This window comes from Ambystoma mexicanum, chromosome 9 (genome assembly GCF_040938575.1).
Source record: "Ambystoma mexicanum isolate Mex_15411 chromosome 9, UKY_AmexF1_1, whole genome shotgun sequence".
NCBI lineage: Eukaryota > Metazoa > Chordata > Amphibia > Caudata > Ambystomatidae > Ambystoma > Ambystoma mexicanum.
In genome coordinates this window covers 1,471,798,334-1,471,870,422 of record NC_090931.1, presented here as the reverse complement: position 1 = coordinate 1,471,870,422, position 72,089 = coordinate 1,471,798,334, and positions in this window count along the sequence as shown.

Sequence of the window (72,089 nt, the reverse complement as noted above, 5' to 3'; positions counted from 1 at the left end):
TAGGAGAGAGGGGAAGGGGTGAGAGTGGGGTAGTAAGGAGTTGAGGGAGGGAATCAAGGGAGTAGAAAGAAAGGAGGGGGAACAAAAAGGGAGGGAGTTTCAAGACGGGGGGTGGAGAAGGAGAGATTTAAGGGAGGTACGAAATGAGGAGAAAGTAGGAATAGAACGAATTGAGAGAGGTAGGGAGTTCCAGTGCAGGGGAGCTAGGAGCTGGAAGGAGCTGAAACGGGAGGGGGCACAAGGGGACAGAGGTACAGTGAGAAGGAAATGATCAGCGGAGCGAAGGGAGCGGGAGGGAGTGTAGAAAGGGAGGAGGGAGGAGAGGTAGGGGGGAGCAAGTCCATGAAGAGATTTGAAGACAAGGCAGAGAAAGTGAAATTTAAGTTGGGAGTGAAATGGAAGCCAGCCAAGGGAGGAGTATGGATAGCAGAGTGGTAGATAGACTTGAGGGGGGCAAGATGAGAGGTAGGTAGGCCAAAGATTCAGGAGGAGCAGTAGAAGAGGCGAGAGAAGATAAGAGAGGAGATTAGATGTTTAGTAGCATGAAAGGTGAGAGAGGGGCGGATTTTGCGAATATTGAAGAGGTGGTAGCGACAGGCACGAGAAATGAGAGAGCTATGGTGGGAGAAAGAGAGTGAGGAGTCAAAGTGAATGCCTAAGTTACAGGCGTGGAGAGAGATTGGGAGATTAGTGGGAGGGAAGTGAATGAAAGGGGGAGGTGAGGGAGTGGGAAGAGAGTAAGAGGGGAAAAAGACGACTTCGGTCTAGTCAGTATTAAGGGAGAGAAAGCAGGAAGACATCCAGTTCTGATATGTGCCTGAATGTCTTTGAGCAGTCTGGTGCACTTGTGTGTCCTTGGGGCCTTCTTTTGTGGCCCTTGTCCCCTTCGGAGCTCTCCCTTGTTCCTAGTTAGGATCCCCTGCTTTGTCCCCTGAAGGACCTCTCTGGGGGGTTCCCCTCCTATGTCCGCGAAACGGGTGCTCCGCCGCCTTGCGTGGGGAAGAGTCTTCTTTGTACTATCCTCGGATGTGTGGGATCCCCAGGCGCCTTGATTTAATCATGGGAGAGGGGGGCAGGGTGTACAATCACATCAACCTGGCAATCCCCCAGGTTTTGTCGGCTTCTAAGTTTCTCTGTCTCTTTCCTCTCCTCCATGCTCTGGTGCCCTGCTCCTACCGTGGAAATTGCTGTCTCACTCTCTGCCTAGTGACGTGGTTTGTCTGTCCTCCGTTCCAATCTCAACTCTGTCCGTGTTTAGCCCGTTCTTGCTCTGGAGCTCTTATGTGGTGAGCCCCTGTGCAGCCAAGTCCCCTGCTGTGCACCTTTTCGTGCTTTTTCACGTTTGATCCCCTTACTTTGGTTGGGGAATAGAGAGTAATTCGCCCCGGCACCCTGCTCTCCGGTATCTGACCCAGGAGGGTGCGGGGGGTGCTATGCTTCATCCCTTGCTGCCACTCTGACCGTCCTGCATGCAATGCTGGCTTCTCACTCGACATCCCTATGTTGGGACTTCGGAGCAGACAGCACTGGCAAATAAAATAACTGTTACAGACTAACACGTTATACTGTAAACATGTAGAGTATTCGTAAATGCTTCAAGATTATCAATTTGCAGTATTTGCTTCTAAGTACAGGCAGTTAAGCAAGCCTGATACAGTTTGGATGGATTTAATGTCAGTGGGTAGGCAGTTCCAGTTGTGGAAAGTGTTAGGAAAGATTTCATAATTGTATGTAATTTTCCCTCCATGTGTCAACACCCAAACTTTTTTTTCTGCTGTTTTACAGCCTCATCTGGACTTTGCCAGAGAAGCACAGCCCTCAGCTGCACTCCTCTGGTCTTTCGCTCACTTGTTATGGGGAAACTGACATGCCCTTAAAACAGTCAGTACTGGAAGACTTTGTTTCCCTTAGTCCTTTCCTCATGTTGCAGCTTTTATGCAACATGTAACAAAAGTGCACTGTAACTTACTTTACAGCACCCTTGGGTCTCTAGTCTTTCCAAAGGCCCTAGAAACTCTCGCTGGACTTTTTATGAACTGTGCAGATGTGTCATAGGCAGGACTGGTGGCAGCTATCGTTTTCATGTTAACCCTTTCTTGCCATGTTAACCGCGCTTAGCGCGCTTGGCACGAATAGGTGGCCTGGCTCCCAAAATGGCCATGCCACGAGGTTCTTTGTCCTGACCTTTGGCCATCTTGCCCCTTCTCCTTCCCCAGGTCGAGCCGACCCGGGTCAGTCCTTATTTGGTCATGCACTTTCCCGCTAAAACCCAATGCTTTTGCAGGCTTCTGCATGACTGGTGTATGTGCCTCCAGGATGTGGGCTGGGATGTCTGGCTGCAATACACATCCTGGGTGCCTGAGAGTCTGGAGTGTCCTGAATGCCTGGGACCACCGTGGTCCGTGATTGGTCCACGTATGGAGTGAGTGTTTGTGAGCAGATCTCCCATTGGGTCCTCTCCATTTTGGCGCGAAGGGAACTTTGGATAAGAGAAGGCTGGAAACACCACTACCATGTCGATCTACTGAGTTGACACAAACAAAGGATAAGAAGCCAATTATCCTGCAACAATAAGCCGAGTCGAGGAACCGCTGGTGACCCGCTGGAAGGTTTGGCACCCTGAGCCCGCTGTCGTCCCGTGGGACCCCTCTGCATCTGGTCGTCCTAGAAGGCCTGCGAAGACGCTTTGACTGTCATGATGCCTACCCCCGGGGATCCAGATCAAGTCCAGCAACCCCGGAAGCAGGCATCAAGTTTTTCCAAGCAAGCCCAACAACCCCTGCTAGGGGCTACTTGGGTGCAGTCCTGGCGTCTATGGCGCCAGGCTCATAGATTAAAACTTACCTGATGCAGACCATGCTGCAAACTTACCTGATGCAGACCATGCTGCAAGAGCTCCAAGCCAAAAGAGGCTTGGAAGGGACTACTTTACCTAGGGACTATTTTTTACTCGGGTGGGGTCGAGGAGGAATACTTACCTGGGACTACTTTGGAGGCTATTTAAACCACGCCCGAAGAGCAGCACACGCTTCGCGTTATTCTGCATCGAGCAGCGTAACGCTCACCATGCCTGCAAGTCTGCATCCAGTCTTCTGCCACGCCCGCCTCGAATCTGGAGCTCCTTGAAAGAGGGAGAAAGAAGGAGAAAAGGTTAGAACAAGAGCAATACATTTGATCCTTACCTGAATTCCCGATCCACCGCGCCTTCGAGCTGGAAGAAAGAAGTTATTTTATGCGCGTCGCCTCGCCTGCTGCAGTGCCGCTCTGAACTCACCGGCCTTCGCAGCATCTTCACTATCCACCGCATCCTTCTGCATGTTCCCGCCGCACTCCGGCACCTAAGGGGAACATAAGAACAGCAAGGTGAGCCAAAGGGAATAAACAGAGGCAATATTAGTTACCCCCATAGACTTACCTGATTTTACAGCCGGGGGTATTATTCCTCTTCACGGGTCTGAGCAGCCTCCATCGCATCTTCGCCGCACCCCAGCCCCTAAGGGGAACAAAAGGACAGCAAGGTGAAACAAAGGGACAAACAAGGGGAATCCTTCTCACCACAATAGACTTACCTAATTTTACAGCCGGGGGCATTATTCCCCGAGACTTCATAATTTCTCTCAGCACCTGAATAAGGGAGAAAGCCACAGGTTACATACTGACATTATTTTATCGAACTGTGTTGGATAATACAAATCCTTACTTGAATGTTACCGGTTGCCACGAGGAACTCTTTGCTAGGGTCAAGCTGCAACCTGCAAGGAATCGGACAAGAGTGGTTCAGAGGGTATAAAAAGAAAGAAGGTGATACTTGGGTATCTTATGTAACTGAATCCTTAAAAAACTTGACTGGCTGGGTTGAAGGTTATAAAGTTTCTACCTTTGAAGGCATGATAAGTCTATTCGTGCTGGAGCATATTTCTGCCTCTTCTTCCCCTGAGCTTAAGCAGCACTTGGCAGATTCAAAGGAGATAGATCCTAAGAAACTAGCCATTGCAGCAGATCCTGGTAAGCAGGAGGAAGGGAAAAAGTCCAAAGATAAAGAGGGTGGGGAAACTGATAAAACTTCCTCCCATAAGGGCCACAAAAAGAAAAATAAGGGTAATACACAAGAGAACTCACAGGGTAGTGGAGGTCAGCCTCCAAAACAGAACCTTGGTTATAATAAGCCTCCCTATGTGAACAGACCCAATGGATCTTGTTTTGCTTGTGGAGCAACTGACCACGTGAAGGGGGATCCCAGATGTAAGGTTAAACCTTTGGGGGTCCACTCTGCTAATCTGGCCTTCTCCTTCTACGAGGAAGAAGAGATTACAGGGGCATCCTTCTCCTCAGACTCATTTCCCAGTGGGATAGAAGCTGAGGTAGTTTTAGTTTCCCTGGGTTCCTGAGAGCCTAATGTCTTAGAGGCTTATGCTAGGATTCCAAATAACACCAAGCACTACTTTAAAGACAGTGTGCTGATCAATGGAGTAGATACTCCAGCTCTTAGGGATAGTGGGTGCAGTCGAACTGTAGTGGATTCTACCTTGGTAGACCCAGAGGAAGTTGCTACTCTGATGCCCACTAAGTTGGCTGATGGCCCACCGCTCATGTTCCCAGTAATGCCTGTAAATCTTACTATCAAGTAAGATTTACAGGCATCTTACCAGTCAGGATTCCAGTGAGCATTCAGAGGAGTGTCCCAGGAAAGGTCTTGTTTGGCAATGATCTCAGAGCTTTCGGATTTGTGGGAGACACTGCCGACAGACCCTGCACAAGGTCTCAAACAAGGGCAGCACTGGCCAAGACTACTGCCCAGCCAAAGGGGAAACCCAAGGCTAAAGTAGTCAGAAAATCAAGAAGAGGGAAAGAAATTATTCCCCCTAACTCACCTACCACTGGGGTGGAGGTAGTTGGTCAATCACCAGGACCTGACGAGGAGGTGGTGATGCCTGAAGTATTGGACCCCAACGACCATCCTGAACTAAATTATTTGTTAGTAGAAGGTGGTCCTGACGGGGAAGAATTCAGTAAAGGCCAACGTGAGTGCCCATCTCTGGAAGGCCTAAGGAGACAGGGTTAACTTACTGGGAAGCATCGGATTTACTGGGAATGTGGGCTCCTGTATAGTGAGCCCACAGAGTCTACAGAAGGAGACCATAGGAGGTTGGTGGTTCCCCTTGCTGTAAGACCCTTCCTCCTGCAGCTGGCGCATGAAGTGCCCCTGGCTGGTCACCTTGAAATTAAGAGGACCAAGCAAAGGTTATCCATGCACTTCTACTGGCCCAAGATGGGGGTGCAAGTGGAAAGGCACTGCAGGAGTTGTGGCTCAACAATCGAAACTCCATTGGTACTACTCCCATTTGTGGAGGTACCATTTGAGAGGGTAGGAATCGACATTGTTGGTCCCCTTGACCCCCAAACATCCTCAGGCAATAGGTTTATCCTGGTACTGGTCGACCATGCCACCAGGTATCCTGAGACCATTCCCTTGAAAACCGTAACTGCCAAGTCAGTTGCAAAAGCTTTACTTGGCATCTTTACTAGGGTTGGCTTCCCTAAAGAAGTTGTGTCTGACAGAGGCAGCAACTTTATGTCCAAGTATATGCAGGCTAGGTGGAAAGAATGTGGGGTCACCTACAAGTTGTCTTCTGCCTACCACCCCCAGACCAACGGTCTGGTGGAAAGCTTTAACAGGACCTTGAAAAGTATGATTGGGGCTCTGGAACCTCAAAGAAGAAAATGGGATCTTCTATTACCATGCTTACTGTTTGCCTACAGAGAGATACCACAAGAGGGTGTTGGCTTCAGCTCCTTTGAACTTCTGTTTGGTCACTCTGTAAGGGGACCCTTAGCCATAGACAAGGAGCGATGGGAGATGCCCACCCCCTCCATCACTACTAACATAGTAGATTATGTGCTAGGGCTCAGAAAAAGGATGGTACTCCTGATGAGTTTGGCTAGTGATAAGTTGAAAGCAGGACAAGCTATGGTAAAACATTGGTATGACCAGAAAGCTTCCTCATCAGCTTTACAGTGGTGGAGTCACTGGGTGAGGTCAACTACTCAGTGGACCTGGGAAGGCCTGGACAGGCTCCAAAAGTGTTCCATGTAAATAGACGGAAGGCTTTCATCCCAAGAGTTGAAATCACAGCACTGCTATTGGCTTCAGATGTTGAGGAAGAGGAGTCTGAACCTCTTCCTGACCCTGTTCCAAGGTAATCCTTCAGATAGTTCCATTGAGGGTGCCCAAGGGGCCCCTCACCTGACTTCTGATCAACAGGCTGAGGTGAGAAGTTTTCTTAGGCAATTGTCCCCCTGTTTTCACAGTCCCCGGGTTTGACACCTTGGTGCAAACATAACAAAGACACAGGAGACAGTGTGCCTACCAAATGTAGGGGATACAGAATGTCAGACAAAGTAAGGTCTTACATTAAGACAGAGGTCAACAAAATGTTAGATATTGGGGTGATTGAACACTCTAGTAGTCCTTGGTCCAACCCGGTGGTTTTGGTACCAAAAGCAGGTACTTCTGAATTGAGGTTCTGTGTGGATTCCAGGGCTCTGAATGCTGTCACCAAGACAGATGCACACCCCTTGCCAAGAACAGATGAGCTGGTGGATACCTTGGGTGCCTCCAAGACCCTCAGCACGTTTGACCTTACTGCAGGCTATTGGCAAATAGCCCTTGCATAACCTGCCAAGGAGAAGACAGCTTTCTCAACTCCAGAGGGCCTTTACCAGTTCAGGGTAATGCCTTTTGGGTTGAAGAATGCACCTGCCACTTTCCAGAGGCGTGTGAATTATGTGTTGAATGGGTTGGATGAATTCTGTCTTGCATATCTGGATGATCTAGCAGTTTTCAGTGCCACCTGGGAAGACCATGTGAAACACCTTGGGATTGTGTTACAGGCTCTTCAGAAGGCCCAATTGACCATCAAGGCCAGTAAGTGCCAGATTGGACAAGGCTCAGTGGTTTACCTTGGACATGAAGTAGGTGGAGGGAGGATACAGCCTCTACCCAGTAAAGTACAAGCAGTACAAGACTGGCCTACCCCCACTACACAGACCCAAGTGAGAGCCTTCTTAGGACTCACTGGGTACAACCGCAATTTCATGGCAGACTATGGTACCATAGCTGCCCCTCTGACTGCTCTCACTACTCTGAAGAAACCCAAGAAGGTAACTTGGTCTGAAGAGTGTGAGAAGGCCTTCAATGGCTTGAAAGAATCCTTGTGCCAGGCCCCTGTTTTCAGTGCCCCTGATTACCAAAGACCTTTTATTGTGCAGACAGATGCCTCTGACACTGGGATAGGAGCTGTACTATCACAAGTAGATGAGAAGGGTAAGGAACACCCTATTCGATTCATTATTCGCCAGTTTAAGGACAGAGAGCTCAGATGGTCCACAGTAGAGAAAGAATGTTTCTCTGTTGTGTGGGCCCTTAGGAAGCTGAGGCCCTACCTCTATGGCACCCACTTCACTTTGCATACTGACCATAAGCCCTTAAAGTTGCTAATGAAGATGAAGGGAGAGAATGCAAAGTAGCTTAGGTGGTCCATAAGTCTGCAAGGCTTTGACTTCACTATTGAGCATAGGCCAGGTGTCCAACATAGCAATGCTGATGGGTTGTCCAGAATGTTTAACCGACCTGAACAAGAAACTCATCCAGGGGTGGATTAGTTCCACCTGTCCTTAGTCTGGGAAGGGCGCGTGTTAGGAAAGATTTCATAATTGTATGTAATTTTCCCTCCATGTGTCAACCCCCAAACTTTTTGCTGCTGTTTCAGTCCCTGAACTGGACTTTGCCAGAGAAACACAGCCCTCAGCTGCACTCCTCTGGGCTTTCGCTCACTTGTTATGGGGAAACTGACATGCCGTTAAGACAGTCAGTACTGGGAGACTTTGTTTCCCTTAGTCCTTTCCTCATGTTGCAGCTTTTGTGCAACATGTAACAAGAGTGCACTGTAACTTACTTTACAGCACCCTTGGGTCTCTAGTCTTTTCAAAGGCCCTAGAAACTCGCGCTGGACTTTTTATGAACTGTGCAGATGTGTCATAAAAGAAAAAGTCACGATCCACAGCGATTGTAAGTATAAATTGGACAAAGAGCGTCAGGGCTGCAGGTATCTGGGTAGTGTGGATATACTGCCAGTATGATTCCACTGAGGTAAGTACAAATGCAACACAAACAAGTCCCAGTTTCACTGCGCCAAGTATAGCCAAATAAAAATCGGGAGTCCAGGTGATGTGTATGAAGGAACAGCCTTTTAAGTCCAAGGTTTAGTACAAGCAACAGCCTAACACGTGTTTCGAGCCTTCCACGGCTCTTCATCTGAGGCTTGATAGGGATAGAGCCTGAAATTTAAATTTAAGCTCAAGGGACAATGCCCAAAAAGTACTCTGAAGGCTTCGCTATTGCAGTCGGCTGTTTAGACAGACTGAAAAATCAATGCGCTCGAGAAACAAGAAAAAGTCTGTTGGGCAATTTATACCCTTATTGAAGCCTGTAAACAACTGGATTCTACCATCTGTAACAACTCCTTCTCTTACTAGAGCTGTTAATCCTAGAATTGAGAACCTTCACACCAGCACCTACATACCGATTGTATATCAGGGGACACTTAAAACCAGATTCCCTAGTTTTTACTATGACAGGAAAGAGGGCTGGTATACTGTTGTCAACAGCTGAAGCGCCCCCATACAAGGGGAGTAAAATGCTGTACGCATCAGGGAAAAGGTAGCAACCTCAGCTGCATTCCAAACTAGAATAGCTAACAACACCACGCTGCTTCCCAGCTGTGATAGAGCCCAATGGGATATCATTCAAGAACAATTAGATTCTGTTCCTGAACCCTTACAGTCTTAAATACTTTGTGTCAGAGGGTAAGCAGGTGGCCAACAATATAATTAAAAATGCATTAGATGCTGCTGATACAGCAGGAAGAACAATTGCAGAAGCCACACTATTAAAATGCCATTCTTGGCTGCGAAATTAAGGGTTCAAGTCAGAAACCCAAGCAGCTTTAATTAACATGCCCATTGAAAACACTGTTTTGTTCGGCAGAGCTGTTAATACCCTAGAGAATGCCAAATAAGAGCATGAAACTCTTAAAACATTGGGCCAAATCACTAATAAACCATACATACAACGCAAGGCTTTTAATACCTGCCACTCCTTTCAAAGCCAAGCAATAACACATCCCTTCCGGTTCTCTCCCATGTCTCCCCAGTAGGGGGTCACATTTCTCAATTCACCCACGAATGGTAGGGGAATCACAACAGACCAGTGGGTGTTGTCAACTGTGTCCAAAGTGCTATTTCATCGAATTTCTGAAAAGACTGCGCAACCAACCGCCACACTCCAGGAGAATGTCACAGGAGTACTAGTTGATACTCCAAGCAAAAATCCAGTCTGTTCTAGAAAAAGGAATATAGAGCTGTTCCCCTACACAAGTTGAACAAGGATATTTATTCAGAATACTTCCTTGTACCATGAAAGGACTGAACTATGCGCCCTGTGTTAGAACTGTGCCCTGCAAACACATATGTCAAACCTCACAAATTCCGGATGACAACCCTATAAGAAGTAATCCCTCTCCTAAAAAAGGGAGGACGACATGTCAACACTGGAAAAGAAACATGCATACTTTCATATTTCAATGTTGCCAGCACACCGAAGGTACTTGCTGTTCAAAGTAGGGTCCACACACTACCAATTCAAAGTGCTTCCCTTTGGCATAGCCTCAGCACCCCAGGTGTTTCCAAAAGTACTAGCAGTAGTGGTGGTCAACTTACGCAGACAATCCATCCCAGTCTACTGTTATCTAGACAACTGGTTCATAACAGGAAACACACTACAAATATGTCGGCAGCACACTCAGGACACAATCAACCTTCTGTTTCTGTTGGGGTTTTCAATCAACAAGAAGAACTCAAGTCTTGTTCACAGCCAAGTAAAACAATTCATGGGTGCAATAGTCTGGACACAAGATGCTCTAGACTTTCCCTCTAAAGATAGGGTCCAAAACATGCTGCTTCAACTTCCTATTTATGTAGCCTATCATCAAATAACCATTCGAAAGGCAATTTGCCTTCTCGGAATGATGGCTTCTAGCATCTTTCTGGTGCCACACGCAAGGTTGGGCATGTGTCCAATACAGGAGTGTCTGGCGAAACAGTGGTCTCTAGCAGGCGGTTACTGGGACAATCTGGTGGTCATTTTGCAGACTATGGTTCAAGCACTGCAGTGGTGGTCAGAACTAAATCTGTTAAAGGGCAAACCCTTTCTCGACCCTGCAGTGGAAGCCATTCTAACAGACGCATCACTTTCAGGGTGGGGGGAAAATTACCTCCATCCAACAGTATGTTAAGACCTGAGCCTGGTGAACATGCCGATGCTACATATAGACAACTCATGTCCAGAGTTGTAGAGTATCTAGGATGGAGCAGACCACCAACAGGACGCTTTAACCGATATTTTGGATAAAGGTCCCCAAACTGACCAGGTATCGCCTCTCCATTAGTGACCCTGACTATCTGTTGAAACACCCCACTCTGGAGCAACGTCGAAGCAGGCAGCATACCCCACCATCCCTCCTGATAGGGACGACAAGCATGTAGATGGATGGGCAAGAAAGATATTTTCCTCGGGGAGCATGCCTCTGAAATCAGCCAACTCCACCTGTGCCCTAGCAAAATCTTCGTACACTCTGGGAGTGCATATCTATGGCGGCAGAGCATATCCCTGAGGGGAAAGAAAGGGATGGCTTCTTAGCTGTTATTAAGTACGGCAAAGAAGCTAGTTGTGAATCCCTTCAATCTGGGTTGGATACTGTGGATAACGTCAGCAGATCCATGGTGACCAGCACTGTAATACCCAGACATGTGTGGTTGAAGAAGTCTGGTTTTGCACCAGATGTGCAGTCGAGACTTCTCATCATGCCTTTTGACAGGTCTCATCGGCTTGAGGGAGCCTTGAGAAGTTTCAGACCTCTTAGGCGGCAGTCAAGTCTTTAGGTGCCGCTATGAGGCAACCTCAGCCTTTTCGTACTAGTGGACAACCTTGGAGGGGTAGATCTTTTCGCCTCTACTACTCAGTTGGAAGGGCGAGAGGAATGGCCAGTCAATGAGGCCAGAGAAAATGCCTTTGTGATGGACGAGGTAGAGGTGCCAAGCTAGCTCAAGCACAGCCTCTTTACCATCGGCCTCTGCAACAGCCATCTCAAAATCACTTTGAGGTCTTGAATCACAGTTCACCAGTGGGGGGCAGACTGTATCAGCATTTAGAAGAATGGCGAGCCATTACTTCGGATTCTTGGGCTCTGGAAACCCTAGCCAATGGTTACTGCCTTCGTTTTATAAGAAGACCTCAAAACAATCAACTGTGGAACCGCTGTTTGATGGTTTCGGATCCGCTCCTTGTGCAGGAAGTTTTAACCCTGCTAGAGAAAGGTGCTATAGAACTGGTGCAGACGCTGCTTCTTTCGCGTGACTTTGCACATTCCCGATCTGGTCCGCATCACTCAGAGTTGCCAACTTTTATCCTTGCATTCTTGCATTACGGGTACGCGAAGTTTATGCGGCAGCATGTACACTTCCATCTAGTTTCAGTGGCTGATTCAGGACCTGTCTGCAGTGGCACTTGTACAACAGGGCACCTATTGTGGTTGCGGATTGGCCAACTCATTAATTGTGTAGCATCACATCTCATGAGGACACTGGATATTTCTCCAACCCTTCACTACCTGCCTCCTAGTCCAACCGGCAAAATACATACCCAACTATTCCCCCAAATAGAGAAGACAAGCGTTACAATGCTTTGGCCAAGAACGTTTTCTCTGCGGGGAGTATGGCCCTAAAGTCGGTGAGTGCTATGTGCACGTTGGCCAGGTTCACTTACACAATTCGAGAATGTATAGCAATAGCGGCTGAGCATATCCCCGAAGGGGACGAAAGAGACTGATTGTCAAATCTAGTCAAGGATGGGAAGGCCGCGATTTGCGAATCCCTCCTAATTCCCGAGAAGGACGGAGGATTGAGACCAATTTTGGACTTAAGAGACTTAAACAAATTCCTCAGGAAGGACAAGTTCAAGATGGTCACCCTTTCTCAGATCCTTCAGGGCCTCCAGATTTAGGACTGGATGGTATCATCGGAGCTTCAGGATGCTTACTTTCATGTGCCAATCCATCACAAGCACAGACAGTACCTGAGGTTCGACGTTGGCGGTTCTCATTATCAGTTTCGAGTTCTGCCATTTGGCCTGATCTCCGTCCGAGGGTTTTTACTAAGTTGATGGCGGTGGTGGCAGCGATTCGCAGGAGAGGGGGGGATTCACGTCTACCCCTACCTGGATGATTGGCTGATCTGGGCCAGGTCCCCCGAACAGGCCCTGGAACATCTCTGCTACACCTGTCATTATCTTCATGACTGGGCTTCTCCGACAACTTCAAGAAGTCCCACATGATACCATCTCAAAGGCTCCAATTCATTGGAGCAGTCCTGGATGCATCCTGGGGAAAAGCCTCGCCAACAAAAGTGAGGGCTCAAGACATTCTGCAGATGGTCACCAAATTCCAAAGTGCCCAGCGTCTACTGGCCTTCGACTTTCTAAGGTTGCCGGCCTCGTGCGCATCCTGCATTTTTCTGGTGCCAGAGGCACGCCTGAGAATGAGATCTCTCCATGGTCTCAATTCTCAGGCAGGATGTCAGACCTCCTCCCAGTTCCAAGCAGGGTCGCACAGGATCTCCTATGGTGGGCCTGCGAGGGCAACAGTCTGAAGGGAGAACCTTTTTGGCAGCTATCACACATGTCAACAATCTGACATTCAGCGGTCGTGAGTCTCAATCGGAGTCCAAACTACATATCAGCCTTTTGGAGCTGAGTGCAATCAGACTAGCGCTGAAGGCCTTTCTGCCATCTGTGCGGGGGAAGAATGTCCTGATAATGACGGACAACACAGTGGCCATGTACTTCCCCAACAAGAGAGGATGAGTAGGGTCACTACCACTGTGCAGAGAAGCAATTCAGTTCTGGTTCTGGGCAATTCAAGAAGGAATCTCCCTATCAGCAGTCCACCTAGCCGGAGTGGAGAATACGCTGAACAGGCAGAGGAAAGTCTCCCAAAAGTGGGAACTAGCTCCGGAAGTCCTTCAAGAGATCTTCACACCCTTTGGGGAACCTGTCATGTGGATTTGTTCATGACTGGTGTCAACCGGTAGTGCGAGCAGTATTGCTCAAGAGAATTTCCCCCAAGTGGAGCTCTAAGGGACACATTCATGGTGGACTGAGACTTTCCACTCCTATTTGAGTTTCCTCCGGTCCCCGTCATTCCTCAAGTCATTAGGAGGTGGAGGACGGTCAGAAAATCCATGATCCTAATTGCTCTGGATTGGGCCAGGAGGACGTAGTACATGGACCTTCTGGACATGTCCATCTTCCACAAGGAGAGGACCTTCTCTCTCTCTCTTTCTCTCTCTGAAAGAAAAAGAGAGAGAGAGAGAGAGAGAGAGAGAGACTGAGAGAGAGAGAGAGCGAGAGAGAGAGAGAGAGAGAGGCTCCCCTGAAGAGGTATTTTTCTTCAAAATCCCACTAGTGATACAATTCTTAAAATGACTGACAAATACATTTCCTCTGGTCCCATTTCTAGACCCAATTTGGGATCTCAACTTGGTGTTGATATTTATAATGTGGGCTCCTATTCATTCCTGTACTTTAAGGTTATTAACTTTGAAAACTATCCTTTTAGTGGCCTTCACATCATACCAAAGGGTAAGTGGATTTAAGGCCTTGTCCTGCAATCCTCCTTATATAATCCTCTATAAGGGTCCTTAAGGTTAAGCTTATCATCTTATCTAAGATTGTGTCTGAGTTCCCTTTAACTCAGAAAATAATTTTACCTTCATTTTATCCTCCTCCTCATCCTGAAAAGCAAATGGAGATGTTACACATGTTTGATCCAAAGCCCGCACTTAGTTTCTACATCTCCAGGATGTCTAAACTAAGACAGGATGACCAACGTTTTGTATTTTTGAAGGCTACACGGGCCACAAGTTGGGTATGGCAATTTCGACTTTATCAAGATGGATCATTTTAGGAATATATGAATGCTACAGGTTAGCTTGAAAGGAACATCTGGAGGGTCTTAGAGCTCATACGACCAGGGGCATGGCAACCTCCTCTGCCTTACAGAGGGTGTCCCAATAAAAGATATTTGTGTGGCAGCCACATGGTCATCCATACACACTTTTACCAAATACTATAATCTGGACTCTTGCTCAAGCCGGGAAGGTTTATTTGGAAAGTATAGGTCTGTGTCTGTGTGCATTCTGTGCACACAGACCTATAGAGGAACTCCTAAATTATCAGGAGTCTGAAAATTCTGACTCCCTCCTCCAGGAATTCATACACTGCTTTGGGAGTTTATCATAAGATGAGGAATACGTGGGAGGACACAATCCATTCGAAGAACAAGTTACTTACCCATGGTAACGTTCTTTAGAATGGATGTTCCTCCTACATATACCTCTTGGCCCCTCCCAACCTGTCCCGCAGTAGAATTTACCATGTGATTGCAGTCTTCGCTCTTTCAGGAGGAGTAACTGTCAGGTGTAGGATCTTATACACCTAAAAAACGGAACTGAAGCCAACAGTTGCTGCACGTTCCTTATAGCATCGATGATGTTGACATCGAGGCGGAGGCCTCTGAGGGACATCAAGTCGACAGGTATCGACACGCAGCGCCCTCTGCTGGAAAACATTTCCAAAGCAGCTGAAGCTGGATATTGATATATCATAAGAGGAGGAATACGTGGGAGGAACATCCAGTCGAAAGAAAGTTACCATGGGTAAGTAACTTGTTCTTTTGGCTCTTGTATTGGATAACCATTGATCTGTAGTCCTTTCTGTTATTAGACTACTTGGTGAAATTAAGTCTTCTAGAGGTCTTGCTTTAGAGAACGTTATATTAGGAGCTCTCGCTTAAATTCCCCCCAGATTTTTATCAGCTTGCAATATTTGCCAATGTTTTTGAAAAATGTTCCTAATTTGGCTTTACTGTTCGCTTTATTGGGTGATAAATCAAATGGGTTGTTCTTTTTTCATTGCGGTGTCTCTACCTACTGAAAGAAGTTTGCTTCTCTCTCTCTTACTGTTCTTATTAAATGCTCCTATAAGACTTAATATAACCTCTAGAGATAAAGCGTGCTCCCATTTTACTCCCTTCTAGTTTATAATCTTGTTCAAGTGTACAATTTTGTTTCACCCTGATGAATTCTGCATATGGTATACTATCAATCAGGGATTGAGGATGATGACTGGAGGCATGTAAAATAGAGTTGGATGATATAGATTTCCTGTGCAATTTACTACTAATTATCTGATCTTGTATGAAAAAGTTGACATCAAGAAACATCAATACTCCTACGTCAAGTCCCCATTCCACCATACTGTATGGGTGTCCCCCGCTAGGGACGGGAAACAGAACATTTTTCACCAGAAAACATTGGCTTTCCGTTTAAATTTAGATGCGTGCAGGGGCACGACCCTGGGAGCATGCACTCCCTTGAATCCGCCCACCGGCGCCACTCCCCAGTCCCCGGGATATTTCTTTTCCCTTCTTCCTACATAGTAATTATCAGAGATAATACTCTGGTGCCATGTACATCCCCGGCGCATGTCGACGACGGCTGTTACCAGCAGGTGTCCGGCTTGTGATGGTTCCTTCCCCATTTTGGATCCTCACCAGCTCTGCCTCCAGTGCCTTGGCCCCAACCATGGCTGGAATGGCTGTTCTGCGTGCAACGCATTGACCCCCGTTCACTGAAGAATTGTTTACCCAGGTGGGGGGGAGCTGTTTGAACGATCACCACCAGAAGACATCAAGGCATACGTGAGGAGGAGGACCAGGCCCAAGGTAGGTGCCCTGTTCTCCTCTGCACCCCAAAGGGCGACTCCTTGCCTGGGAAGCGCCCAAGTGGGAGGGGCCTTCAAAGTCCTAAGACCAGAAAAGGGACAGAGGCTCTGAGTGCTACCTGCCAACAGACCGAGGGGTCCCAGGATCCTCCCGGTTCCACTGTTGAGGGGCTGCAAGACTCTAGTACCAGGGTTCTCCCCAAGGGGCTCTGCTCTAACACCGGGCTTGCTCTCGAGGGGGTGCCTATACACAGCAGTTGCACTACCAGCGTCATGGCGTGCAACGCATTGAGCCCCGTTCACTGAAGAATCGTTTACCCAGGTGGGGGGGAGCTGTTTGAAAGATCACCACCAGAAGACATCAAGGCATACGTGAGGAGGAGGACCAGGCCCAAGGTAGGTGCCCTGTTCTCCTCTGCACCCCAAAGGGCGACTCCTTGCCTGGGAAGCGCCCAAGTGGGAGGGGCCTTCAATGTCCTAAGACCAGAAAAGGGACAGAGGCTCTGAGTGCTACCTGCCAACAGACCGAGGGGTCCCAGGATCCTCCCGGTTCCACTGTTGAGGGGCTGCAAGACTCTAGTACCAGGGTTCTCTCCAAGGGGCTCTGCTCTAACACCGGGCTTGCTCTCGAGGGGGTGCCTATACACAGCAGTTGCACTACCAGCGTCATGGCCGAGGGAACTCCATCTCCCATGTCTCTATCTGAGGTTCAGGGAAGGTCTGAGCCTCCACTTTTAAGCGTGCAGCCGGTGACTGGGCCCAGCTCGTCAGGCACCATGCTGCAGTCACGTGCGCAGGGCAGCACAAAATGGGCACCAGGCCAGACAAGATGGCGTCGCACCCGGGGCCTCCCCCTTCTGGAGAGCAGGCATGGCAGCGCACGTCTAGATGGGACTGGACAACGCCAGTCACCTGGTCCACTTCATAGCCAACCACATCGGCATGGGGGCGGTACACAGCTCCCAGTTTAGTGTTTAAAGGACCGGCAACATCAGCAACCACATGGGCCGGCTACTACGACGCCAAGGCCTTCACCAGCATGCAAGGATATGTTATTTGAAAAGTTCCTTACCCTCATGAAATCACCTCAAATGGGCACCATTCTCGGGGTGGAGGGTCATCACCTCAAGCTCAGACCGTGATCTAGACCCGGGTTCCAGTTCAGTCCCTGGTTCCTGCGCTCACACCAGTCACAGTGACTCCACCCCGGTGCAGCCCCTGACTGTTAGGGAGAATTCTCCTTCTAGGGCTAATTTCCCTCACCTAGTGAGTCCCCCGGCAGCTTTGCTGGATTTTGGAGTTTATTTTTCCCCTTGGTAAGAGTGTACCCCTTTTTGTTCACTCTTACATGTATTTTGCCGTGTGTGTTTCTACTACTTGTGTGATCTTGGGCTCTGGAGCACACCACTCCAGGAGCCCCCCTGTTTGTTGTGTGTTATACAGCACCTTCCGTGCAGTAACACAGGGTTGTCTTTGAGACTTCCCTCTGACTCCATTTCTGAGGCTGACTACAGTCCCCCAGAAAAGGGTAAAGTTGCCATTAACTTAACTTAGTCAATTTACCACAGATCCAGTACACCCCATCTTCCATGGAGTACTGGAAAGGGTTACTTTGTATCCCTTTGTATCTGTACCTCGTAGAGCATTGTTTCAATCTTTTAACATTTAGACTGGGCTGGTGGCAGCGGTATCTACCCTACCTTTTCTACCGCAATATATTAGATAAACATGGTATTGTTTTAGGCTATTACATTAGCCTCAAACATAAACCCGCTTGACCAAATTGTCTTTCTTTTGGCTCTGGTCGGGTTTATTCGCCATTTCTTTTTTGTTAAAGTCCTTCTTGTGTTTTACTTTGCGCGGCAAACCAGGTTTGCCTTCTTTGTTCACCGTCTTTTGGTTGGCTTCTGCTAAAAAGCCCTCTTCCAGGCACCTGGCTGTCTAGGTGAGCCCAATGTGAGGGAGGCGTGTGGTCACCCCCTGCACAGGGTATCCTAGGAAACCTAAGTCGCACTTTGCCATGATAGGCTGAGGTGGTTGTCTGGGCCGGACAACCCCCCTGCTGCGTGATTGACAGCCAGGTGATGTGAATGGGGGTTTTGGGCATAAAAGGCAGGTCTCTTGGGCTAGAAGTCAGAGTCGCCACTGCAACTACAAGGAACTGAAGAGAAGCGGAGAAGAAGACGGCTGCTGCAACTACCCCGTCCTAGTGAAGCCCTGATGCAGTCCTGAGCTATCTACCCTTCAACGACCGGAGAACATACAGTCCGGAGTCTTCTTCCCTTGAGCTTGGTGGGGATAACCAGCTCATCTTCCACAGCCAGACGATCCTCTTCCTTGGTCGAAATCGCTGCACACTGCTGTAGTGGTCCGGATAGCCATCTGAAGAGCCTCTCCTGTTTTTTAAGGACTGCACCTTTTATTCATCGTCGCTGCTGCCGACTTCATCCCTCTTTGGGGCAGACCCCTTCCAACGTCCTCCTTCACCTCGAAGCTACAGGAACCGTGGGTCTGCAGGAAACCAACAGGAACAACTGCCAGGGCACCAGCTGCACCATTTGAATAAGGTACTGTGTTCTGCTTGAGGAAACAGGGTGAATCCCTTTTCTTCATCTCCAAGGCTTGCCCTTGTTTACCCTCCTTCTTATAACTTTGGGCCTCATTACAACCCTGGCGTTAAGGGGTTAACGGTGCCGTAAAAGGCTGCGGCGCCGTTAAACCCTTAACGCCAGATTCCCACTTTAACGCCTGCTTTTTGCAGGCGTTAAAGTCCAAGGCGCTAAGCGGCCTTGGTGCTAATTACGGCACCGTAATTTACGGTGCCGTAATTAGCGCCTTCCCCATTCCCATTGAGCCCTATGGGCCAAAAATGGGAATGGGGAAGGGGCGATGGTGAATGGGGATTTACCGTCCCGCCAACCTTGGAATGGGGCGGTAAATCCGCCATCCACCATGGCGGAATCCGGCATGGACCATGGTGCTAATAGCACCATGGTCCAACGCCAGGGTTGTAATGAGGCCCTTTGGCTTCCGAACATTGATAGTATCAAAGTACTCTTGGCTACGTTGAATCGCGAACTGTCTGACTGTGTGCACAAGTCCCCGGTGTCACTTGACCCTGGCTCCGGCCCTTTGACTCTTGAAATCCTGTCTACGAGTGTTTCTCGATTCTGCCTGCCTTATTAAAATATTGCCTCTGATTTTTGCCTCCAACTCCCTCTGGGTATCACAGGTGCTAAGTGTGTTTTTGCCCCGGTAGCATTTCATGTCACGGATACGCGTTTATTTAGTAGACCGAACTGTCAAAAAGTGATCGCAATCGTATTTGCGGTAACATGTCTTCTTCGTAACACCGGTCCATTCAAACACAGGGTTCTTACCTTGAGTCCTACTGTACAAAGTGAATTGGTTGGTTGTAGTATATTTTACGTGTGGTTTTGAATTTAATGGAAGTGTTTTGTTTATAACAAATGGTTTAAAAATAAATGTACTTATATTTTTCTACCTGAAACCTTGAGTCAGTGTTTGCTTGAATCACAGTAATTGTGGTCCCTTTGTGTAATCTCTGCTACTGCAGATATACTCTTGAGATAAGCCTGGCTTCTGCGCCACTGCTACCACTCTGATATAGTAGTACAGGCTTGTACCAAAGGTAAAACTTGCCACCTGTAGTCTTAATTTGTGTAGTGCTCCCTAAGGGCACTGCACAGGATTCTGCCTAACACTGACACTACCAGTCAGCACGAAACAGCTGCCCGCACCCTGCACACCACCAGCACCTCCCGACCTGCAGGACACAGCGGGTGACACGTACAAGGACGAGGATCAGGATACTCCCTCCTCAGCTAAGGCTTTTCCCGAGAGGCTGGCGGGTGTGACCGAGTACCTGGGGATCCCGCAGCTACAAATTGTACAACCTGAGGCGGGGGTCTTGGCCGAGGTGCAGACCACCCACCCTTCCACAAGAACTGGCATCCCTCTACAAAAGGATGTAGAATCCTTGGCCAAAAGGGCTGGGTGAAGCTGCATTCAACGCAGCCTTCGAACAAGCATCTTGATGCCAAGTATAGGCAGGCAAAAGGGGACTCACTCATACTATCTGTGCACCCCCCAACCACATTTCAATGTTATAGCTACATCCTTCATCTGACCCCATGTCATCCCTCCTAGGGAAGGAGGAAAAGCAGTTGGCAAAAAAATATACTTTAATGCACCGCTCCACCTGTGCCAAGCCAACGCTGATGCAATGTTGGCAGCAGTGAACCAAATGTTTTGGCTGGAGATTGCGGGCTTCCTCCCAGAACTCCCTGCACATAGTCAGGCGTGATTCAGGGCAGGGTTGGCAAAGGCGAAAATAGTGGCCCAGGATATCATGGAGTCAACAGTGGCTCACATTGACACCGCGGGAAGAGCTATATGTGTCGCCACCGACATGAGGAGGACAGCTTGGCTTAAGGCAACCAAGTTTAAACCCGATGTGCAGGATTGTATTCTCGACCTGGCATTTGTGGGGATGACTTGTTTCACACGACCACGGACGAGGAACTTGACAAAAAGAAAAATAGTTCTCAAATAGCTAAGTCCTTGTCAATCTTGTCAAAATCTACACCCAAGTCACCAATGCTCTGACAGAGGTTATACCTTTGGTGGCTTCAACGGCTTTCAGGAGCAACGCTCTAGACAACCCGACAGGTCTCGTAGCCAGCACAGGCGCAAGCAGCACAAATCGTCTCACAAGGGGTTTTTCCAGTCCCCCTTCCAGGCACCGACCTGAGAGGGTAAAAAACTGTGACGTGCCATCCAGATCCACAAGTCTAGGGTGGGGGGCCGGCTTGCCCTTCACATTCATTCTTGGCGGGCAAGGTTCGCAGACCCATGGATCCTCTCTGTCATTTCCACAGGCTTTCGTCTGCCAATAGCTATATTTCCTCTTTCCTCCCCTCTACTCCCACAGATAGGGACTGCATCTCTTCTGGCGGAAATCCGCTCGCTCATTACGAGTCAAGCGTTGGAGGAGGTTCCAGCTTCACAGCAAGGCTTGGGATTCTATTCCCGGATATTCGCCATACAGAAAAAGAATCAAGCTGGCCTGAGAGTTGCTATAATCCTTTCTTCCTTGAACCTTTCCCTACCCCTTCAAAAGTTCAAAATGGTTACTCCAGCACTCATTGCGGAGACACTTTGTGGGGGTGACGGGATATGCTCCCTGGATCTGCCTTACCTGCACAATCCGATTTGGGAACCCCATCGTTCCTTCCTAAGGTTCAGGATCATGGGCGTTCACTTTCAATACAAGGTCCTCCCTTTTGGCTTCAATTCAGCCACAAGGGTCTTTACAAGGTTAATGAACGTGGTAGCAGCCCTGCTTAAGGGCAGAGGGGCCCCCACCTTTATCCATACCTGGACGACTGCCTTGTCTCAGCAGAGTCGCCCGAGAGAGTAAGTCGCACAGCTTCAGCATGTATGCACATGCTATACAATCTGGGGTTCTCTATCAATCTCAAGAAGGAACAGTTACTCCCGACTCCGTCCTTAACATTCCTGGGGCTAATTTGGGATACGAAGGCAGAGATGATCTTCCCCTCGGCAGACAAGATCACACAAAGCAGGAAGGCCACAAGGCATTTTCTCAGCAGACCCGTGACCTTACCATGGTGCTACCAGCACCTACTTGGAATTATGGCAGCTTGCCTCCTGGCTGTGCCACACACAAGACTCAAAATGAGGAGGCTGCAGCTACATTAATCAGCCTCTTGGGTTTAGAAGACGGGCTCTCAGGCAGCTCTAGTCAGCATACCACAGCACCTCCACCAGGACCTGGTGTGGTAAAGTGCAGAGACCAACCTGCTAGCAGGCAGGCTGTTCAGGCAGCTTTTACCAGAGACCACGATTACCACAGACTCGTCCCTAGAGGGATGGGGGCTACACTGGACAACCACAGTGTCCATGGAGTATTGTCACGACAGGAACAGCTGGAACACATCAACTGGCTAGAGATGATGGCCATCTGGCTGGCTCTCAAAGCGTTCCTCCCCATTGTCACTTGCATATACTACATCAACAAGCAGGGAGGTACCAGGTCCCCTCCTCTCTGCCGGCTGTCCATCGACATTTGGGAGTGGACACTGTTGAACAACATTTACTTAGCAGTCCACCTTCTGGTGGAATCCAACTTGGAGGCAGACAGGCTCAGCTGGCTGGGGATCAACAACTACGAGTGGCTTTTGAATGAGGAGGTCCTCAGGGGGATCTTCTACAGGTGGGTCCATCCTCAGGTAGACCTATTCACCACCACGAACAACAGGAGATGCCACCAGTCCGCTTCCTGGTTGGATCAAGGCATGGGATCTGTGGGGGATGCGTTGCAGATTCCGTGGAACATGAATGTATGTTTTTCTCCCCACTCTGCTGATTCAAAGGGGCATCTGCAAAGCCAGGGAGTCACAGAGTCTTCAACTCATCCTGATAGCGCCATGGTGGCGATCAAGACCTTGGTTCTCAGAACTCCACCAGCCGTCGGAACTGCCGCCAGGACACCTCCCGCTGGGTCCAGCCCACTTACTCCCCAGCAGAGGTGTACAGTGGTTCACCCTGCTCAGCAGAAGTTAGCCCTGGCAGCTTGGTTCCTGAACAGGTCACCATGAAGCATCTACGCTTGCCACAGGACAACGTGCGATCATATAGGGGTCAAGAAGCAACTCCACCAGGAGTCAATACAGGAGCAAGTGGGCGAGGTTCTGTCACTGGGCCAGGACAAACAAAATTGATCAGCTGGCATGAGTTATCCTTCTCTGCGCATCTGGCCCACACAGGTGTGTAGGTAGACAACTGCCATACGTATCTGGCGGCCATAGGGGCCTACAAGAACTCCGGAGACTACATCTTCTTCTCCTCCAATCCGGTGGTTAAAAGGCACTTGGCGGGTCTGACCAGATTATGTCCTCCTGTCAAACGTCCACATCCGGTCTGGGACCTCAACATAGTGCTGGGCGCCTTGGTACACAAACCATTCGAACCCATGGCATCAGCAGACTTCAGGCTGATTACTATAAAACTGCCCTACTGGTTGGCCTTACATCAGCACGCTGGATCAGTGAAATTGTGGCTTTAGAGCCATAAACCATATTTCACAGGAGCAAGGTGTTGCTTAGGACGCATCCTGCCTTTCTCCATAAGGTAGTTTTCTTATTTCACATTAACAAGGAGATATTACTCCCAACATTCTTTACGGATCCAAAGGATGAGGCTCAGAGGGTATTGCACTGTCTGGATGTAAAGTGTGCTCTAAGATTTTACCTGGGCAGGACAAAGAGCTTCCGTAAATCAGATGCCTTGTTCATTACTTTTGGCATGTCAAAAGCAGGCTGTCAAGCCTCCAACGTGAACTGAAGGTTTCCAGCCCTTTAAGATGAGATAGCAATACCCTTGAGATGGATGGGGATGCAGAGGTTACTCAAACATCAATAATCGAAACGACACAGGTAGTTGGCAAAAGGATAACTGTTTTAATATTAATGATCTAAAACAGGGAGTAGAGTGGACATCAACAGACGTCTCAGCATAAGATCTCTCAATGCATCTTAAAAAAAGTATTCTTTTATAGCAAAATATCATCATAGGTGATGTCAACCTACGTATTACTAACGTCATCCTATGTGGCAAACTACAAAAACCTAGTGGCAATTGTGATAGGGTCTAAGAGAATATCCAAGTATACGATCCATACTCGTCTACAGGAGTGAAGAAAAGTGATAGGTTTCTTAACATCAGGTGGGGCAACTAAGCCCTCCCCTTAACAGGTCACTATGAACGTCACTAAATACACAACGTCTCATTGGCTACACAAACTATAGGACCCTTAATCAGGTGCTCCCCTACCTCCGTCCGTACTTTTCCACCTTCGTTAGCAGCATGCAGACTGGGCTTCCAGGTGCTGGTGAGCTAGTCTTCAACCATAGCTTCCCACCAATCATCATATTCATCTATCATCACCTCAGTGGTCTGCTGTCAATTAGAGCTTTGAACTTGTCCTTGTGAGTGTTCTTTGCTCTGGAGAATAATAATAATAATAATAATAATAATAATAATAATAATAACAGAATAATAAGAATACAGGGGAGTGAAGGCATGCTCTGCCCTCATGCGTAGGTGTGACCATCATGTTCTGTTACGCTCACCTGGTCTCTGCGGGATATTGGGGCACGGTTGCAGCCCTCCCAGGAAACAGGACCCCCCCTGATCTGCTCCTCCCGCTGCAAGTAGGCTATGGGCTGCTGCGATGAATTAGAACCCTGCTCCTGTACAGACAAGAGAGGACGTAAGTTTACTGGCCTGTAAGTGAACTCCCTCTCAGATTATTAAGGGTGAACGCTCTGTCCTGCTACTTCTGGCAGGGGCGCCTGTAGAATGAGGACTTAGTTCCTTCACTGGTCCTTTATACATAGTGTCCAGTCCAGCTGCGACGATGCCACGCCTTTCTGGTAAGTGTCTTTCGGTTTTCGGTTTGTCTTGAATTATTGGTATTGTCTTGTTCTCAGCCTGTTGTCAACTCTGTAACAATGTCTATCTTTTTCCCCAAATAGGTGTGATTGCGGTCCACAGAGCAGCAGAGCCCGAGGGGGCTCCAGATGAAGAGCGGAGGATCCTGCGGCGGTCCGGCAGCAGGGAAATGAGCATTTAAGGACAAGCACGAAGAGTTTTGCAAGCGCGGCCTTAAACTGCAGGTTCGTTAGTCTAACCTTGCCTTTTGTCTTTTTACAGGGTCCGCCTTTGTGGGAGAAGATGTCGTACCGTGGTGCCGGGACCTGAGATCTGCGTGCCAGGGATGAAGATGTCATGCCCAGAACTGAAGACCTTCGATCCGGAAGCTGAAGAATGGATGCCAGGCTTAGCGGCGAAGAATACGGATGGAAGCTGACTCCAGGAGGTAAACGTATGGACTGGAGACAGGATTCCCAAGGTAAGAGCTACCCAGGCGGCGGTGAGCGTTACGCTGCATGCGAGTGCAGATTAACGCGAAGCGTACACCTTAGGATTGAGCTGGCTTTTATAGCTGAGCTTTTAAAGCCACGCCCACTAGCTCAGTTCAGCTTGCCACACCTTGCCACTCCTTGAAGAGGCACGTGCAGCTGAAGATGGAAAGTCACGCCCGGGCTAATTCCACACTAATGGAAAGCTCTTGAAAGCTGGAAAGTTCTTGAAAGCATTCCTGTCCATGAGGTTCAAAGCACTCCTGCCCATAATAAAACGAGTCTTGTTTATGTTTCTCCATGAGCCTGGCGCCAGAGGCACCATGACTGAGTCCAACTGGCCCCCCAATGTATAAACGTCCCAAAGGGATGTGTGTGAACCATGGTGCCCCTTGCTCCCTCCACTTGCTGATTTAGTTCTTGTGATCCCGGGTAAGTGACCATGACAGCACTCCCCCTCAAGGCCCCTCTCAAGGGTGGTCCTCCTCTTGGTCCTGGTTTGGTAGTGTTGTTGCGATTGAACTGCCTAACCAATCGGGGAGTATGGACATGTTCGCTCGGTTCCCAGGTTCGGTCTTGGGGCCCATATCCCATCCAGTCTATGAGGTAGTATAATTTGGATCGGACTACCTTAAAGTCTAGGATAGCTTTGACATTGTACTCAGGCTCCCCTTCAATTATTTCTGGATCTGGTCGAATGCCAATACATGTACCTGGTTCCATTGGTTTTAGAAGGGAAACGTGAAACACCGGATGAATCCGCATGTTAGATGGCAACTCCAATTTCAAGGCGGCAGGATTGATTATAATAATATTTATTGTGTTATAGTTTAAATTATAAACTTTACACAAATTTAAAATGACATAGAAAGTTAATACATAATCCAAATGAGAATCGTAATACAAATACAGAAATTTCATATCCTGAAGAGTAAAGAAATGAAAATGAAAAAAGGAACAAAGCTACCATATAAAAACTATACACATACATTTCATTACATCAGCTTAATAGATGCCTATACAACATTAAAATAATCGCCTAAAGAGTTATGCCCAATCTAACTTCAACCCTCAACCAGATGGTATATAGTGCTGTCAACAAGCGTATATTGTTAGAGTTCAGACATTGGTGCCAAAACAATACGTCCCTGATATATGTGGTTTCATGAACATAGCTGCCAAGGAGGGGAGTAAATGTACTGGCCATCTCAGGGCATTCAGTCAACAGGTGCTTTGCCGTCTCCAGCTGATCTTGGATTTTACATAAGCGACAAATTCGTAGCTCGACGGCAATCTTATCATTTCTCCCCGTGATCATGATTGTGGGTAGTTGCTCCAATCTGAGCAATAGGATAAACCGTCTGAGTCTGGCTGATGGACAGATGTTCAAATATCTCTAAGGTTTCCTAAACTCAAACAATCTGTATTGCACAAATTGATAACTTTTCAGGCTCCTAAAATGTTCAAAGTTCCCTAGCCAGTCCCAGAGGTCTATACGTTTGCTCAGCGCTCTATTTACTTCATCTAAGTAGCAACCATCCCTGGATTGCCAACCTATTTCACAAAACAGATTGATCATCTGATCAATAGTTGTACATACCGAATGCTCCTTAACCATTTCCTGATGGATCGCTATTAATAGTCCATTACTTGTGTCTCGGGTCATTCTTAATTATAGCGCCGCCCGCTTCTTCAATACTAATGCCTTTTGAGAGGTCAGGCCAAGTTCCAATCTAATAATGGCCATAGGGAGACAGGGAGGTAAGCCAAGAATATGACGCCATAATCTACCTTCTATCACCTGTAGCCACTTTAGATCAGACTCAAGGAGGGTTTCCAGTCCATAGATTATGTCCGGGGCAAAAGCTTGTACATAGAGTTGGCGAGTACCCCACAAAGTAAAACAGCCCAGTTTAACAGTGAACCTATAGAACAAGGCAGTCAGTTGTGCCGCTCTAATGCTGCGCGATTGTTTACAGGTCACATAATCTCCGGTAACTTCAAAGTCTATGCCCACATAACAGTACTGGGGAACGTAGGAGATGTTGACTAAACCTACTGTAAGTTGCACACGAGATGCCTTCTTTTTAGTGTATCTCATGACCTTTGTTTTTCCTAGGTTGATACTAAGGCCATTTTCGTCTGCATACTCCCACAATGCAACCGCCGATCTACGTATCCCACTGATGGTATAATCACATATCACCAGGTCATCTGCATACGCTAATACTGGACAAATGGCTTTACCGATTTTAGGGGGGCAGTTGCTAGCAGCAGTTATTGCATCGGGGATGTCATAAACATACAGATTGTAAATTAGAGGTGCTGTTACGCAACCTTGTTTGACTCCCCTATTTTGGGCAACATTATCAGTTGTGTGACCTTCCTGGTCTAACTTCAATTTGACTGAGTTATTTCGGTGTAAAAGTCTTAGGTAGTATGTTAAACCTTCCGGACATTTTCTTTTCTTTTAATTTTCTCCACAGACGGCTTCTAGGTATAGAATTGAATGCCGCTGAGAAGTCTATATACAGGGCATATAAGGGGGCCGCCCCTCCTCTTAGTGCTCTGATTTGTAGTATGTCCATTACCATAATATTGTGAGAGGTAGAGTAGCCCTGTCTGAATCCACTTTGAAATTTAGACAGTACCCCTGCACCCTCAGCCAATGATTGTAACTCATTGAGCAAAAATGAGGCAAATATCTTTCCCGTGACATCTAGCATTGAGAGCAACCTTTAGTTGCTTGGATCGAGTCTGTTTCCCTTTTTAAACAAGGGGATTAATATTGCCGTTTGCCACGAGCAGGGTATTTTACCTGATTTTAAAACTTTCTCAAACAATACACCCAGCAAACTCCAAAATTCGGGTACGTTTTCATAACAATATTGGCCAGTCCATTGGGTCCCGGTGCTCGTGAAGATTTTATCTCTTTAATTTTATTCAAAATAGGTTCATGTGATATAAGGAACGGGGCCTCTAATGGGGGACTGCCCAATATTGTTAATTCCTTGTCCTCTGTGTTTCTATTTTCCAGCAATTTAACCCACACTCTAGCTTCAATGGGGTTAACTAAAGCCCCCTTCTGAACACCACGTGCCTCACCCAGGAGAGACCAGATATTACGGGTCTTTCCTTCGTATATTGTCTTGATCAATCTTTGGAAGGAAAGTACCTTGTCCAACCTTTTTTTTGCCTTGATGGCCGACCTGTACCTATTTTTAATCTCCCTGATTTTGTGGAAATATGCCTCTCCATGAGCCATGGTTTTCTTTGCCATTCGTAACTCAGCTCTATGGTTACGTTTCATGTCTCTGATCGTTTTATCAAATGGCAATTTTTTCCCCTCAGGGCCCAACATCCACCCCATAGGTGCTACTGCATGTCTAACTACGAAAGCATAGATCCAGTCCTCTATGGCGTTGATAGACATTGCATTAAAGTTAGGCAACTTGTTGGATTCTACTGCCCCCAGAGCTTCAACAGCGAGCAATATGTTTTTATCCGACCAGGAAATCCTGGTGCCCGCTTTATTGGATTTTACCATACCTATATTACTGAATAAAGACTGTTTTCTGGGAATACCCATCACACCTTTTAGTACTGCATGGTCACTCCATTCATTGGGGATAACTGTCATGTCTTCGACCTGCTCTTGGAACCTAGGACATACAAATACATAATCCAGAGTACTCCAAGAGGTACCATTTGACCATGTGTGTTGCCCAGGATGATCACTAATGGTTCTGCCGTTAAGCATTACCATATCCCAGGATTCAAACAGGTATTCCCATGCACCGCCCTCAAGGTTTTTTTAATTGTGGGCCATACTTCCCATTTCTTTCAGTTTAGGATTCAGCGTTTTACACTCCCGCCCTGTCATATGGCAGTTGAAATCTCCAACAACAATTACCCCAGGATCAGTAGTTATAGGCAGCCAATTCGCTAACAAATCCTGAAGCGAGTCTTGCAATTGTTCGCTTTGCATTGGCCCAGGTGGATTGTAGAGGCTCACCAACAAAAATGAGCCCATAGAGTCCTTGCCATCGAGGATCACTTCAACTGCAAGCATATTGCTTTCAAGGTTGTAGTCAAGCTGCCTCGAGCCCAAAGTATTGGTCACCCCTATAACCATTCCGCCAAAGGACCTGCCTTTATCACCTCTTTTGGCAGCCGAATGGTTCAACATATAACCATCTAAAATTAAGGGGTCTATGGCCCATGTCTCTTGTAGGCAGAAACAGCTGCATTTGTCGAACAGTTTCGTAGAGCCCTCCGATGAAAGGAGGTGCGCAAAGCCCTGACAATTCCAGGATAGAATGGATATCTCATTGTTTCAATAGCATCTCAGGAAGAGCATCAGCCAACCATTTCAGCACTAGTTGGACATCCGATGCTTCTATCTTCTTAACCTTAGATATATTTGGACAAACTTCTGTTTCCAGAGGAATAGCTACCTCTGCCACCGGGCAACTTAGATCTATTTCATTTAGATCGACGTCCACTTCAACGTCCACTGTTTTTAGTTCCTCTTTGTAGCTTCTTAATAATTCGGCAGTGGCTATAAACTTACAGTGTAACGCAGAGACATTATGATTAGGGCCTTTCAAGGGTTCCACAAATTGAAAGTCATCTGATTTTAGCACCCACAATTGTGGAACAGAGTAAAGTCTTGTCAAAAGTTCGGAGCGTGAAAGCCATTTGTTGTCCTTACTCTGATATATATTCTTGATCAGGCATATGCGGCTGCCTTTCATCTCCCTTTCGTTGACCGTGGTGGCAGGTGCTTTAGTTGCTGAGTCTTCCACCACTATACGTTGACTTATTGCCATAGCCATGTCGGTGGCATCACTGTTGCAGGCCTCTTCCGCCTCCACGATCTCTGCTTCCTCTTCCATTTCATGTTCAACAGCTTGTTCGGGTAGCAGCCAACTGGTGAGATAGCCATCGCTGGCTGCCTTCCTTTTCTTAGCTCTTGCTAGTCTTTTCCTACTCTTCTTGGGGGACGCTCCCGTCACACTCTGCTCTGACGTTGTTGGTAGTATGGCGCTGGCTTTTTTACCCTTGCCTGCTTTTCTTGCTAACCTCTTCTGTTTTTTGGAGAAAAATGGGTCAGGGCTGACCACCTCCTGATCGATCTCCAAGTTTTGTTGTTCTTCAATTTCACTCACAATATGGATGGTTTCAGAGAGGTTTGCTTCTGCATCTTCTGCAGATATTGGTCTCCCCTTTTTTTTCCATAATTAGAACGTCCGTGTTATCAAGAATTCGCCCCGACATTTTAAGCAAGATCTTGAGTGCAAATTGTAGTGAAGCTACTAATGACTGAATCTCAGCAATCTCAGCTGCCCCTGTGTATGATTTATCTATACGCTCTATTTCGATGTCGGGGTCATCCTCCATTGAGGCCATTGCTAGGTTTGGTGAAATAGATAATCTATCCAAGCCTCCTCCTGCCGTAGATGTCCCTGGAGGTGTAGTCAACGGTCTGTCTGCCTGTATTCCACTGTTGTTACTCAGCCTTGCTTCGGGTTGCGGTGTCATGCTTCTTTGAATATTTCGACATAGGTCTAATAGTGAGTTATTATCAATATCTTCGAAGTTTGACACGCTCAATAGGGCGTTTTCACGTTGATCAGGTATGTCTTCTTTGATCGTAGTAGAATTTATTTCTCGAGGAGGAAAAAATTTAGTGATCGCACCTTGATTGACAGGAGAAGTTTTCTTTGCTTTTATTTTAGATTTCGATTTTTCCATTTCAACCTTCTTATTGGCAAGGCCCCGGGTAATTACCCTTGACTTGGTTTTCCTTAGATTATATCTGGAGTGATTCTGGCCCTCTCCTAATTACATTAGGGGGACCACAGAATGTACCCCTGCAGTGGGGCGATCGTATTTCCCAGACAAATCCCAATTAACAGGATTCTATCAACAGTGCTCACTTTATTATACACGGTTATCGTTCCACGTCAGGATCAAAGGCACAGGCCCCCGCAGTCTCCCAACATTTTTACAATACCTGTTAGTTCCACAGGTTTATAGTCTCAAACCTGATGCCCCCCCTTTGTCGTGCTGACTGCTTTCGTGACCCCCTCTAATCGCTGAATATCAAAGTGGAAATCAGCGGGGGGGAAGGGGACACAGGGGGGGACAGTAGAAGTCAGGGGAGGAATGTGGAGAAAGAAAAAATGTAATATTTAAAATAGCATCGCTGTTCCAGATGGCCCGTGGGTAGGGGACTTAGCCGCACTTTCAAAATGCTGCCAGAACACACAAAGCAGTATTCCCAGTCTCAGAATTTTACTGGCGGACCCTAAAACGTGACAATGTCACAACACAGTAACACAGCACAAGCAAACAGACAAGCAATACGCCTGTAAGGTCCTTACTTTCACTGGCAGGCTGTTTTCTGTTAGCTCGTTTTGAAATCGAGAGCAGCAGAGCCCTGCACTGACAGCCCAGTCAGCAGTACAACTCGGCAGCTCACTCAGCTCGGCTCTGCTCTGATGGCTGTGAAAGCACCAACAGCTCCAGCGGCTCCTGAGCTCCCGGACTCCTAGGCTTCCTGCCTCCTTGACACCTTGACTCCTTGCCTTGTGGACTTGTGGGCTCACTGGGCTCTCGAAGTGAGCGGGGCTCAGGAAGTCCAGGTCCAGGTTCTGAGGACAGAGCCTGTATACTTCAGGACGCTCTGAACGCTCAGTCGCCTCAATACAATACACCTCCATACGCCGTATGCCGTACTGAATCAAGCCATCCCTCGAACTCACACTCAACCGGAAACAGAGTGAGAGTGAGGCCGATTCCGATGGTCATGCCTTTGCATTTGCTCCAGTACAATGTAGTAAGGCTCCCCGGCAGAATTGATTATGGCCTTAATTGTGTAGGGCCCCAAATATCTGGGGCAGAAGGCTCTTGGTCCTTTTAGAGGGATGTTCTTTGATGCCAACCAGACTTTGTCTCCGATTTGGTAACTGGGAGCTTCTCTTCGATGTAGATCTGCAGACTTTTTCTGTCTCTCCTTGGCTCTGGTCAGATGCTCGGTTGCTTCTTTAAAGACCTGGGTGATGGTTTTTTGTGCAGGTTTGCTATTGCTGGCCTTTCTAATGTGTCAAGTGGATCAAGACCAGATGTCTGTGGATGTCTTCCGTGTACAGTATAAAACAGACTTTGCCCTGTACTGGTATGAATGGAATTGTTATATGCGTACTCAGCCAACCAGAGGATGTCTTTCCAGGAATCTTCAGATTATTGTAACATGCATCTTAAATACTGCTCTAGGGTCTGGTTGGATCGTTCAGTCTGACCATCGGTTTGGGGATGGTTTGGGGAGCAGGTGTAAGTGGTTCTAGGTCACCTGGCCTAAGCCCCGTCCACCTGGTGCCTTCCTGGTTGCCGCTCTTTTTCACTACTTAGCAAGCCACACCCACCTGGTGCCTTCCTGCTTGCCGCTCTTTTCCCTACTTAATGAGCCCTCCAGCCTCTTTTCCTTTGCAGCTGGGGAGCAGGTGTAAGTGGATCTAGGGCACCTGGCCTAAGCCCCGCCCACCTGGTGCCTTCCTGGTTGCTGCTCCTTTTCACCACTTAGCAAGGCCAGCCCACCTGGTGCCTTCCTGCTTGCCACTCCTTTTCACCACTTAGCAAGCCCCGCCCACCTGGTGCCTTCCTGCTTGCCGCTCCTTTTCACCACTTAGCAAGCCCCGCCCACCTGGTACCTCCCTGCTTGCCGCTCTTTTCCCTACTTAAGGAGCCCTCAGCCTCTTTTCCTTTGCAGCTGGGGAGCAGGTTTAAGTGGATCTAGGTCACCTGGCCTAAACCCCGCCCACCTGGTGCCTTCCTGGTTGCCGCTCCTTTTCACCACTTAGCAAGCCACTCCCACCTGGTGCCTTCCTGCTTGCCGCTCTTTTCCCTACTTTAGTAGCCCTCCAGCCTCTTTTCCTTTGCAGCTGGGAGCAGGTTTAAGTGGATCTAGGTCACCTGGCCTAAGCCCCGCCCACCTGGTGCCTTCCTTGTTGCCACTCCTTTTCACCACTTAGCAAGCCCTGCCCACCTGGTGCCTTCCTGCTTGCCACTCCTTTACACCACTTAGCAAGCCCAGCCCACCTGGTGCCTTCCTGCTTGCCGCTCCTTTTCACCACTTAGCAAGGCACGCCCACCCGGTGCCTTCCTGCTTGCTGCTCTTTTCCCTACTTAAGGAGCCCTTCAGCCTCTTTTCCTTTGCAGCTGGGGAGCAGGTGTAAGTGGATCTAGGTCACCTAGCCTAAGCCCGTCCACCTGTTGCCTTCCTGGTTGCTGCTCCTTTTCACCACTTAGCAAGCCCCGCCCACCTGGTGCCTTCCTGCTTGCCACTCCTTTTCACCACTTAGCAAGCCCCGCCCACCCAGTGCCTTCCTGCTTGCCGCTACTTTTCACCGCTTAGCAAGCCCCACCTACCTGGTGCCTTCCTGCTTGCCGCTCTTTTCCCTACTTAAGGAGCCCTCCAGCCTCTTTTCCTTTGCAGCTGGGGAGCAGGTGTAAGTGATTCTAGGTCACCTGACCTAAGCCCCGTCCACCTGGTGCCTTCCTGGTTGCCGCTCCTTTTCACCACTTAGCAAGCCACACCCACCTGGTGCCTTCCTGCTTACCGCTCTTTTCCCTACTTAAGGAGCCCTCCAGCCTCTTTTCCTTTGCAGCTGGGGAGCAGGTGTAAGTGGATCTAGGGCACCTGGACTAAGCCCCGCCCACCTGGTGCCTTCCTGGTTGCCGCTCCTTTTCACCACTTAGCAAGGCCAGCCCACCTGGTGCCTTCCTGGTTCCCACTCCTTTTTACCACTTAGCAAGCCCTGCCCACCTGGTGCCTTCCTGCTTGCCGCTCCTTTTCACCACTTAGCAAGCCCCACCCACCTGGTGCCTTCCTGCTTGCCGCTCTTTTCCCTACTTAAGGAGCCTTCCAGCCTCTTTTCCTTTGCAGCTGGGGAGCAGGTGTAAGTGGATCTAGGTCACCTGGCCTAAGCCCCGCCCACCTGGTGCCTTCCTGGTTGCCGCTCCTTTTCACCACTTAGCAAGCCCCGCCCACCTGGTGCCTTCCTGCTTGCCACTCCTTTTCACCACTTAGCAAGCCGAGCCCACCTGGTGCCTTCCGGGTTGCCGCTCCTTTTCACCACTTAGCAAGCCCCACCCACCTGGTGCCTTCCTGCTTGCTGCTCTTTTCCCTACTTAAGGAGCCCTGCAGCCTCTTTTCCTTTGCAACTGGGGAGCAGCTTTAAGTGGATCTAGGTCACCTAGCCTAAGCCCCGCCCACCTGTTGCCTTCCTGGTTGCTGCTCCTTTTCACCACTTAGCAAGCCCCGCCCACCTGGTGCATTCCTGCTTGCCGCTCCTTTTCACCACTTGGCAAGCCCCGACCACCTGATGCCTTCCTGCTTGCTGCTCTTTTCCCTACTTAAGGAGCCCTCCAGCCTCTTTTCCTTTGCAGATGGGGAGCAGCTGTAAGTGGATCTAGGTCACCTGACCTAAGCCCCGCCCACCTTCTTAGCCCTGTCTCTTCCTTCCTGCTCTTAACTCCTAGATGAAGGGCGTCTCTCGCCCGGGCGTCCAAAGTGAAGGGCAGTCAAAGAAAAGGGCTATTGCTGTTTGGATCTGTTCGGACCAGGAGGATCCACGGTCCGACCCCCTGCTAAGACAGAAGGTAAGCATGCACCAACATGTGTTTACACCCTCTGCCCAAACAGGCCATCCCCACCCTCTCTGGTCCCCCCGTGTTGTTCCCTTGTGGAGTCTGTCCTGATACATTCTGGTTTCACCATCACCGTCTTGTGGCCAATTCTGGATTTCACTTTTATGGACTTCATTGATTAACGGTGTGTCACCCTTTCTGAACTCTCATGCTGGACTTCCTTTGCATCTTGTACTTATGTTGGCCCTGAATCATGCTGTTCCATCTTCATCTTGTATCCTGGCTTGCAACATTATGTGTTACTACTGACTTCTGCAATTGTATTCGCTCTCCACTCTTGCTTCTCCACTCTTTTTGACTGCTTACTCTCTGTTCTCTCCTCCCCTCCCCTCCCCTCCCCCTTTTCCCATCTCCTCCACTCCTCCCCTTACTTTCTTCAATGCACTTACTCTATCAGAATTGTCCCTGGACCTACTATGATAGCAACCTCGTCTGTCGCTCCCCTATCCCCTTACTGTTGCCTCCCCCTCCCTCCAGCACTATCTGAAACGTTGTCAGGCCTAGTACGATAGTCACTTGTTTTGTTCCTCCCCTCCCTTTCTGCACCCCTCTCCCTCACCTTTTGTTTTCCTCCGGCTCTACCAGAAATGTCGTCAGGCCTAGTACGTTAGTCGCCTGTCTGTTTCCATTTCCTTCCCACTCTCCCCCTCCCTTCCTTATCTTTGTCTTAGCACTTGCACTATCTGAAATGTCGTCAGGCCGAGTACGATAGTTAATTTCACATCCTTACTGTTCATGGCCTGTAAGAATGTTGTTGTATTTTCCCTTGTTCCCTTCCTTGCCTTGAAGCGCTTTGAAACACATTGTGTATAGGCGCTATATAAATAAACGATCATATCATATCATATTTTATTTATTTATATCATAGCCGAAGGTCGATTTTGGCAATTTTACAACACCTTCTCCAGAATGCCAAAACGAATTGGGTTCCACGATCCGATATCAGTACCGATGGGAACCCATGCAGTCGCACAATCTGTTCTAGAAACACTGTCGCGAGAACAGAAGCAGTGGGGAGCCCTTTCAAAGGAATGAAGTGTGCCATTTTAGAGAACAAAACTACAATAACTAAGATGGTGTTGTAACCGTTGCAGGAAGGGAGGTCTGTAATAAAATCCATGGACAAAGTGTGCCAAGGTGCTGGCGGTATCATCAATGGATGTAGTAAACCGGCAGGGTTTCGCTTTTGAGATTTGTGTTGAGCGCAGACACCACAGGTCGCAATGAAATGGATAATGGCCTCCCTCCAAGTGGGCCTCCAATAGTGTTTCTTTACTTTAGCCTGAGTCTTTGCTATTCCTTGATGTCCTTCCACCAAGGAATCATGATAGTTGGTGATCATCTCGTTTTGTAGTTTCTTATCTGGAATGTACAGTCGCCCTTGGAAGTAGGGCAGATCATCTTTAATGGTGTATTGGACTCCTTTTTGAAGCCCTTCCTGTTGGGCAGATTGATTAATCTTGCATCGCAAGTTGGAATGTAGATCGTCCAGACAGGTTGCCGTGACCATCATATTGTGAATCCGTTCTTCAGAAATGATAGCCACAGGGTCTGGTGTAGTGAAAGCTTCCTTTTCCTCGCTCATGCGGGAGAGGGCATCAGCTTTCCCATTATGAACTCCTGGTCTGTAGGTAATGACGAAGACATATTTTGCAAAAAAGAGTGCCCAACAAAGTTGGCACCATGATTGCGCTTTAGCAGACTTTAAGTATTGTAGGTTGCAGTGATCTGTGATGACAGTGACTGTATGTCTGGCTCTGAGAAGATAATGTCTCCATGCCTTAAACGCTGCCTTGATTGCTAGTAGTTCTTTGTCAATAATTGCATAGTTCAATTTGGGAGGCGAAAACTTACGGGACCAGAATGCCGCGGGGTGTAATTATCCGGTTTCCGGTTTCCGTTGTCACAATACTGCTCCCATTGCTATGTTAGAGTCATCAGTTTCAACTACATATGGCAAATCCGGTTGCGGGTGCCATAGAATGGTTGCTGTGGTAAACGTTCATTTTAGTTTTTGAAAGGCTTCCTCAGCCTCTGGAAACCAGCAAAATTGTTTATTTTTCGCATCTGAGAGAAACCGGGTATGAACTGACGATAGAAGTTGGCGAATCCGAGCACACTTTGTAGTCCTTTTGTAGACGTCGGTGAGGGCCATTGAAGGATAGCGTCCACTTTGCGGCTTGTATCCATGTGAACGCCTCGTGATGTGAGAATAAAGCCAAGAAATTCAACCTCTGTTACATGGAAAAAACACTTCTCCAACTTGGCAAATAGTCGATGTTGCCGATGCTTTTCTAGCACTGCCCGAACATGATCAATATGCTCTTCTTTGGAAGTTGAATAAATGAGAATGTCATCAATATAGGCTAGTGCGAAAACGTCCAGTAATTCACGGAGCACATCATTCTTAAAGAACTGGAAGGCTGCAGGGGCGTTACATAACCCAAAGGGCATCACCTGGTATTCATAGAGACCATATTTAGTTCGGAATTCCATCTTTCACTCGTCTCCCTCTTTAACCCTTACGAGGTGGTAGGCCCTTCGTAAGTCCAGTTTGGTAGATCTGAGCGTTTACCTGATCCAAGAGTTCTGGAATAAGTGGTAACGGGTATCTATTCTTTACTGTGATCTGGTTTAGTGCTCTATAATCGATGCATGTTCTTAAGTCAACCTCCTTTTTAGGCACGAAAAAGAGTGCTGAGGAGGCAGGCGAGTTAGACGGACGGATGAAGCCATTGGCTAGATACTGGTCTCTGTAAGATTCTAAGTGTTGGTTTTCCTGCTCAGGCAGAGCATAGATCCAACTGCAGGGTATCTGTGCTCTGGGTCCGAGATCAATTTGGCAGTCGTAGGACCTGTGCGAAGGAAGGACGTTTGCTTGTTCTTTTTTAAAAACATCCTGGTATTCTAGGTACTGAAGTGGAAAAGAGCCAGTGAGACCCAGTACGGTTCCTTTCTTAGACTTCGGGTTAGTGGGCCTTTGAGCGTAATAGGTGTCAAAACAGTCTTGGGGAAAGGTCAGAACTCATTTCCGCCAGTCAATCGTAGGGTTATGGGTCTCCAACCAAGGCATTCCTAATATTATTTGGAACTGAGGAGCAACAATGAGATCGAAGGTAATGTCCTCTTGGTGGCCGTCCTGACACAAGAGCTTGACTTTCTCGGTATAATGTGTTACTGGGCCAGGTGAAAGTTGAGATCCATCTACCGCTGTGACATTTTCCAATTTCAGCTTTTGCCAGAGAGGAAGGCCTATTCGGATAGCCAAATCTTGGTCAATGTAGTTTCCCACAGCTCTGCTGTTAATGTATGCTTCCAAAGCATGTATTTTTGACGGTTGTTTGTGGTCTACCCAGAGGACCGGAATGACTAGATGTGAGGTCTGTACAGGTTCCTTTGTACCGCTCGACAAGTGGACCCCTATGCTTGCTGGGCGTTGGAGTTTTCTGAATCTTGCTCTCCTTCTTCGTCTTTGTCGGTTGCTCCGACTATTTTCCTGGTTGGTTTCACCGGGCATTCTCGAAGAAAATGGCCTGCTTTTCCAAAATACAAGCTGAGTAGTTGTTGTCTCCTTTTGTCTCGTTCTGCTTTGGTGAGAGGACTACATAGTCCTCCAAGTTGCATGGGTTCGGCCTGTTCGTGTGACTTGCGTGGATTATCACGAGGCCGTACCTAGACAGATTGCCCTTCCGCCCTAGTTCGATCCATCTTTCGATCCTGCAGCCTGCGATCAGGTTGTACAGTTAGGTTGATATATTCAGCACAGCTCTCTGGGGGATTTACCAGTTGAGCTAAAACGTCCTTGAGTTCTCCACACAATCCACGGTAAAAGAGTGTAGTCCTCTTCCCTTAAGGCCAATTTGTTTGAGCTACAAGTTGATTGAAGGATGTGATGTAGGTCAACAAATACTGAATTCCCTGTCTGAGTAACAGTAATTCGTTGAGTCCTTGAGTGTGTCGTGCAAACAATTTTTACATTTCATGCTGAAAACCACCAAGGTCCCGAAGCAAAGGATCATCTTGATTTACCAAAGGTATAGACCAGTCTGCTGCACTGCCTCCCAAATATGAGAGTATGAACGCCACTCTGGCTTGATCGTTGGGAAAAGCTCCAGGTCTGCATAACAAATGTAAGCAGCATTGATTCATAAATATGGCATATTTATTGGGGTCGCCTATGAAACATTCAGATGGGGCCAGAGGAACTACACCTGGAAGAACCACCTGGACTGGTGGTGACTGTTGTGGTGTGGGAGTAGGCCCTGGCAATGGAACTTGGCCAGCTTGTGTCTGGAGTAAATGTCTTTCCAAACCGTCAGTACGCTCTCGGTTCACAATAAGGTCCCTTCTTAAGGCATTGGTTTCCTGCCTAAAAGCATGAACTTTGGCCCGTAATTCACCCAAAAGCTGGGCCAATAGGTCAGTCTCAGAGGTATCCATAACGCCCAGGCAGAGATTCGTAGAGGCTTCGCATTCTGTGACGCTCACCTCATCTCTGCGGGCATGTTGGGGCATGGTTGCAGCCCTACCAGGAAACGGGAACCCCCATCTGCTTCCTCCCGCTGCAAGTGGGCTATGGGCTGCTGCGATGAATTAGAACCCTGCTCCTGTACAGACAAGAGAGGATGTACGTTTACTGGCCTGCGAGTGAACTCCCTCTCAAACACTTCCTCCCATAGCGTGGTGAGCATACATTGTTCCATTAAAGCTCACCTGTAGATTATTAAGGGTGAACTCTCCGTCCTGCTACTTTTGGCAGGGGCGCCTGTAGAATGAGGACCTAGTTCCTTCACTGGTCCTTTATACTTGGTGTCCAGTCCAGCCGCAACAATGCCACGCCTTTTTGGTAAGTGTTTCATTTTTCAGTTTGTCTTGAAATATTGGTATTGTCTTGTTCTCAGCCTATTGTCAACTCTGTAACAATATCTAGTTTTTTCCCCAAATAGGTGTCATTGTGGTCCGCAGAGCAGCGGAGCCCGAGGTGGCTCCAGATGAAGAGCGGAGGATCCCACGGCGGTCCGGCAGCAGGTAAATGAGCGTTTAAGGACAAGCGCGAAGAGTTTTGCAAGCGCGGCCTTAAACTGCAGGTTCGTATGTCTAACCTTGCCTTTTGTCTTTTTATAGGATTCGCCTTTGTGGGAGTAGAAGATGTTGTGCTGCGATGCCAGGAGCTGGAGTCTGCGTGTCGGAGATGAAGCAGATGTCGTACCGTAGTGCCGGGAGCTGAGTTCTGCGTGCCGGGGATGAAGATGATGTCGTGCCCAGAACTGAAGACCTGCGATCCGGAAGTTGAAGAATGGATGCCAGGCTTAGCGGCGAAGAATACAGATGGAGCTGACTCCAGGAGGTAAGCGTATGGACTGGAGACAGGATTCCCAAGGCAAGAGCTACCCAGGCGGCGGTGAGCGTTATGCTCCATGCGAATGCAGATTAACGCGAAGCATGCACCTTAGGCCACGCCCACTAGCTCAGTTCAGCTTGCCACACCCTGCCACTCCTTGAAGAGGCACATGCAGCTGAAGATGGAAAGCCACGCCCGGGCTAATTGCACAGTAATGGAACACTCTTGAAAGCTGGAAAGTTCTTGAAAGCATTCCTGTCCATGAGGTTCCAAGCACTCCTGCCCATAATAAAGAGTCTTGTTTATGTTTCTGTATGAGCCTGGCACCAGAAGCGCCAGGACTGAGTCCAACTGGGCCCCCAATGTATAAACGTCCCAAAGGGACATGTGTGAACCACGGTGCCCCTTGCTACCTCCACTTGCTGATGTAGTTCTTGTGATCCTGGGCAAGTGGCCATGAGATGTTTGTCCAACTTCATCCTTCCACGTGACTGAAGACCACAAAATCGAGCCCTAGTATATTTAAAACACTTTTTTCTAATAGTCCTCTGACGTCTTCCTTGATTTTGTCAATGCCTTCTGAACAGGAGTTCTGTTCTTTAACACGATTTGTATCCAATGTCTGCTCACCACAGCCTGATATGGCCTTGGCTTCTTGGCTAATCCAGTCTCGCCTTTCTGAGTAATTTTGTTCTCTCAGGTGCATTGGTCCTGGCCTTCACAAAGTCTCTGATTTCTTCATCTGTCAAGTCTCTGGCCTTCCATCCTAATTTAACATCATGATTTTTCGTCCCTATGGCTTTCTTTGCTATCTTCTTGCATTGTGTGATTATTATCTTGATCACCCAAAATCTAAGCAACACAAATACGATCAGGGCTCCAAGGAACTTGAACATGTCTGCCATCCATTGTGGAACCCAAGAAAAGAGTGATCCAGACCAGCTATAATCAGCAATGTCTTCCACTTCGTCTATCATCTGGGCACACAGCTTTGTTAACATCTCTATGGCCTCTGTTAAGGTGCCATTCTCGTAGCCATGAGAAACTAAAGAAGAAGCTCGCTTTAGAAGTCAACAACTCCATCAAAAAGATGGGGGAGAAAGCGCTAGGAGCGTGGCAGGACCAAGTTCAAGTGTTTTTTTTACAAAAGAAAAACAGGAGAGCCAAAAAGAAAAAAATCCATTACGCCAGGTCAATCTTCTGCAAAGGAAAACCTAGTCATTAACATCTCAACATACCTGTTGAATCCATTGGAACTGAAGACAGTACAAAAGGGTTTATCCTTTGTCCCCACATACACCAGCAGTCTCCTGAAAGAAAAAATTGACTTTTTCAGACTAACCAGAAAAATGTGACTAAAATAATTTTTTGCTAGCACGGAGTGGGCACATGCTATGGAATCTCCTAGATATCTGGAGATTTCACCCAAGAGTCTGTTTTTACCTCATGTATGTGATTTCAATCCGGCACACACCCAAGTCAAGCCCAGCGTCTAGTGCACAACTGAAACCCTTATTTATTTGTATCTAAAAGTTCAATATTCTGAATGATATACCACTCATATCACACCCTTCTCCTGAGACATCCCCCCCTCCCCGGTCACACTGAACCAGGAATCAGGCTAGTTTGCACAAATAGTTATGTATTTAAAATTTAATCACAGTATATTTTAATAGGTAAACAACAATCATCAATGGGGTGACAGAACACAGAATAATATCTTTAATACACTATGAATCAAGTAATGAGCACCAAAAACATATGCAGCACAGGAAAGAATACTTTTGTGTTGGTTTGGACAGATGGCACTATGGTTATAGGTTCCCCCTGCAACACCCTCGACCCCCCAATAGGCAATTAAATAGAAGTGATGAGAGAGCAGGTATTCAGCAATAACACAAATCAGACTGAATATCAGTCATACCTCCCCCATTCAAACCCAAGAGAAAAACATAATTGACGTTTCAGCTGTCAGTATGGCTTTGAAACTTTCTTTAGAATTGAATGGGCGAAAACACCAATTATTGTCAAAAATACTTAAATTGTTATAAATTCCTATGGGAGCCGCTTTGAACAGTTGCACACAATCACAAGTAATGATTTAGTACAAAGAAAGCATTTGAAATCTCAAAGTCCAAGTAAGAAACAATTTAAAGCTATTTCACACATGTAAAACCTTTCAAATTGTAAAATCCCAGCAAACGTTTCCTTGCACGGTTTTGGGTTCTATTAATAGCTATGGATGTCAGGTACTAGTAGGAGTTGAAATTTCGTTTCTATCACCTAAACTGAGGAAGTTATAGAAGTTTTAGTGAGAGTCGTTTTTGCGAGATAGGCGCGAGAATGGAAAACAGAAATGCACTTTAAAAATGAAAGATACATTTGATTACACTAGATGATGACTATGAAAAAGCGAATACCACAGAGGGATCTTACAGTCACATGATCAGTGTAACCCGCCTGCTGTGGAAACTCTACTTCTTCAAATGAGAAAAGAGTCAGCGCAAGGATAGTTCTAACAATACTGGTTCTGAATGAAAGATAGGATGGGTTTGAGATAGGGATAAGACAATGCAAATATACTATGGATCACAGTTCTTCCAATTAATACTCACAGGATAAGTTATTAAATTGGACCGTCAGCTCTGGTCATTGGATTGGGTCTGGTCTAGGAAAGACAGCACATCAGGCATGGTACTGGATCAGCTAGGCCGGTCACTGGATTTGCACAGGATCTGCCCTCCAAGCCTAGTGGTGGCAAGCCAGAGAATTTCAGGATACTGGTTCAAAAGGCCTTCTCACACAACACAGCGCTTCACTAGGTGGAGAGAATAAATTGGAGGATTTGGGCCTTGCTGAAATCAATAGTTCTCTATTGCGGGCAAGAGTTTTTGCCTCTGGATCTGGTAGAATGTTAAAGCTAGATGTAGAATGCTGGTTCAGAGTGCTTCACCGGAATCAGGAAAGTCAGTGGATCAGTGAGTCCCTATGTGTTGTCAGCTGTCTCTATTTATGCTTTAAAATGACATCACAAAATGGGTGTATGGGCCAGCTTAACTAGGCCTGCCCCTGTGAGCTGGGATTGGACCAAAACGTCATCTCTGCCTTGCCATTTGAGTGATTGGATCAAGGCCAGATGATGTCACATTTTATGGTTTGCTTTACAGTCCTCGGAGACCTCCCTTTGGCCACTGGTCTCAAAATCGGATTTTATACTAAATGTACATTTCTACATTGGTCACCTTTATACAAATCGTACACAAAGATGCCATATTTTATGTAGCAGCTATTCCTCAAAACCCTACAGCGGTGGGATCTTGTCTCAACTTTCTACAGAATTTTGTCCTTTTCGCTATGAACACATTTTCCAAACTTTATGCAACTTTCCACAAATGTGTGTGTTTAACATAGGGATCTGCTTGTAAATTTTCATAATTCTAACATTAATACATTTTGCATAAAACCACATATATTGCCATTCCTGTCCAGAACATGTCACACAGTTCTACTGCCTCTTCACACGTGCAGCCAAAAATTAGATTAACAACTCTGTCCTTTTTATATTTTTCTCCTCTTTGAGTAACAAGTTATGAGTCTGTTAAAAATTGTTCATTGTTCATTCTTAACAGCAGATGGTTGCTTGGCTCCACCTCTTTGTCTCTCCTGGGAGTCCACTGCATCCCCCTCCTTGGGGAAGTGACTTCCAGGAGCGATGTACAACCACCTTCACACCTCCGTTTCCTGGGCTGAAAGGCTTGCTATTGTTCCTTCTCTTTCTATAGACAAAAGTCTGTTCTAACCCGCAATTAGAACCTTCCAGTGAGTTTCTGCTGAGAGGAAGGCCTTCCCTGTGGGAAAAAACTGCTTTTCCAGGTCTTGCAGCTCAGCCAGGCTAATTAACTTCTTAAATCCAGCCAAAAAAACCCAAATTTGTTGCATCAAACATAAATACATTACTTTCTTAGCCTTAAAATCTGCGGGGTCAAAAACACAACTAAGATCTGTATTCTTTTTTGGCAACACTTTTTATGTTTGCTAATTCAGCAGACTTTTAATTTAGATCCCTTTAACGTTTCATCAGTAACTCATCTGACAGCTGTCATCCAGGTGGCCCAGGGTACTGCACCCAGATTTTGACAGAGGCTGTCAGTTTGCAGACAATCCAATTTGTCTGAAGAATGTTTCTTCACATTAGGACTTTATATGTTCACAATGCTTCATTAGATACATGACTTTTAGCACCAGGCAAGAGTTTGAATGTTGAGAAGTGTTGTGATATAGGCGTTTTGGAGTTTTTAGCAACAAAGCAAATGTCATTTGTAGGCACATTTTGGGGTTTGCAAAGTGCTGCTTCTCTCTCTGCACTCTGTTTGCTGTTCATGGAGCCCACTGGCACATTTTCTGCAGGGTGTGTGCTCTATTCCACCGCACATGCACCATGGGTGGCAGGTTGTGCATCTCTCTTTTTGTGTGCCGAAGCACACGGTTTTTGGCGGGCACAAGGGTTTTGCTGCCATTGTTGCCGTTTCTTTCACCATAACTGGCAGGGTGATGCTGCATAGCATAGCGGAGTGGGTCAGGACATCCCACACTCAGGTACAGAACCACGTATTGGAAGGGTTTCAGAAACAAACTTTAAGGGATCTTAAGGCCATATCATTTAAAAGAAAGAACACCAGGGGTAACTTTTCTAAATATGAAAAAAGAAGCACTGGCCAAATTATGACGAAATTAGGACATTACACTGAAGCCAGCAGATAAGGGCGGAGCCCTCATTATAATGGTTTGAATCAAGTATAAAACTGAAGTGGAATGCCAATTACGAGATCAAGATGCTTATTTAGAGGTACTGTCTAATCCTACAGAACGTGGAGCGCGCGTATTATCTCATTTCTAGATGAAGCTTCATTTACTTGAAAGTCTAACATGAGTGTATTTTTGCATTTACTTGAAAGTTAAATTTCGGTGTATTTTTGCATCTAACTTTGGCCATTGATTGTAACCTGCTAGCTCAATGACTGTTCAATACTGCTTTACTTGCTTACTCCTCCCTCTGCCTCCACTTTTTCCCACTCATGGTTCTTTCTGTTTCTCCCATCAGTTCCAACTGCTTCTCTATCAACTATCCTTCCCTTCTCAATAAGTCTGGAAAAAAGACATTTAAAAAGGATATCTTCGCCTCCAACCCTGGTCTCCCTATCGCTGATACCTATACCAGCACCTTTTCCAAACAGACCCTCACTGACATCCGCTTTGTTGTCCCTTCGCCGGATCTATGGACCCCCCATATGATCTCTGTGCTTTGCCCTGTTTCCTCCTCTCCCCTTAATGGTGGCACTCGCTGGGATGTCCTCATGACTTCTTTTGACTCCTCCAGAGTCATCCTTAATGTCTACCTAAATGGCACTGTCATGGTCTGAGGTCCTCAGGCCCACCTCCTCCTCTTCGATAGGCGTTTCCTTCGCCTCATCAACTTCCTCTCATCTCCAGCTGTCCCCTCATCTCACTCCTTGGCTACCTTGCCCACTTTTTCCTCCTCCTCTGCCACTCTTCAGGCTACCTCCACAACTCTGCAGGGTGTACCTCTGATTTGTACCCCTCCTCGGAAGGTCTTTAAGGCTGGCAACCTTCTTCATCTTGCCACTCTCAACTCTCGCTCTGCTGTCAAACACTCCTCTGACATCTGCCACCACCTTGAAGAACTGGACCTTGATGTCCTCGGTCTTACGGAGACATGGTTCATGGCCAGCTCTGTCACAAGCTTTGACACTCTAATCCCTGAGGGCTAAAAGATCCTCTCCGCACCCAGATCCACTCGACCTGGAGAGGGCTTAGCCCTGATCTTTCCTGAGTGGATCCCCGCCACTATCACCCCGATTCACATTTACTCCTCTTTTGAATGCCTTGTCTGCAGGCTCTCTAACGGCCCCCTGGGCAAATCACCTCTTTTCTCTGAGTGGGCTGACCTCTCCTTCTCCCTCCTGGCCTCAACCACTCAACTCCTCCTCCTTGGCGACCTCAACATCCACCTCGCTTCTCCCTGTCCCTCATCTCTGCTCTTTCACAACTTCAGCGATTCCCTCTCTATCCTCCCCTCTGCCCCGGCGCACTCTGCAGGACACACACTTGATGTCTTGATCTCCCCTGTCCTTCCCCTCTCTATCATTCTGACCATTCCTCTCTCCTCCCATCTCTCACTCTCTTCCCCCCTAGCCAACCCCACCCCAACACTGCCACTTACTTTCTCGGACATCTGACCTATGAAGCGTGTGTCATCTGAGGCTTTCGCTGCCACCTTCTCTCCCCCTCCTCCTCCTTTGGCTGACTCACAAACTGACACAACCATGTCCCTTCTCTACTCTTCTATCTCTGATACTCTTGCCCCTCTCATGAGGATCTGCTTGAAGTCCAAAGCCAAATGCAATTCCTGGTATGACTCCAACCTAGCTACACTTAAACATAGGTGTAGGGCGGCTGAGAGGAAATGGAGGGCTTCTTGTTCATCCTCTGACAAACTGGCCTGTCGCCTGCTCCAAAGGCAATACCGACTCTCTGTCCGCACTAAGAGGAGAGCCCACATTCAAGCCGGTGTCTCTGCAGCATCTAACAACTCGGCCGAACTCTTTAAACTCTGCAAGGAGCTAGCCAACCCTGCGGCAGTCTCCACCCCTCCTCTTGTCTCCCAGGCTCTCTGAAATGTCCTTGCCTCGCAATTTATCTCAAAAACCCAGGACATTCTGTCCACCCTCTCCTACCCTGCCCCTCCAATACCCTCTGTCTGTGCTTGCAGACCACCCCTTTAGCCACCCCCACCGTCCTTTTCTTCCTTTCCTATTTTCTCCCCTGAGGAGGTCTCTAGACAAGTCTGATCTATGAAAGCCTCGTCAAAACAGGTTCATCCCAGTTCCTCTAAAACCATCAAGGACCACATTGACACCCTCGCTCCAGCCCTTGCCGATTTTTGCAACCACTCCTTTGCCTCAGGATCCTTCCCCTCCTCTCTGAAGGACTCCCTTGTGCATCCTCTTCTCAAGAAACCCACGGCTGATCCTTCCTGTCCGGCTAACTATCGCCTAATTTCCATTACAACCTTTCTGGCCAAACTCCTGGAAAAGCTGGCCATCTCTCAGATTAACCTTCATTCAGATTATGTTGGCTGTCTCCATGACCACCAGTCTGGCTTCAGAGCAGCCAGAAGCACAGAAACTGCTCTCCTGAACATCCGTGAAGATCTGCTCTCCAGCCTTGACTTTAACATTCCCTTTGTCCTCATCCTTCTTGATCTCTCTGCCTTTGACACGGTGAACCACACCATCCTGCTCAACCGTCTCTGTGATAACCTGGGCATCACTGATCAGGCTCTGGCCTGGCTGACCTCTTTCCTCTCTGATCGACCCTCCCAGGTCCAATCAGGGTCCTTTCCATCATCTATCTTCCTCTCTACCTGAGGGGTCCCCCAGGGGTCTAACCTCTCGCCCTGGCTCTTCAACCAATACCTGGCAACTCTCGCCCACTGCATTGCCATTCTCTGCTCAAATTTCCAGTGCTATGCTGATGACACTCAACTCATTTACCGGCTGCCCTCGGCCACCTCCTCTCCCTCTCTCATCTCTGATTGCCTAACTGCCATTCAAGATTGGTGTGCCGCCAATGATCTTTGTCTGAATGCCAGCAAGACTGAGATCCTCCTCATCGGCACACCATATCTATCCTTCTCCCTCACCCTCTGGCCGTCCTCCTACCCCTACCTGCAAGGCTAAGAACCTCAGGTCCTTTTGACGCTACACTTTCCTTCTCTGCCCATATCTCTGAGGTCTCTAAAAAGTCAAACTTCCTACTGCACCTCCTCAGAGGTACTCTGCCTTTCCTATCCTTCCCTCAGAAGCTCACTGTTGCCCAAGCTCCGGTTCTCTCTAGGTTGGACTATTGTAACAGCCTCTTTCTAAATCTACCTGCCTCTGCTCTCCGCCCTCTGCAACTTATCCAGAACAGGACTGCAAGACTTGTCCTTGGCTACAAGCCCTGGAATCGTATCTCTCCAACTCTGAAATCTCTCCATTGGCTCCCAGTGGATGCAAGGATTAAATTCAAAACCCTCTGCATTGTCCACAATGCTTTCTGGGGCCTGGTTCCAAAATACCTTCCGCTATCCCTCCGCAAATACCCCCCCTCTCGAGCTCTTCGCTCCTCTACCTCTAACTCCCTCTGGGTCAATCGTTTTTCAAAGAAACGAGCTGGGGGTAGATCTCTATCTTCGGCTGGGGCCTGTCTCTGGAACAGCCTCCCTGCCAATCTAAAACTTGAGGAGAACCATCTTCGGTTCCGGAAGAACCTCAAGACATTCCTCTTTGCTTCTGCCTTCGCTCCCCCTTGCCACTGCGTATCTGTTCTCTCTTGGCACTGTGCACCTGGTCTACCCTCTGTCCCCTGGGCCCAGGTACTAGCTCACCCTGCAACCCTCCTGCACTGCCTCCTGGCCACTCCTTTCACTGGGGACTGTATCTGTACCCAAACAGCCCCCCCCATTTTTCTTCTTTTTCTGCACTTATCAGACTTACCCAGTTTGCTGCCTTAAATGCAGCACTTGCCACTTGCTGGCTGCACTAACACTGTTTATTGCCTCCATTTTCTATTTATTTTTATTATTATTTATCTGCTCTCCTCTGCTCCGCACTTTCCACTCTCCCCCTTCCATGCACTTTTTCCCTTTTCCCTTTCCCATGCACTTGCGCGTTCTCAATGTCACTGGGCCTAGTAAGATCGTTGTGTTGTTGCGTTGTCTTCTCCCTTGTTCCCCCCCTTGCCTAGTCGTGCTCTGAAACACTTGTGTACGAGCGCGATACAAATAAGATATCATATCATATCACACGAGATGATCTCCGAACAAACAAAATCTATTTGAACAAACGTCACCTAGTGATGCCAGTTCTGTATATATTACCCAAAGTCCACAAGAGTCTGCCCGATCCACCTGGAAGACCAATAATCACAGCAACTGACAGTCTCCTTGAACCATTAGCACAATACATAGACAAAGCAATCCAACCACTGGTACAAAGAACAACAACGTACCTAAAAGATACCACAGACTTTCTGTTGAAGATAAAAGATCTTGACTTTGAAAAAACAATAGACATCATGGTTACCATGGATGTCTGTAGCTTATATACAAACATCACACATGAATCAGGCTTAGAAGCAATGGAGTGGCTGTTACTGTCTTCTCAGGACTGCAGTGCCAATAACTTATGCATATTAAGTTTACTGAAAATAGTTCTGAACAACAATTTTTTCCGATTCGAAGACAGATATTTTATACACATATCTGGCACGTCCATGGGTGCCGCAATGGCACCTGGATATGCCAACACATACATGGCATATTTAGAACAAATATCCGTACTGAACAAAACAGAATATCAGGACCATCTGAGATGTTTTTTTTTCGATATATTGACAATGTTTTCGGGATATGGATAGGGTCCCATCAAAGTCTCTTGGAATTCTTTACATACATAACTAGCACCAAGGATAGAATTTACAACCCAGGTCAATAGGAGTCTATCAAAGCAAATCGCTTGCACACTACGATATATAACAAACCGACTGACAGAAACAGTATCCTTATGCATTTAGTTTTCATCCAAGGACCACTATGCAAAGTATACCCTGCAGCCAATTTTTACGCTATGGAAGAGTTATTTTCGGAACCACTGGAATTTGAGAACCAATCAAAAAACCTGCAAGAGAAATGTGTACACTTATTCTGAACAGAGCCACAAAATTTAAAAAATCATCAAAATAAACTGGCAAATGCTCACAATTGATCCTTTATTGGCCCAACTGTTCGCAACCGAACCAAAGTTTTCCTTATAGAAAAAGTAAATGTATTAAAGATTTCTTAGTAAGAACAGATATACTTAAACATACGAGTACCTGTGACTCAAGCAATGTGTTTTATGGAATTAGATATCCATGTGGCATATTCTATGTGGGTCTTACATCAAGGAAAGTGAAATTAAGGTGACTGGACATAAATCCAACATTCGAGTGAGTTTGGTTTATTCACCAGTGGCACAACATTTTAAAACATGTGAACACACTATAGCACAAATGAAGTTAGTAATCCTTGAACAAGTGAAATGTCCAAAAAGAGGAGGTGATATAAAGTTGTTACTAAGACAGAAAGAAACAGAATGGATTGAATTGATTGGGCTCCCTAGAGCCCAAAGGGATGAATAATGATTTTGACCTAACTTGTTACATTTAAATTTGGGGGTCATGCTTACTCATTATGGCAAAACAATTAATTGAACTATCTCTTGAATTGTATTGACTCTGGTGATTCAGACTCTAGGTGCAATTAAAAATGTATTTTTTCAGTTTGGAAAAACGTGTTGAATAAATGTCCTTTATCTATTTGTGAATCCAATTAGCTATTTGTAAGTAAATGCACCTTTAAGTGAACCCTTAGGCACTATTTGGTATATCGGATGGAACCCATGGATAAGTCTACAAGGAGTTTTGTGGTATATTCATTTACAAACATTATGATCTTTTTTATCAACATATGCGTGTTGATTAAGGTCCTTTTCACTTTAGTAAACACACTGGCACATTTACGGAACGTCAAACACTTTACCTTGAAGTTTACGAGCAGTATCTAAGCAACATGATCACATGACTGATGTCGGGCAAGCACGTGACCACGTAGCTACACATAATAATCATCAGCTTAAATTACTAGACCAGACTAGCAAATCTGACTTCCAGGATACAATCACATCTAAAACATCTTCTTTAAATACGCACGTTTTTGTCAGCGGACGAATATGAACTAACTCGTACGTACATACGACCTTGAGCCGTGCAATTACGTGATCGTATCATGATCATGTGAACGTTTACGGAAGTATATTTAACCGCGATGCAGGACGGGCGGCTGTATCTGCAGCCGTGTTCCTGTTCCCGTACTGTAGTGATATGAAACTACAGAGAGGTTAGTAGAAATTTTGGGAAAGCAAACGCTGGGGAGAGGTTTTACTGGGTTCACCAGTTAGTTTATTTATGATCATGGAATCTTTTTCTAAGCTAGCTATATATACGTTTTTCAGTTCTGCTACACAACACAAGCTGTTCTCGTGACTATCTTTTACGGATGCAATCATGTGGACAGTATAATCATCTGAAACAAGTATGTGGTGTGCATTTACATTGAAAACCTCTATTGACTTACTATTTACTATTCTCATTGGAATATATAGAATAATACATACACAATACTTGTTATTCCTTTCAGATAAAGGAGTCATCCATTCATAGAATCTTCTCTGTTGAGGTTAAAAGGAGATGAACTAATTCTGTCCAATGAGGTTAGTCAAAGGAGATCATTACCACAATATATGCATTATTGTTCAGCTTGAGGAGTACATTTTTTGTTATTTCATTCTTTTTGTTTTCTTGACAGTAATGGAATACCAGTAATATATACACCAGAAGAAGGGGCCAGTGAACCCCCGAAACGCGTAGTGTGATGTACTGATTGTCTTTACATATTGTGACGCAATATAATGTAGTGAAACATATACAGATCAACTTATTTTTTTTATTGGATTGTTTTGAAGATCATTGTTTGAACACAATACTTTCTCGGTATAAACCAACCAACAATGTCAACATATTAATCAGTGAATGAAGCAATTCACTGAGTTTTTCTCTTGGTGTTTAAATTTCAAAAGGTGAAGTACGAAAACAGTCTTTATAGTGAAACTAACTTGCCTTTGATTTCATTGTGTATAATTGAAAAACATATATTGAAATGTGTTTTCTGAGGCAACAGTATTATTAAGGTATGAATGTGCAACACTATTCTCTGATTTTTGCACAAACACCTCCATCCATAGCTGTGATCATGTCCAGGACATATCTATTCTGAAGAATCATCAGTCGTATGGCTCTCATCTCTTCTCTGATAGCATTGAATCCCTTTATGGTTGTGTTGATCGTCTGCAGCAATTCCCATCTGGTAATCTGCAGCCATTTGGTATTTTCTTCAACCTGGATACTCAGCATGAAGATCAACGTGAATACTGGTGAAGTCTGGCTGAACAGTCTGTGCTCATACGGGATGGCGTAAAAAGCTTTTATTGACTTGGCAGATGAATAGTTCTCCATCTTCATTCATTTAATCAACTCCATATATCTCTTCTTCCTCAGGTGAGCATCTGCTTTCGGGAAACTGTCAAGGTTCAGATCACTTTTAGGAATCACCAATGCCGGAACATGAACATTCACCAGTGAACATGGTCCTCCCCAATCCTCGGGTAGCCTCATATATGCTCTGGCTCCACAAGCCCATTAGTGAACCATGATCACTGCTGTTCCAAGTTTCATTTCTGGTACATCAAAGATTCGACCACAGTTCTGATTTTCTCTGACTTTTCTTGTGTCATTATTTCCGAAGCACAGCTTTGCACTCTATAAAGGCACTATCTGCAAGGGTCCTCCTCTACCTTTGACCAAGGTCAGTAGTTGAGCAAGTCTTGGCCATAGAGGTTTGCAGCCATTCTGCACTATTTCAATGGCTGGTTGATAACAACCAATGACCACCCAGGCTCTGCAGATCACCGTTCCTTCCCATCCATCTGGTGATAACACTGATCCCCAAATCTGTATCTGGCCTAAATTCTTCCATCTAAGAATTTCTTCTGCAGATTTTCCTGGACTCTCAAGTCTTTTGTTTACTTCCCATATGATTCCAGCTCCTTTCACGCCAGGCTTTTCGTATCTGATCACGTGGTTCTTAGTATGTACCCTATTTCTTGTCCTGAATGTAATCCTCTTCGACTGGATCTGTTCATTCAGTTGCCCATTTGCGATAGGCATCTCGGCCCATGAACTGGCCTCTTGTACAACAGAGTGCTATGTGTGAAAGACAATGTGCTGTCTGGATGTCTATTTCAATAGCTATGACTTAGACTTCCCCATGTTACAAGGCAGGAGTGCACACCCATAGCATTCCTCCTTTGAGGTCTTCCTTCCCACTTCCTTAATATGCTGATACCATATGTTATTCCCCAAATGTGCAGTGCTATCCAGGTAATCATTCAGCTCATGATCATCCTCCCTATCACTTCTCTTAGATCTCGTTCTTATTCAGTTCTCACTGTTCTCTCAGAGTACCCGTTCACTTGTATTATGATGTCTCTCAATATTTCATTGAGCGCTGCATTGTTCTTCGGATCTCTCAAACAGGTTTCTACATCAGTTTGTCTCCCAACAAGATGCAGACATTCCTCAATCAGATAGTAAAACACCAAACTGACCAGTCTATGTGCATTATCCGGTGATAGGGGCATTTGCCTTTTCCCCACTGTGGTCAGGAAGCTGAAGGATTTGCTCAATGATAGCCACAAGCAATCTCCTCATGATTGGACTACTTTAGGATCTTGCAAGAACAGATGAACACTAGTAGTTCTCACCATGTGCGCAGAATGAACAGAAAAACTGCAAGAATGATCCGTGAAACGTTGTCATTGGGCACCACCATAGGCCCCCTCGAAAAGAAATTCAATGAGAAAGGAATCCGGGGACTGCTCCCTCTTCCAGTCGTCAAAAAGGAACTCAAAATCTGGCATGCTCTGCTTTATGATCAAGACTTAGGCATGTCTCAGTCCAATGTCAACACATTCCTGTGGCTCCAGAACAAATAGCTTCCTTTAACTCCTTTTTTTAGTGACTGAAAAAAGTGTCCCGAAATAAGCCACAGTCCAATGTACTTTTTGTCTTTACGCGACAACTTCTGCGTCCTTCTTCCTCATCATAGACATAGTCTGCACGTGCTGTGGTTCTTCACCGATGCTTGCTTCTGATGGGGTTGGGGGTGAAGGGGATTCTCCAGCATAGATCTTCACCTCTCCAAGAAATATCCAAGTGCGTCTACCTTGCACCTTGACTGCAGACGGTGTAACGTCCTCCACTATGAAGGGGCCATTAAAACGAGGCTTGTGCCACCTTCTAGTGAAGTTGTATATTAGGACCGTATCTCCAGGGAAAAGTTTGGGAAGACATAACTTTTCAGTTCCACTTGTTGTAGCATCTCCTGTGTTCTGCACTGCTGCATACCCCTTTCACTTAAGCTGATCTGAAATGACAGAGATACTTGAATTCATACATGCAAGATAATCACGTAACTCCTTTCCTAACAATTCTGCTGTTGTCTGGGCATCACTTCTAGTTCTAGACAGAGGTGTGAGAGGTGTCCTCATTTGCCTCCCTGTCACTATCTCGTGGGGGGTAGGATGGTGGTCTGAACCTGCCTGATTTGAATACATTGCCAGTGGTAGAAAATGCAACCATCCTTTCTTCAGGGTAAGCTTCAATTTGGTTATTCTCTCTTTAAGCGAACCAAACCTATTTGTTCAAAGTCTTCGTTTACAAAATGAGGGCCATTATCTGATCTCAATACTTCACATATTCCCCATCTCGGAAACACTTCTCATACTAAATATAGAACACCCAGCTCTAATAGTCACCCTGAAACAGATATCTCTTTAATCCTCACACCTCTCATCAAACCTAACACAAAATGCATTATGCTTGGAGATCTGAACCTAGGGTTCAATGATGACCAAGACCACAAAGCCACATCCCTACATTTAGCACCCAAAGACATGAACTTTACCCAATTGGTGAATGCGCCTACTCTTGTCAAAGGTAGAATCCTGGACTGGATACTGTCACTCAACACTTGCCTTACCATAGACTCTATCACCCCCTCGACTGGACAGACCATTTCTGCATAAAATTCACCGTCATGAGCGAGGATCCCTGTCCTCCCATGACCAAAACAGTGGACACCTTGAAGCTAGAAATCCCTGTAAACTCATGGCAGAGAACTTCTTACCTATCCTTAACAAAACTCTTGAAGCTAATCTAGTCACTAGTAATGACCCTAGTATCATTGCAGGCTACTACCACAAATGCACCACCGAAATCAATTTATCTCCAAATATGAAAAAATATCCATGTAGTGGTTTTCAAGTGAAATGTATTGCTTGATTATGCCCATAGATTGTTTACACGTGTTTCGGCCTCTCCAGGGCCTTTTTCAAAACAAAAGAATTTAGGCAAGTTTGTTCATATCCATATTCTTGTAAAAAATATACACGTCAGTCAAGGATATTACATAAATAATAATACATAATAATGAATAATACAATTTGTAATCAATTGTACAGAGTGGAGGGGAAAAATAAATAAGGTTAATAGGCACCATTCATTATTTGATCATATATCACACACATGACAATACGGAAGACAAAATAGGACAAGACAAATGAAGACATTAAAAGAAAACACATAAATATGTATGTAATGTATGTACATATTATTTTGCATCCAAATTAAATCACAGTTCCTTATGTTGATTTATATTTCATATATTTTAGACCTATTCTACTAAAATGAGAGTCTGGCATCTTACTCTCATCTGATACTTTGTGCCCCAAATTTGAACCCTTATAGGTTAGTAATGAACCTTGTTCCGTGTAGGTGACCCCGCAGCATGCTGTAACGGTACAATTTAAATTATAGTAGGCACTTTTTTCTTTTTCATTTTAAGATTAATGTAAAAAATGGAGCCTGCTTACCATTTTGAAATTAAGTTGCTCACGGGATAATCCCTGTAAAGGTAAACATATAACTCTATGAGGTCTGACACCTGAAATGCATTTCCCTCATAGTATTCATGTTCAATTTACTGTGTATAGCGTACATATCAGAATATTTATGAGTGAGCTTGTTAGCAGGAATGAACCGCTTGGATTGAGCGTGTCCATACAGATCTAGTTTCTGTTACAGAGACGCGGTATTAGTCCTGTAATTGCGAAAGTGGCACAGAACATATAATCCATCATCAGTCTGTCTCACGCGTGTCTGTGCAGATGTTGACTCTGTTACGGAGACGCAGAGACAAAGCCCTTAGCATATGCTACTAGCGCGTGTTGAAAAATACGGTTATGGACAAAAATATAAGTCCCCCAGCCCCTTCTTACCTGTCTCGTGTACGGGCAAGTTTCCTACGCGTCGGCCTGCTACTGCTGAAGGCTTTGGCTGACGAGCTCCTCAATGTATAGTAGTTGCCTGGCAACAAATGTAGTCCCTCCTTAGTGTCTAGCTTGTATTTACTTGATCGCCATGTTAGAAGGGGGAAATATGGTAAATATATCATATAGTAAACAACTTCAAAGCCCACGAACGGCTGAATAATAGAGTTTCTGTACAGTCAGTATTTCACAACTACAGCTACTCAAATAAAGCATGCTAATATTCCTGTGGACCCGCGAATTTCACAGTCGGTCGGGTTCCACAATTTCTTTAGTTTACTTTATCACCATTAATTATATTTAAAAATAAGCACTCTGAGCTCCTCTTAATAGGAAAAATTCTATATTGATGTATAATCCTCTAATCGTAAGCATTTCTAATTTTTCTGATTATTGTATAATGACAATATTTTATAATTTTGTACCACCAGTATGCAGGCTCGCGTCAAGTCTACAGGACCAGCGCACAGCACCCTCTGTCGAGGAAAAACATTTTCTGAAGCAGCTGAAGCTGGAGAGGAAATATTGAAAATGAGGAATACGTGGGAGGAACATCCAATCGAAAAAAAAACACTTGTTTACCACTGGCTCCTTCCCTTCACCCCTCAAGCACTCCCTTGTGCAACCGCTCCTAGAGAAGCTTTCTGCTGACCCTTCATGCCCGGCTAACTACCACCCTATCTCATCTACCCCTTTCTTGGGCAAACTCCTAGAGAAGTTGGTCATCTCCCAACTAATCCATCACACTGAATTTGCTAGCTGCCTTCACAACCACCAGTCTGGCTTCACAGCATTTCGAGCCACGGAAACTACTCTCCTGAACACCTGTGACGATCTACTCTCAAACCTTGATTCCAACTCGCCTTCCGTCCTCATTCTTCTCGATCTGTCCTCTGCCTTTGACACAGTCAAACATTCCATCCTCATAAATAGGCTCTGTGATACCCTCTGTATCACGGACCAGGCCCTGGACTGGTTAAATACTTTCCTTGTGAATCGGCCCTCACAAGTGCAACTGGGTCCCTCTCTCTCCTCTATCTCACTCTCGACTTGTGGCGTCCCTCAGGGCTCTATCCTCTCGCCATGGTTCTTCATTATATACCTTGCCCACCTGAACTCTACCTTCTCCACCCCTTTCCAGTGCAATGCTGACAACACACACCTTCCCTTTAACCTTGCCACCTCCTCCTCTCCTTCCTCTCTCATTCCTGACTGTCTGACTGCTATTCATGCTTGGTGTGCTGCTAACGATCTCTGCCTTAATGCCAGTAAGACCGACATCCTTCTCATTGGAATCCCTATTCCCTCCTTCTTTTCTACACTCTGGCGAACCTCTTTGGGCCCCTCCCCCCCCCCTTGAGAGGCTAAAAACATGGGTGTCATCTTCGACTCCTTCCTCTCCTTCTCACCCCACATTGCTGATCTTGCCAAGAAAGACCCACTGTCAGCTTCACCTCCTCAGAGGTATTCTCCCTTTCCTAGCCTCCCCCCAGATCTTCAATGTCTCTAGAGCTCTGGTTCTCTCTAGGCTTCACTATTATAACAGCCTCTTCCTTAATCTACCTCTCTCCTCACTCCGCCCTCTTCAACTAAATCCAAAATAGCACCACAAGACTTAAGCCCAGGAACCGCATCTCTCCAGCCCTAAGTTTTCACGGCTGGCTGCCTGTGGTTGCAAGTATCAAATTCAAGACCTTCTGCATCATCCACAAGGCTTTTTGGGGCCTGGGACCGTGCTACATTCAACCCTCTCTCCCTAAATACCCCTCTGTTAATGCCCATCAGTCCTCTGGCTCCAACCCTCTCCAGGTCAGGCATTTCTCCAAGCAGAGAGTGGGGGCAGACCTCTCTTCGGCAGGGGCTTCCCTCTGGAACGGTCTCCCTGTCCCTCTCCGTCTTGAGTCGGATCTCCTTATCTTCCAATAGCTTCTCATGACCTTCCTTTTCTCTTCCTCCTTCCATCTCCTGCTCCCCTTCTAGACTCTTCCTCAGCTCTGACTGGATACCTGTGTCCCTTATGAGTCCCTGGATTCATGCCCTCCTACATCCAGTCCCCTACCAGCACTTGCCCTTGGGCACCCTTCCCTGATTAGCCTCCTGAAGCTGATCCCCAGCCCCCCATCCCCTTGCACTATTTCCCTTACCAGAGCTTCCCGCAGCACTTTCCCTCTGGGCACCTCCTTGCACTTGCCCAGCCATTTGGGGCCCCCACAGCACTTCTGCCTCCTTCCCCTTGCACTTCTTAACACTGCACTTGCACGATTTGAATGTCACAAATATTAATCACTATAAATGTATCGGAAATGAGGAGCACTTTAATGTTAGCAGGGCTGCCAACAGCCCTGGACTGTTCGAAGGAAATGGTTCTTTAGATGAACATATAGAGGCCTGAACGGAGATCAGAAGTCCCCCCGCAGTGCGGCCAAAGAGGCCGCTGACGGCCAATTGCTCTAGTGTGACAAATCCATCCAAAAATAAATGGCTCCTCAACCATGTTTCATGAAATAAAACTAGATTGTAGTTGCCGAAGATATGGTCAATATTCTTTGTTAATTGGATTTTGAGGGTGGTAAATGGAAGTGTGAAAGGTGATACGCCACCCATGGCAACATGGTCCAGAGGGCCCACTGCCTCAATTGTGGATTAGTTTGTGGTATCGGAAGAGTGACTCCCTTTGTGCCTATCATTCCAGTTATTGGTATTGGTAGTGATCATAACTGTCTGTCTGCGACGATTAGTCTGAAGTATAACTGCAAAGAGTCGTCCACTCACTCAAATCTGATGGTAAATAACTCCAAGAATCAGATCGTTAAGTGTAAAAGTAACAGTAAAGTCTTAAATGGTAGGCTGATAAGAACTATGAGGGAGAGCTCTGATGAGGAAATGGCCGAATTCTGCAATCTCTCACTCTTTGTGCATTTTTTGTGGGAGGTCAACCAACCAAACCCAATTCAGGCACGAATAAGAAATGTAAACACGTTTTTGATGAAGAAACGTGGGTTAGGAAGAGATCCCTAAGAAGCACTATCCGAAACCTACAGTATCCAGCCCCTACACAACAAGATTTTAAGAACCAGCTTAAAGTCTTGGAATTGGTAGCGAGCTCATAAGTACCTCTGCCACCAACAAGATGTGGAGAAAATGTATTTGCCAAAAACTCACACAACCTTTTTAATTTAGTTAATAATACGATCCGTTTTCAAATTGATTCCCAAAGCAATATGATTTCAGACGATCTTTGGTGTACTTATTTTGCAGATAAGCAAAAATAAGCGATCTGAATCACCGGAGAGAAAATATGTAATGAGCATGAGATGGCAACTGACTTTAGATCAGGATGTGTTGGGAGATCTGATCAGAAAATCCTCTTCTTCTGGAGCTCCGGGACCAAATGGTCTCACTAACTCTATTTTAAAATCCAACACTGACCTATGGGCTTGGATTATTTTATGATAATTTTTTAACACATTTTGAAAAATTCAATAATGCTGCCCACATGGAAAGCAGTGATTATTGTACCTATCTATAAGAGGGGCAATAGGGCAGATCCGGGCAACTATCGCCCGATAGCCCCCCTAGATGTGGATGAAAAAATGTTTGCTGCAGTTGTCCTTAGGCACATAACATTTTGCCGAAAGTTCAAACAGGATTCTGAGAGGGTCTATCCACTTCGCTTAATGGCCTAGTAATGGCAATTGCCTCTCAGTCAACTGTGGTGAAAAATTGGCACATACTGTATGGAGCTTATCTAAAGCGTTCGATACAATCAATAGGGAACGCCTCTGGGCCAAGCTCCTGTCTTGGGGGATCCTGAAAAGGCTCCTGGCCATAATTATGGCCTTCCATGACGATTCCTCCCTCCAAGTTCGTTTGAATGCTCAAGGAGATCTTTCAAGGGAGGTCCTAACGGAAAGAGAGGTGCATTCCTGCCCCTTTAATCTCTAGTTGGCAGACTTGGATAGGGCACTGGCTGACCAATCAATGGTGAGTCAAAAATTTGGCAATAAGCCTATATATTGGGTAGCAAATGTGTACGACATAGTCCTGTTGGACCACTCACTGCTAGGATTGCAGCATTTGTTGAACTGACCTACCTGGGGTAGAAGGTGAGATCTAGTCAAAGTCGTTGCACCCTCGAATTGGAGCTGTGTCATTAAATCATACCCCTCATTGCTCAAATGAAGAAGATTCACAGCTCCTTCTGTACATTCTCAATACGTCCATTGATTGAGTATTATTAAGCAAAGATAATTCAGTCATTACTGTATGGTCTTGAAATTTCATCATTTATACATACTGTGAACTGGGGCAGGTTTGAGTGCAAAATTTGGAAGCAGGTTCTACAATTGCCAATGAGTTGTCCGATGGCAAGTCTGCGCTACGAGTTGGTGTTCCAGTCCGTGAAGTCAGCTATTGAATGGAAGGTCTTGACACTATATAGGTCAATAATGATGCCTCCAAAGGGGTCCCTCTACAAAGAGGTCTTATTTGAGTTAAATTGAGGTACAAATGGAGTGGTGATGGCACTACAGGGTCATGCTGTCTCTCTTTTGGAAAACTGTGATCGTTCAATACTTGAGCTGGCAAAAATCCCCGTGGGAGTCAAGCCGCCAATGTTAAGAATGGATTGGGTCGCAATGATTACACTCATGCAGGGATTAAAGGTGCATGGTTCTCTGTCAATTGTGGATAAGCTGAGGGATTTCCGGGATAATTATTCGATTTGCATTCCCACTCAGAGGGCTAGAACAGAATGTATGAGAATATGACTCAATTTGGTTAAAACAGGGGAGATCTGTTTGATTTAAGCTCTGCTGTTTGCAATGTGTGTGAGGAAACTGTTGCTCATACTTTAGGCCATTTGTTAATATTATGCAGGGGGACCAAGCCAATTCAAGAAAAGTACTGGGGTAAATTTGTGGACAATCTTGATTGGCTTTCAACAGTGAACGTTTGGGAAAGACTAATTGCCGGTCATGAAAGACGTCTCACTATTGCTTTCCTAAAGGTTATGAGTTCCTTGGGCCTTGTCTCCTTTAAATAATCTTGTGAGGAAATTGCCATATTTAATGTCAATTTATCCATTACCTTTATTGTTTTTATTATACATTATGTAAATTCTTGTACTGTATATATTTTATGGGGAGTTTGGTTTTTATAATTTTGTTGTATGCGTGGTTAGATTAAGTTTTTCTGTGAAAAGCTGTTAATTTCGGCTACAGCACAATATAAAACATTTTTTTTTAAATCGTCCAACATTTTTGTCACCGACCACTTTCCTCTGTTAAACTGTCATTTCCTAGTCACTGACACTGCTAAGACTCTGATAGGGATCTAGAACAAATGTTTTTTAGTTAAAAAAGGAAATCATTCTGGTCTGAAGTTTGGAATGCCATGACATGCATACATCCATTACAAAGTGATCCTTAAGGCTGATATTGCACACATTGGGCCTCATCAAGAGTCAGGCGGTATTCTGGTGCAATTACCGGCAAGTGGAAACAGCGTTACTGCCGGGTTGTGCAGCGGTATTAGCGTTGTATCACAACCTGGCATGAATGCGCACCCCACTCTGGTGGGAACGCTAATACCGCCTGGCAGAAACTGCGCCAAAATAAGGCTCACTGTCGAAATATCGGTGTTAATAGCCCTTTTGAAAAACTAAATCCAACCAGAATCTCCCACTTCCTGCAGCCATCCGGACATGGAATACAGCCAAAATGTCACAGGAGAGGACCCGAGGCAAGGTGCCAGAAAATTGCATACGGAAACCAAAGTTCAGTGAGGGAGAACTGGTGGTCCTCACTGATGAGGTTGTGGCTCATTGCGAGGAATTGTACGGCAGTAGGCAGCGAAAAACATCAGGCCAATGCAGAACAGCCATATCCCATGCCATCAGCCAGAAGGTGACTGTCATGCCCAGCGTACCCTGTGATGGGGAGGACTGTAGAAAGAGCTGGAATGCCCTCAAGGCCAGGGTGCATGGACTCCTGTCCCAACACTGCCAGGAGACACTAGCGACTGGAGATGGTACTGTGGAACCACTGGTCCTGACTGCCTGGGAGGAGAAGTGCAGCACAATCCTGGACAAGGAGGGCATAGAGGGAGTCAGGGGTGCAGAGGCGGGTGCCAGCAGCCAGTAGGCAGGAGGCAAGTCAAACCCCCTCACACAGCACAATTCCATACACAAATGTCAACCTAGCACAAGACTCCCAAGTAGACAGGGACACATGTCACCAGACCCAGAAGCTGGGCAGGCCAATCAGGGCATAGTGACAGGGTGCCACATCAACCACCCTCCATAGCAGCCATGGGGCAGGGCACTACGGGCATCCCTGAGTGTTACAGTAGTGAGAAGGGGTGGCAAGGGACCTATCCAAGTGCCATGCACACCACACCGTTTCTGGTGCACCCTGTGCCAGCGGGATTGAGCTGCGTGAGTAACCATGACACTGTGCAGCAGTCACACCAACATGTTGCAGGCTCAGTTGGCCTGCCTCATGTTGGCATGGCAGACAAGCCACATGGAAGTGCATGTCCCTCTACACTGACAGGGCGACTGTTGAGTCACAGGGGGACAGCTTGCCCAGACAGCTTAGCAGGACATGTACACGCCATCCTATGGCTCCCCTGCCTACAGCCAAGAGCCACTGCACAGCCCCCCTTCCATTCAGCACACACCCAAGCAACACCATCCTTCAGAGGCTGGATGAAATGGAGAAGCGACACAGGGAGATGGAGGCCATTGGGCACACACATTCGGAACACCTGCAGGCGACACCCCTGGATTGCCTGCAAGGGGCCACCCGCAGGATTGCGTGAGCCATGGGAAGGAACCAGGCAGTGGTAGCTGCCAGTACTGCCGCCTTGACTGTGTATGCGCAGAAGGTCGGGGAGATGATTGAAGGGGTCTCGGCCCTTCCAGAGGTCATCCGTCATAGCACGAATGTCACACTCCAGCACATCCGGGTGCCAGGGTCGATACCCTCAAGTTCTACGATGCCCACGTAGGGGTGGCAGCTGAGCACACCCAGGCGCCGGTCCCTGTGCCAATTGGGTTTCATATCACCAGGGTCTGGCATGGGGGAAAAGAGGTCTTGGAAAGAACATTGAGACACATTTTGCCCTGAGTGGCCGTGCTGGGGAGTTGGTGGTGGTAGGAGGAGGGTGGATAGTGTGCTGGGGAGTTGGTGGTAGGAGGGGGATAGTGTGCTGTGGAGTTGGTGATGGGAGGGGGATAGTTAACTAGGGAGTTAGTGGTGGAAGGGGTGAGGAGGGATAGTTAGTGCACTTTATTTCATTAAAACTGTTGCACTTCATCAATGCGAGGACATTCCTGATTGTGTCATTGTCGTGTTTATTAATGGAGGTGAGTGTGAAACAGTTGTGCATGGCTTGTGCCATTTGAATTTGTCAGAAGAAGAAATTGTCGATCAGTACCTGGCGAGCCAGTCTCTCATCCCTCACACCATCTCTGGCAATGGGTGCATTGGCCTCTGCCACAGGCATTGCATCCTCATACTCTGGGGGGCAGCATGTCCACGTCAGGGGGTAGCAGATCATTTCCCTTCAGGCAGATATTGTGCAGCATGGCACAACCAAGCACAGTTCTACCCACTTTCTCTGGAGCATATTAGTACGGTTGAAGCAGCAGAAATGGGCCTTCAGGAGGCCGTAGGTACGCTTGATGCACACCCGGGTCCTGCTGTGAGTATGGTTGTAGGCAATATCCTGCAGTGTTTGTGGATCATGCACAGGGGCATTAGCCAGGACCGCTGCGGGTATCCAGAGTCACCTGCATGTGGGGAGGGACAGCCATTAGTTACAGTGCAATTTGTGGGGGTGGCCTTATACAGTATCAGGGCAATAGACACCATGTGCATTTATATGGAGCTTCATTTTGTGGCATGTATCTGTACAATGTCTTGAGCAGAACCATCTCCGGTTCCGGAAGCACCTCAAAACCTTCCCCTTTGCCTCTGCTTTCTCTCCCCCTCTCCCCTGCTAAAATTACTGAAACTGCACTGAATCTGCAACTGGGCCACTCACCGTTCTCAGTCCTTGGCCCAGCCACTCTCCCCTGTACTGCCTCCCTGGCAACCCCTGCACTGCGGGACTGTGTCTGTATCCCTGCAGCCCCCCCTTCCCAGCACTTGTCTGCACTTACCTCGCACTTGCCACCAGCTGGCCCTTGTTATTTATCCTGTATGCTATAACCCTGTACTGCACTTTTCCCTCTACCTTTCCCCCTGCTGCACTTTTCCCTTCCCCTCTACCCTTGCACTTGCGTGATCTGAATGACACCTGGCCTAGAGGATCGTTGTCTGTCTCCCCTTGTTTCCCCTCCCCCCGCCTCGTCGCGCCTTGAAACACTTGTGTAAAGGCACGTTACAAATGCCATATCATATCATATCATATCATGCTGTGTCACTCAAATCATGCATTTTTTTTACTTCACATGCACCCTGTTATCTTGCAGCAGATGCTACGTAAGATGTCTGTCGGTGACATGTGCAGCTGACATGATGGCTGCCTTGTGGCAGTATATGTATCCCACTCATGTGGCATGCTGGGTTTCCCATCGGCCCTCCCTAGGCTTCTGGTGCCAGTAGGTCAGAATTGCGGGCTGGGCGCACCAGCATGCATGGCTTTGGTACTGGCCGGGTTGATGTTGTGTGATGCAATGTGGCAATTTGTTTGTATTGCTTTGGATTATGAATGTTGCATTGTGGTACCTGTAGTTATGTTTGTAGTTGTTGCTGTATGTGTTAATCAGCTTCTCCCTCCAGGTATGTCTGACATATGCATGCTCCCTGGGCTGTACTGTGACGTTGGTGTGGGAGGTTAGGTACGACTTTTGTATTCGCTTGTCATGCTTTGTGTAGTTATTTGCATCTCCCCCACCATTTGGGCAGGTGCTTTGTAGCAAATGCATGCAGGCAATTTTTACTCACCCACTATCAACATCCGTTGTCCTCTGTGCCTCTTCATGTATCCTGGCAGTGTGCTGTTCCATAGGGCCATGAAATTGTGGGTGAACCAGGTGTGAGAAACCAGAAGGTGTCTCACCCACTAGCCCCCAGGGATCTCTCATCGAGGTGGCCAGGACACGGCCATTGATTTTGGATCTAGTTCCTTAGGGTGGACCAGTGTGGGAGGATCACCTGGTTGAGGGGTCTTCGGGGAGTGGGACGGTGGATGGTGAGATGCGGTATCCCCTTCCTTGTAACACCTTTACCCCATCCTATCAAATAGGATATGTAGAAACTGTACACCCTACCCCTTTCCAACACAAACACTTTCACACGGACAGCCCGCTATGCGAGAAAACAAACGAACACCCGAGCAGTGTACCTGACATGTCGCAATGCATTGGTCAGGCGAGGTCAGGCAATTACTCACACCTGACTTCCATTAAACTTCCCCACCCGGATAAAAGGTGGAGCACGAGAGCACACTCTGAGCGAGGCAAAGCACACACGGAAACAACAGTTTTGAGATGGCAGCTGAAGGAGAAAAGAAAGCCAGAAAAACAGAAGGTGGATCGCAAGGAGGGAAATTCCCTTGACATTTCCGACAAGAAACCATTACTTTCAAGAGCCCTCAAGATTAGAAAGTGTAAGACCAGGATACCAGGCTGAAGAATCCTGCATTTTGTGTCGGAGATACCCAGGGCCCTACGGGAGAAGCAGCAGCCACTGTGGTACCGTCCTTGGAGCCAAGAACAAAGCAGCGTCAGTGAAATCAACACAGCCGGTGAGTTGGGGAGACCGATACAAGACCGGTCTGTGTTGAAGCCAAGGCTGCAAACGGCAACATTGTATGGCGAGCGCTGGAACGAACATAGTTAAAATGCGTGTGATCAAAAGGTGCAAGTAAAGTTGAACTGCTGATGAGTGTTTGAACTTTGAAAATCAAGATACAATACCTTTTGACACAGTTGTCCGGCATCGCGTGGGTGCTCAATCGAAGGTCTCTGTAAGGTATCCAGCTGAGAAGTGGCAGAAGTGAAAGTTAAAGGGTTGTATTAAGAGCAATACAAAGAATTTTAAATCAAAGTGGTCCTGCGAGGGGTCAAGCAAAATCCTGCGCACAGCCGAAAGTCTTTGATTTTGAGATAGTAAAGAAAGTTTGGAAAATGAGATAAATTTGGTCCGAGCCTGGAAGAGGGAGACAAATTGAAGGTTTTGTGTTGAAGTGGGTCTGAACCCGGCGAAGGGTAGCCCAGGGTGAACAGTGAATCACCAGGGAAGTTGTGCATATGAGAATCCTGAGGAGAAAGGAACGTTGAATGTTTGTTTGTCGCATCAGGCCCTCTGAAATAAGAGACTTTGAATGGCAAAGAGACTTTGACACAGAGGGTCCTGATACTGAGATTTCTTATTGCATCCTCATGCTAGAAAAGCCAGATTATGTGCTAAAATCAAATGTGCTGCCTTGCCCCATGCTGAAAACGTGGGAAGGAAAGCTAACGGCTCAACTATTCTGACAAATCATTTCTTGAAGACTTTTCTTTTGTATAACATTGTTTCCCAGACGATTTGTATTTAGAAGTAAGGATTGGCAATAGGTTTATTAGCATGTGCCCTTTTATTTTGACAAGACACAACTAGAACTACGTTATTATTATTTGATGGTCTTGGCTTGCTCCCATCTTTAGATTTAGGATTAGATAGGCGTTTTTCAAACCCACTTGACGTTCAATAAACACCCTTGTACTATGATCACTTGTGCCTGTCTTCCCTGTTTGTTAGCATGCCTTCCTTACACAGGGTAGCTGGCACAGCAGTGGCTGATGTACAGGGTGAGGTTGCAGATCACCTGCACATTCAGGGAGTGGTAGTGCTTCCAGTTACGGTACACTGTTTTGTGGGCCTGTGGGGTAACCAACACAACATGTGTAAAGTCCAGGGCTGCGATCCCATTTGGCAGTTGGGTGACGTCATAGAACTGTGCCTTCATGGCTGGGGAGGTAGACAGATGTAGCGTTGCATATGCCACAGGATGGCTTCAAGCACCTGGGCCAACACTGCACAGAATGTGGGCTGTGCCATGCCGTGCATCATGGCCACAGAGTGCTGAAAGGTGCCAGTTCCAAGGAATTCTAGGACTGACACTAGCTTCAACAGTAGGGGCACAGATGTCCCGATGTTGATCCTGCTCCCTATGTCGTCCTGTATTGTTGTGAGCAGCTCAGTTATGGTCTCCCTGTTGAGGCGGTCTCGGGTGACCAATTGGCTGTCATTGAGCGTCCAGGGTGAGGGCCTGACCCTGGGCATCGGTACTCGCCTTGCTTGGGCTCTCTTCCCCCACCCCCTGTATTACCTGTGCTCTGGCCTGGTTGTCCTACATCTCTACTTCCAGGTGAAGCATGAACAGCTGCATGTCCCAGCTCACTGTGGTAGCATGGTGTTGGAAACAGTGTTTGGGGTAGGAGTGTGCCCAATGTAGCCCTCTGGAGTGGATTGGGATCACCTGTGGCTTCATTTCTGCCACCTGGGTTAATTTACCTCCACCTGGAGGCTTGAGCTAATGGTATTGTGTTTTTTGCTGTATTAGCGCTAGTTTTCAGCGCTAATACTGCTGTACATGGACTTGTGATGCGGCAGTGATTGCGCTTCGTGTTATCGGCGCAGGTTCCACCGGCTGTAATAGCATCGGCTGTAATAGCGCCAGCAGATTTTACAGTCGGCTGAATTTACGTAGGTTTGTGATACAGCAAAGCGTTATTGGCAGTGCTAATTCCGTTAGTGCCACTTTTAGGGCTTACCACCCAACTCGTGATGAGGCCCATTGTCTGTTTACCAATTCCAACTTACTCCAAGTAATAATCTTTCAGTTGCTATCAAAACAATTTCCTTCAATTGAAAAGTTGCTCACTTAGTCACTCTTTACTCATGGTGAACTTACATCACTTGCTTTGATAACACTGGAAACATGCCCAAACTCCTCTGGCCCCTTTTTTCTCATAGTCTGATATGGACACCCACACAGACTATAAGGGTGCCCACTGATCAACTAATGGCTGTATATCTCTATCTTTAAATAATATTCATTGGTATTTGTCTCTGGCTGTTATGCTCCACCAATATTACTGCTCCATTAGTCTTTTCTCTAGCATTGGATCTTTCATATATTCACCTGCTGTCTGAATATTCACCGTAGCCAGGCTGGGAATCCTCGATAAAATAGCGCAGTTTCACTTTTAAACTGAAATTTCAGTCACTTTAGTGCTCTAGTATAGCCATTCTCGCGTCATATTGATATTTTATTTCTATCGCGCTCGTACACAAGTGTTTCAGAGCGCGACAAGGCAAGGGAAGGGAGCAGGGGAGAACAAAACAACAATCTTAATAGGTCCAGTGACATTGAGAACACTCCATCTCCATCAGGATCGGAGGATCCTCCTTCTCAGCCTTGGCCCATACGCTGTGGAACTCGCTTCCACCACACATCCGACATACCCAAGACCATCTGTCATTCTGCAAATTACTAAAAATATGGCTCTTCCCATAACACCAATGACCACCCTAAAGATATGTCTGAATCCCCAACAACCTAATGACGAAACACACAATGATACTGTCTACCTGATGTTCAAATACCTCCAATCCTACCCTCAGGATAGGATGGAGTGGACTGAGTGGATCGAATGAGTGGATGGAGTGAGTGGATGGATGCAGGGGATGTTGGAGTGGATGGATGGATGGAGTGGATGGATGGAGTGCATAGAATGGAGTGAGTGGATGGATGGAGTGGATCGAATTAGGGGATGGAGTGGATCCAATGAGTGGATGGATGGAGTGGATGGATGGGGTGGATGGATGGAGTGGATGGAATTAGATGGAACTGGAATTGGATGGAATTGGTTGGAATTGGATGGAGTGCATGGAGTGGATAACACGGATGGGTGGAGTGGGTGGAGCAGATGGAATGAATAGAGTCAATGGGGGGGACGGAGTGGATCGAGTGGGATGAAAAGGCTGGAATTGGATCGAGCGGATAGAATGGAAAGACCGGATGGAGAGGATGGAATGGATGGAGTAGTTCGAATCGGATGACATGGAAAGAACTGGATATAGTGGATGGAACGGATAGAGTGGATGGGACGGATAGAGTGGATGAGACGGATAGAGTGGATGAGACTGATAGAGTGGATGCAGCAGATAGAGTGGGTGGAACGGGTGGAGTGGATGGAATGGATGGAGTGGATGGGGTGGATGGAAGAAGTAGATGTATGGAGTGGATGGAATAGCTCGTACTGGTTGACATGGATGGAACTAGGAGTGGTTGGAACTGGATGGAGCGGATGGAACTGGATGGAGCTGGATGGAGCGAATGGAACGGATGGAGCGAATGGAATGGATAGAATGGATAGAGAGTATGGAATGGATAGAGTGGATGGAATGGATAGGGTGGATGGAATGGATAGGGTGGATGGAATGGATAGGGTAGATGGAATGGATAGAGTAGATGAAATGGATCGGGTGGACGGAATGGATAGGGTGGACGGAATCGATATGGTGGATGGAATGGATAGGGTGGATGGAATGGATAGGGCGGATGGAATGGATAGGGCGGATGGAATGGATAGGGCGGATGGAATGTATAGAGTGGATGGAACGGATAAGGTGGATGAAATGGATAAGGTGGATGGAATGGATAGGGTGGATGTATAGGGTGGATGGAATGATATGGCGGATGGAATGGATAGGGCGGATGGAATGGATATGGCGGATGGAATAGACTGAACAGCTGGAATACACAGAGTTGATGGAGTGGATGGAGGAGATGGAATAGATGAACCGGAACAGACAGAATGGATGAATTGGATAGGGTAGATGGAATAGATGGAATGGATAGTGTGGATGGAATAGATGGAATGGATAGAGTGGATGGAATAGATGGAATGGACAGAGTGGATAGAATAGATGGAATGGATAGAGTGGATGAAATAGATGGAATGAGTAGAGTGGATGGGTCTGATTGGCCCCTCTGCCTTTCCGCCCGTGGCCGGTCCAAAATCATCCCTGGGAAGTGGGGGCCGGTTTTGAAAAAAAATATGTTTGCATTTATTTTTCTTTTTTTTGCAAAACCATATTTTTCCATATTTTTCATAGTGTACTTAGGAACAATGCTATTTGATGCCACTTCCTGTTTTGTCAAGGGATGAAAGGTCGTGTTTCATCACTTCCCGGGATGTCACTTTGGGGTGGGGTCAAATTACATCACTTCTGTTGATGTCATCAGAGGTCAAGGGTCGTGAAGCGAGGGGTGGCCCACTTTTTTGAGGCGAGAGGTGGGCCACTTTTTTGGGGTGTCCGGGCCTATTTCTTGTTCAAGTCCGACCCTGGGAATAGGTGGAATGGATAGAATGGATAGAGTGGATGGAATAGGTGGAACCGTTGATATTGATAAAATGGATGGAATAGATAGAGTGGACAAAGTAGAAGGAATGGACGGGGTGGACGGAATGAATGGGGCAGAATGCAATGAGCGGAATTCGATGGAATTCACCCCACACGTTGTATCACTGTGCACCTGCCCCCTGTTCCCCATGCTGTTGCTATATATCTGTAGCCCCCTATACATGCTATTTATCTGTATCCCCCCTGTCTCTGTCTGTCACTATGTTCCCACCATCCTGTTCATGTGCCTGGTCTCAGGCGCTCTAAAGATAACCACCACATCACATCACTACTCTTACTCTCTGCTATACACCATCACTCAACTAGAACACAGCTGTACCCCTGATTAAAGTGGCCTAGCTGTCCACATACGAATACTACCTCATCAACACCTCATCATCCTAATAAAACGCAGCTAGCCGAGCACATTCCGTCATCGTTGCTCACATATGCGTCCTTCAGGCCTAACGCAGCCAGAGCCAAGTCTGGATGTCTACCCAACAGACTGCACACATCCAACTGACATCACCAGCACCACACCTAAACGCTAGTATGCAGCTACCAACCGCATTACACCAGCTGTACACTTATCTGGTGCACCCATGCACCCTACGACACCATCTCTCTCTACTGACCAGAACAACGATTCCCAAGGGCGTTCAACCTACCAGCGCTTTGAGGTCATACCAATGATATATAGAGCGCTATATGAATGCCAAATAACATAACATAACAAGTTCATGGGAGAGGGTGAGGGGAAAAGTGCATGGAAGGGGGGAGAATTGGAGAGTGCAGAGCAAAGGAGAAACAGATACATAATAATAAATAAATAATAAAGGCAACAAACAGTGGTAGTGCAGCCAACAATTGGCAAGTGCTGGGTTTAAGGCAGCAGGCAGGATAGGTCTGATAAGTGCAGGAAGAAAAAAGGGGGGGTGACTGTATGGGTATAGATAACAGAGCCCAGTGCAAGGGGTGGCCCAGAGACAGTGCAGGAGTGGGGGCAGGGTGAGCAGGAATCTGGGCCCAGAGGACAGAGGGTGGCCAGGTGCACGGTGCCAGAAGAGAACAGATCAGCAGGGGAGAGGGGGGTGAAGACAGAATCAAAGAGGAAGGTCTTGAGGTGCTTCTGGAACCGGAGATGGTTCTCCTCAAGTTTTAGAATGGAAGGGAGGCTGTTCCAGAGGGAGGCCCCAGCCAAAGACATAGATCTACCCCCAGCTTGTTTCTTTGAAAAACTACTGACCCTGAGGGAGTTAGCGGTAGAGCAGCAAAGAGCTTGAGAGGGGAAGTATTTGCAGAGGGATAGCTGAAGGTATTGTGGACCCAGGCCCCAGAAAGCCCTGTGGACAATGCAGAGGGTTTTGAATTGAATCCTTGCATCCACTGGGAGCCAATGGAGAGATTTCAGAGCTGGAAAGATACGATCCCAGGGCTTGAGGCCAAGGACAAGTCTCTTAGTCCTGTTCTAGATTAGTTGCAGAGGGCGGAGAGTAGAGGCAGGTAGATTTAGAATGAGGCTGTTACAATAGTCCAACCTAGAGAGAACCAGAGCTTGGGAGACCCTGAGCTTCTGGGGGAAGGAGAGGAAAGGCAGAGTACCTTTGAGGATGTGCAGTAGGAAGTCTGACTTTTTAGAGACATCAGAGATGTGGG